The sequence below is a fragment of the Caretta caretta genome, chromosome 3 (genome assembly GCF_965140235.1).
Source record: "Caretta caretta isolate rCarCar2 chromosome 3, rCarCar1.hap1, whole genome shotgun sequence".
NCBI classification, from domain to species: Eukaryota; Metazoa; Chordata; order Testudines; family Cheloniidae; genus Caretta; species Caretta caretta.
The window spans coordinates 107,819,987-107,892,075 of NC_134208.1; the positions used below are offsets into that span (position 1 = coordinate 107,819,987).

At 42.3% G+C, this 72,089-nt stretch overlaps 1 long non-coding RNA gene across 1 annotated transcript; it reads left to right on the forward strand.

Moving 5' to 3' along the window:
- The first annotated feature begins 11,805 nt into the window (after positions 1-11,805).
- LOC142071425 (uncharacterized) lies at positions 11,806-42,269 on the forward strand. Its single transcript, XR_012667455.1, has 3 exons — positions 11,806-12,071; positions 28,432-28,633; positions 42,176-42,269. It is a non-coding gene; the product is annotated as an uncharacterized LOC142071425 (long non-coding RNA).
- Positions 42,270-72,089: the final 29,820 nt, after the last annotated feature.

A 72,089-nucleotide genomic window follows, 5' to 3' on the forward strand; every position in this document is an offset into this window, starting at 1 on the left:
AGAAATTTGAATATATTAATAAATGATTGAAAGAAAGCTCGATGGATGATAGAAGATGTGTGTGCTTTTCTCTACCCTCCTTAGAAGTCCCACTCTCCTTAGAAGTCAGAGAGCTATTGATACCTGCTGTTTAATCTACTGACCTCACTGCTTTCCTTTATCATGCTTCCCTTGAAGAAGGTGAAAATCTTAGAAGCAAGGCTACATTCTTGCCCTTTGTCTAAGATTCTGGGATCTGTAGTTGCGATTGCATTTTTCACCAATTGCTTGTGTGGTTACAACGAAGTGCAAAAGAAGTGTGAAATAACACTCCTTTGACTGTAACTGTAGCTTGGAAAACAATTTCAAATCCTGCAAAAATGAGACTATAGGCCCACCTCCTCAAACGTAGATAGGTGCCTAACTGCCAAGGAAATCAATGAGAGTAAAGTGCCTTAATACCTTTGAAGAACTGGGTCCTGAATTAAATTTAAAAAAGAAGGAAAGAATGAAGCTGAAGTAGTTGTTTACCTGATGGTGGAGGAGGAACATCATAATGACATTTACTGTGATTGTCTGACCTCATACATTTTATTTACCAGTGCTGTGATTTCTCAAGGGAGCCTAAGAAATTAGGCTCTCAAATCCCCCTGGAATTTAATCAAAGTCAGGCACATAATTCCCTTAGGCCCCTTTGCAAACCTCAGCCCATGACGAAGTAACAAAATTCAATGAATCCTTATTTTAGCTGAATTTCTGACAGTTTGTTCATGACTAGACTATTGATTGCATCTGCTACTGCCAAGCACTCATCTCCTGTCAGTCGAGCTTTGCTTTTCCATTATGCCATAAATAGATTGCCCAGCACAATAGACTTCACAATAGATGGGACTAGTCAAGTTTTATGAGTCAGATTTAAAAAAAAAAAAAAAAAAACCCCAAACATCTCAGTCCCCTGGCAGTTCATTGAATGAATTTTGAAACGCATGGAAATCACAGAAACATAGGGCCCAAAGGGATCTTGAGAAGTCGTCTAATCCAGTTCCCTGCTTGGTGGCAGGACCAAGTAAACCTAGAGCATCTCTGAGAGGTGTTTGTCCAACTTATTCTTTAAAACCTCCAATGATGGGGAATTCACAACATCCGTTGGAAGCCTTACTCTTGTAGTCAGAAAGTTTTCCCTAATATCTAACCTAAATCTCTCTCGCTTCAGTTTAAGCCAAAAGTTACTTTTGGTCCCACCTTAAGTGGACATGGAGAACTTGATCCCTGTCCTCTTTAAAACAGCCCTTGATGTATTTGAAGACTCTTATCAGGTTCCTCCCTCAGCCTTCTTTTCTCAAGACTAAACACACTGAGTTGTTTTTAACTTTTCATCATAGGTCAGGTTTTCTAAACCTTTTATCATTTTTGTTACTCTCTTCTGTCCAATTTGTCCACATCTTTCCTGAAGTTTAGCACCCAGAATTGAACATAGTACTCCAGCTGAGGCCTCACCTGTGCCTAGTAGAGTGGGACAATTAACCCCTCTCCCCTGGGTCTTACATACAACATTCCTGTGAATACACCCCAGAATGATATTAGCCTTTTTTGCAACTGCATCACATTGTTGACTCATATTCAATTTGTGATCCTCTATAACCCTCAGATCCTTTTCAGCAGTACTGCCGGTTATTCCCCATTTTGTAGTCCTACATTTGATTTTTATTCCTATGTAAAATACTTTGTTTACATATGTGTTTATTGAATTTCATCTTGATAAATTCAGACCAATTCTCCAATTTCTCAAGATCATTTTGAATTCTAATCCTGTCCTCCAAAGTGCTTGCAATCCCTCCAAGTGTGGTGTCATCTGCAAATTTTATAAGCATACTGTCCAATCCATTATCCAAGTCTTTAATGAAAATATTGAATAGTACCAGACCCAGGACAGAATCCTGTGGCATCCCACTAGACACACCCTTGCAGTTTGACACAAACATTGATAACTACTGTTTGAGTATGGTCTTTCAAACAGTTGTGCACCTACTTTATGGTAATTTCATCCAGACCTCATTTCCTTAGTTTGCTTGTGAGACAGTCATGTGGAACTGTGTCAAAAGCCTTACCAAAATTAAGATATATCACATCTATTGCTTATCCACTAGTGTGAAACCATGTCAAAAAAGGAAATTAGGTTGGTTTTGCGTGATTTGTTTGTGACAAACCCGTGTTGGCTATTCCTTATATCCTGTTACCCTCCTTGTGCTTGCAAATCGATAGTTTAATAATTTGCTTCAGTATTTGGTCTATAATTCCCTGGGAGCTCTTTGTTCACCAGGCCCTGCTGCCTTGAATAAGTCTCATGAATAACTTTAATGTGAATGTAAGGGAACATGTACAAAAGTGAGGCCTAGTCCTGCAGTAATAAGTAGATTCAAGTCCAATCTCAGCTTGCTTGGAAGTGTTTAGAGTTGTTTGTGTTATGTAAAAAAATTGGCAAGAGGGTTGGTACCAAAAATAGGAGTTCTATTAAATCCTTGGATTCACTCACACACACACATACACATGCGGGCAGGGGCGGGAAGATGAAAGATTTAAGATCCTGTTAGAACAAAAATTCAAACAAAAATGAGAGCCGAGGTGACTGGACTAAGCAACAGGACTAAAGGAAGTGTGCTGTCAAACTAAAATGTATTCAAGAAGGGGATTAGTAAAATATTAAACTTCGATTCCATTTTGTACTTATTTATACATTTTTCCCGAACACCAAAAACACCATGAGACTTAACAGAAAGTGAAAAAAAAATGGACTGATGTTTCCCTTACTTAACACAATTCACTGGTAAACTAACATAATGCAAAAACTGTGTTTGCAAATCCTGCTGGGTCTCTTAGTGTTATGAGAAGGAGTTCATTTCCCATGGCTGCTGAGGAGGAGCAGGGGCACAGTATCATAATTATCAGGGGATTATCCTTCTAGAAAATTATTAAAAACAAACAAACAAAAATTGACATTATTCTGCAGTAATGGGTCTGTACTCTAAAGCAAATGTTGATACTACAGGACTAAATCATGTAGTAGTGTTACTACAAGACCAGTACCTCAATGGGACACATTCCAGAATATGGACAGAAGGTCTGATCACGCAAGCCGTGCTTGCACACATCTCTCACTGACATCTCTGGCTGTTTGTGTAACCCATTGTTGATTGTGCCCAGGTCCCCCTTTGTGCCACTCTCAGACAGTGAATTGTTACTGCTTCCCCTGCTGCCGCCACCCCACTCCCCCTGGAGAATTTTAGTAGCTTCTGCTTTTAGCTCTAGAGGTCTCCAGTTCAATTCCCAGTTTGTTAGCCAAGATGGCTAACTGATAGCTGTCAAACTTTTCACCTACTTCCTGAAGGGAGTGTTGACTGATGGAGTCACCAGCTATTTCTCTAGTCCTCCCCCAGCTTTCCCTTTCCTCCAAAACCTTCCTGCATGTTTGTCAGGAGTCCCCACAGAACACAGCTCTGCAGTGGGCAGAGGTGCAGAACCCCTGTGTGGGATTCCTATACACTGCTTTCCTGTATCATTGCATGGCCTACCAGGAATGGTGGCCATAGAGAAAGAGATCAGGATTTGCCCCGAAGTAAGTTGTGATCTCCCTACATTCTTTTTTTTTTATTGAGAGCATTAGACAGTAATAGAAGGGAAAGGCAGGTAAACTTGCTAGACAAGTTTCCTACTTATGCTTATGACTTTAAACAATTAAATTTTACATAATGTACATAATTTTGAATCTATTCTCAGATTTTTGGGGGATATTAGTCTGTGTGAAAACTATTTTGTCAGTAAATAACAATTTCAAAAATGATTGATAAAACAATGAGAAAATATAAATAAAATGAATGGTAAACGTTTTCAATAAAATACAAAAGGGAAAATTTTTAAAAAAATAAACATTTTGATAACATTGAAAATGTTGAGGGGAAATTTTAATTTGTGTTCAAAGGCCATTTTTTGATGGAAAAACTATTTTCGTGAAAAATGTCAGCTACCACTAGGTTCCAGGATTGACTCTTTAGTTTGGACTAACAGGAAAGCAGATTAGAGTAGCCCTGTCTCTGATCTTATTTAGCTACCACACTGTGGACTTTACCTATGGAATGTTTGTCTTTTTTCCATAATGTAACTATGGACATTGAAACATTTCAAATCTCACAAATGATTGTATCTCTAATCTGCAAGCTGCTCAATGTGGACAGACTTTTACACTCACAAGGATCCTGGCTGTAGTCAGTAGGGCTTTGCATAAATACAAGGGTCACAGAGAAGCTTGAAGCATGAGAGGGTCGGCTGGAAAATAGTCTTATCTAAGAATAACCACCAAGTCCCAGATCCACAAAGATATTTTAGGTGCCTAATCTCCAGGTTTAAGTGCCTAAATCCTGTTTTTAGGCTCCACTGTGATACATAAAACTCCTACTTAGCTCTTCCCTAACCTGTACATACCTAAACTCTCTTGGTGCATAAGTTTTCTGTAGTAAAATTTCCTTAGGCACCTTTGTTTCCGCCTCTGGGCATACACAATGACAGCAATACAATACTTCGTCTCACATGGGGATGGGGAACTGATTTCACTTAATTTCAAACCCATCTGGGTATCATGGATTTTGAATGTTTGACATACGCCCCAATATTTTTTGCTTCACATTGGGGGGGGGGGGGAAGATGGCGGGGGAGAAAAGAAAAGTCAATAGAAAATTGAGTGGAAAAATGGACTAGCGAACCTCAGAAGTTCTAATACAGACATACTGTGAATGAAAGGAACGGGGAAGGAGAGAAAGAAATTATGGAGTAAAATAATTATATGGTACTAAAGATAATACTAGGGCACAAGGAGCTGTCAGATGCCCGTAGTAGATATAGGCTTAACACTTGGCTGTTTGAAATCTTTTCAGACAGATTTATCCACAATTGTGCCTTGATATATTTTAAGGATAGACTTCTCCTAGATACTCAAGTAATCATTCTTCTTAAAAATATCTGATATGATAGTCATTAACTGATTTCCTCATTTTTAATACCTCTGCTAACACTATGCTATGACTATGTACTGCATTGGCCATATTTTTTGGTCATATGGTTTGATCAGCCTTGAATTAATAGTATTTAAATATGCTAACAAGACAATGCACTGTTGGTTGTAGCAAAATCATTAGTGTGATAAGCTGCAGATCAAAGGTTAAAGTGTTCACTACAGTGTAGATCAAAGCGTTCACTAAAGTGAATACAAATAATACAATATGGAGCTAATAAGAAAAAATGAAACTTGCTGAACTTTGTAGCTTATGTTATGTCTTTGTATACTCAGCTACATACACCACAGTTATTACCAAACCAAACCTGTTTGGGTCTAGCTACCATTAATCTTCACAGGATTTACTGTCATAGTGACAGCATGACAGTTGCAGACCTTTGAGTGTGGTTGTACCTGGGTAGAAGAGAAATCCATTACCAATAAGGTCTACCAAAAACTAAAGGCAAATCACAGGTAGAGACTAGTGCATGGGTAGTATTCTTTCTTGGCCCTTTAACACTGTGGAGACAACAAGCATCTCAACTTGCATGTGTGGCATTGCTCTAATGTCCACACATGCATTGCCCTTTGTAAAAGTCTACCTTTTTGGTGGTGTGGACCAGTGAACAACATAACTAAATTCTGCCATATTGTTGTTTCACTGAATACTTCATTCCAGAGAGTTATGACTGGATAAATCTTTTTCATTCAAATAATATGAAGCTGATTCACATGTCTGAAATCTGGTTAAACGGCTAGTACTTGAGTTAATGTAATGGTTTTGGAAGTTTGGCTCTGAATGTATACTTTTCTATGCTGCTAAATGGCAATGTACATCAATTTTGATTTGGTTTAACCAAAATTGTAACTTTTAGTAATAATTTATGTTTATTACTTTGTTGTTTTAGCCTCAAATGGCTCAAGTTTGAGATCTTTAAACTTTGTCTAGAAAGCTGTGCAGCCCAAGGGTATGTCTAAACTACGAAATTAGGTCAAATGTATAGAAGTCGTTTTTTTAGAAATCGTTTTTATTTAGTCGATTGTGTGTCCCCCCACACAAAATGTTCTAAGTGCATTAAGTGCATTAACTTGGTGGAGTGCTTCCACAGTACCGAGGCTAGCGTCGACTTCCAGAGCTTTGCACTGTGGGTAGCTATCCCACAGTTCCCGCAGTCTCCGCCGCCCATTGGAATTCTGGGTTGAGATCCCAATGCCTAATGGGGCAAAAATATTGTCACTGGTGGTTCTGGGTACATGTTGTCAGGCCCTCCCTCCCTCCCTCCGTGAAAGCAATGGCAGACAATCGTTTCCCGCCTTTTTTCCGGAGTTACCTGTGCAGACGCCATACCACTGCAAGCATGGAGCCTGCTCAGCTCACTGTCACCATACGTCTACTGGCTGCTGGCAGACGTGGTACTGCATTGCTACACAGTAGCAGCTCATTGCCTTGTGGCAGCAGATGGAGCAATAGGCCTGATAACCATCGTCATCATGTCCGAGGTGCTCTTGGCCGCCTCAGTAAGGTCGGTCAGGAGCACCTGGGCAGACATGGGCACAGGGACTAAAATAGGAGTGACTCGACCAGGTCATTCTCTTTAGTCCTGATGGCAGTTGTATTGCACCATCTTCTGCCGAGCAGCCAGGAGATGAGGATGGCTAGCAGTCCTACTGCACTGTCTGCTGCCAGCCAAAGATGTAAAAGATAGATGGAGTGGATCAAAACAAGAAATACACCAGATTTGTTTTGTATTCATTTGCTCTCCCCTCCCTCCCTCTGTGAAATCAACGGCCAGCAATCATTTTGGTGAGGTCTTTCAGGGGCACCTTGAAAAGTGTAATGGAGATTCAGTCTTGCCTGGAATACCAGGGGAGGGTTAGCTCAGTGGGTTGAGCATTGGCCTGCTAAACCCAGGGTTTCAACTTCAATTCTTGAGGGGGCCATTCTGTGTGACAGTTGTTTTTGTTTCTCCTTGATGTAAAGCCACCCCCTTTGTTGATTTAATTCCCTGTAAGCCAACCCTGTAAGCCATGTCGTCAGTCGCCCCTCCCTCCATCAGAGCAATGGCAGACAATCGTTCCTCACCTTTTTTCCATGCAGACACCATACCACGGCAAGCATGGAGCCTGCTCAGATCACTTTGGCAATTAGGAGCACATTAAACACCACGCGCATTATCCAGCAGTATATGCAGCACCAAAACCTGCCAAAGTGAAACCGGGAGAGTAGGTGACATCAGCGTGGTGATGAGAGTGATGAGGACATGGACACAGACTTCTCTCAAAGCACGGGCCCTGGCAATGTGGGCATCATGGTGCTAATGGGGCAGGTTCATGCCATGGAACACTGATTCTGGGCCCGAGAAACAAGCACAGACTGGTGGGACCGCATAGTGTTGCAGGTCTGGGACGATTCCCAGTGGCTGCGAAACTTTCGCATGTTGTCAAGGTTCCTTCCCCACTCTGAACTCTAAGGTACAGATGTGGGGACCTGCATGAATACCTCCTAAGCTTACTTTTACCAGCTTAGGTTAAAACTTCCCCAAGGTACAAACTATTTTACCCGTTGCCCTTGGACTTCCACTGCCACCACCAAACGTCTGACTGGGTTTATTTTATTAGGAAAGAGCCCGTTTGGAAACGTCTTTCCCCCCAAAAGCCTCCCAACCCTTGCACCCCACTTCCTGGGGAAGGTTTGATAAAATCCTCACCAATTTGCATAGGTGACCACAGACCCAAACTCTTGGATCTTAAGAACAATGAAAAAAAACATTCAGTTCTTGAAAAGAAGAATTTTAATAGAAGTAACAATAAAAATAATTACCTCTGTAAAATCAGGATGGTAAATACCTTACAGGGTAATTAGATTCAAAACATAGAGAATCCCTCTAGGCAAAACCTTAAGTTACAAAAAGACACACAGACAGGAATATCCATTCTATGCAGCACAGCTTATTTTCTCAGCCATTTAAAGAAATCATAATCTAACGCATATCTAGCAATTACTTACTAAGTTCTAAGACTCCATTCCTATTCTGTCCCTGGCAAAAGCATCACACAGACAGACACAGACCCTTTGTTTTTCTCCCTCCTCCCAGCTTTTGAAAATATCTTGTCTCCTCATTGGTCATTTTGGTCAGGTGCCAGCGAGGTTATTCTACCTTCTTAACCCTTTACAGGTAAAAGGATTTTTCCTCTGGCCAGGAGAGATTTTAAAGGTGTTTACCCTTCCCTTTATATTTATGACGCATGTGTAAGGGCACTTTCATGGAACTTTGTGACTTGCTTTCCCCTGTCCTGAAGTGCATGAATACCAAGATGAGAGCAGCCCTCACAGTTGAGAAGTGAGTGGCGATAGCCCTGTGGAAGCTTGCAACACCAGACAGCTACCGGTCAGTTGGGAATCAATTTGGAGTGGGCAAATCTACTGTGGGGGCTGCTGTGATGCAAGTAGCCAACACAATCAAAGATCTGCTGATATCAAGGGTAGTGACCCTGGGAAATGTGCAGGTCATAGTGGATGGCTTTGCTGCAATGGGATTCCCTAGCTGTGGTGGGGCTATAGACGGAACCCATATCCCTATCTTGGCACCGGAGCACCGAGCCAGCGAGTACATAAACCGCAAGGGGTACTTTTCAATAGTGCTGCAAGCACTGGTCACAAGGGATGTTTCATCAACATCAAGGTGGGATGGCCAGGAAAGGTATATGATGCTCGCATCTTCAGGAACTCTGGTCTGTTTCAAAAGCTGAAGGAAGGGACTTTCTTCCCAGACCAGAAAATAACCATTGGGGATGTTGAAATGCCTATATGTATCCTTGGGGACCCAGCCTACCCCTTCATGCCATGACTCATGAAGCCATACACAGGCAGCCTGGACAGTAGTCAGGAGCTGTTCAACTACAAGCTGAGCAAGTGCAGAATGGTGGTAGAATGTGCATTTGGATATTTAAAAGCACGCTGGAGCAGTTTACTGACTCACTTAGACCCCAGTGAAACCAATATTCCCACTGTTATTACTGCTTGCTGTGAGCTCCACAATATCTGTGAGTGTAAGGGGGAGACGTTTATGGTGGGGTGGGAGGTTGATGCAAATCACCTGGCTGCTGGTTACGCGCAGCCAGACACCAGGGTGGTTAGAAGAGCACAGCAGGGTGTGCTGCGCATCAGAGAAGCTTTGAAAACCAGTTTCATGACTGGCCAGGCTACGGTGTGAAAGTTCTGTTTGTTTCTCCTTGATGAAATCCCGCCCCCCCACCTTGGTTCACTCTACTTCCCTGTAAGCTAACCACCCTCCCCTCCTCCCTTCGATCACCGCTTGCAGAGGCAATAAAGTCATTGTTGCTTCACATTCATGCATTCTTTATTCATTCATCACACAAATAGGGGGATAACTGCCAAAGTAGCCCGGGAGGGGTGATGGAGGAGAGAAGCACCGGGAGGGGTGGTGGAGGAGGAAAGGACAAGGCCACACAGCACTTTAAAACGTATTGAATGCCAGCCTTCTGCTGCTTGGGCAATCCGCTGGGGTGGAGTGGCTGGGTGGCCGGAGGCCCCCCAACTGCGTTCTTGGGCATCTGGGTGAGAAGGCTATGGAACTTGGGGAGGAGGGTGGTTGGTTACACAGGGGCTGTAGAGGTGGTCTGTGCTTCTGTTGCCTTTCCTGCAGCTCAACCATGCACTAAAGCATATTAGTTTGATCCTCCAGCAGCCTCAGCATTGAATCCTGCGTCCTCTCATCACGCTGCCACCACCTTTCAACTTCAGCCCTCTCTTCAGCCCGCTACTTACTCTCTTTAGCCCACCACCTCTCCTCCCTGTCATTCTGTGCTTTCCTGCACTCTGACATTGTCTGTCTCCACGCATTCGTATGTGCTGTCAGTGTGGGAGGACAGCATAAGCTCAGAGAACATTTCATCGCGATTGCATTTTTTTCACCTTCTAATCTTTGCTAGCCTCTGGGAAGGAGAAGATCCTGTGATCCTTGAAACACATGCAACTGGTGGAGAAAAAAAAGAGGGACAGTGGTATTTAAAAAGACACATTTTATAGAACGATGGATACACTCTTTCACGGTAAACCTTGCTGTTAACATTACATACATAGCACATGTGCTTTCGTTACAAGGTCTCATTTTGCCTCCCCCCACCACGTGGCTAACAGCGGGCAACATTTCTGTTCAGCCACAGGCAAACAGCCCAGCAGGAACGGGCACCTCTGAATGTCCCCTTAAGAAAAGCACCCTATTTCAACCAGGTGACCATGAATGACATCACTCTCCTGAGGATAACACAGAGAGATAAAGAACGGATATTGTTTGAATGCCAGCAAACATACGCTGCAATGCTTTGTTCTGCAGTGATTCCCGACTATGTGGTACTGGCCTGGCATGGTGAAGTGTCCTACCATGGTGGATGGAATAAAGCTGCCCTCCCCAGAAACCTTTTGCAAAGGCTTTGGGAGTACCTCCAGGAGAGCTGTATGGAGATGTCCCTTAAGGATTTCCGCTCCATCCCCAGACACGTTAACAGACTTTTCCAGTAGCTGTACTGGCCGCGAATGCCAGGGCAAATTAATCATTAAACACGCTTGCTTTTAAACCATGTATACTATTTAAAAAGGTACACGCACCAGAGGTCCCTTCTCCGCCTAGCAGGTCCGGGAGGCAGCCTTGTGTGGGCTTGGGGGGTACTGGCTCCAGCTCCAGGGTGAGAAACAGTTCCTAGCTGTCAGAAAAACTGGTTTCTCTGCTTGCTTGCTGTGAGCTATCTTCCTCGTCCCCAAAACCTGCTTCCATGTTGCCTCCATCTCCATTGAAGGAGTCAAACAACATGGCTGGGGTAGTGGCTGAACCCCCTAAAATGGTATGCAGCTCATCATAGAAGTGGCATGTTTTGGGCTCGGACCCGGAGCGGCTGTTTGCCTCTCTGGTTTTCTGGTAGGCTTACCTCAGCTCCTTAAGTTTCACACAGCACTGCTTCGGGTCCCTGTTATGGCCTCTGTCCTTCATGCCCTGGGAGATTTTGACAAATGTTTTGGCATTTTGAAAACTGGAATGGAGTTCTGATAGCACAGATGCCTCTCCCCATACAGCGATCAGATCCCATACCTCCCGTTCGGTCCATGCTGGAGCTCTTTTGCGATTCTGAGACTCCATCATGGTCACCTCTGCTGATGAGCTCTGCACTCACCTGCAGCTTGCCACTCAGGCCAAACAGGAAATGAGATTCAAAAATTTGCGGGCCTTTTCGTGTCCACCTGGCCAGTGCATCTGAGTTGAGAGTGCTGTCCAGAGCGGTCACAATGGAGCACTCTGCGATAGCTCCCAGAGGCCAATACCATCAAATTGCGTCCACACTACCCCAAATTCGACCCCGCAAGGCTGATTTCAGCGCTAATCCCCTTGTCGGGGGTGGAGTAAAGAAATCATTTTAAGAGCCCTTTAAGTTGAAAAAAAGGGCTTTGTTGTGGGGATGGGTGCAGGGTTAAATCTATTTAACGCTGCTAAATTCGACCTCAACTCCTAGTGTAGACCGGGGCCAAGTATAAGTGAATTAGAGATAATTGTCTGTACGATGTAGCGAGGGACAGAGCAAACTCAGTGAGAGGAGAAGAAAGAGATCTTGAAGGGACTGCTTAGCAGCAGATCAGCATCCTCACCTGAGATCAATTAATTTGCTGTCTGAGGTTATAAAGCATCCGGGGATTGTAATATGGATGGGAATGTTCAGCTGTTGTGATCTGCACTGGATGTGCTATATTTGTCTTTCTTCCACAGGACAGAAGCGACTTTGTCTGTACAAAGTGCAAGCTGGTCTCCATATTAGAAGAGAAGGTTCAAGGTTTGGAGAAACAAGTATTGACCCTGCATTGCATAAGAGAAACTGAAGATTTCCTAGACAGATGTCAGGATATACTTCTATGGACACAATGTTCTGAAGATTCAGAGCAGACTGCGCAGTGGGACAGGAGGACAGTGAAGAAATTTGGCAGCATGTGACCTCCAGAAGAAGAAAGGGGAGCGTCCATGTACCAGCAACGCAGATACAGGTAAGCAGCCGTTTTCATGTTCTCTCCACAGGTACTAATGCAGAGAGTGGACCAGATGATACATCTGAGGGAAGGGAACAGAAGGAGACTCTGCCGATTGGAAGTCATGAGATGCACTGTCCTAGGGATGGGGGTTCCATGACCACCGCTGCCAAGAGAAGGAGGCAGGTGGTGGTGGTCGGGGACTCTCTCCTTAGGGGGACTGACTCATCTATCTGCCACCCCAACTGGGAAAATCGAGAAGTCTGCTGCTTGCCAAGAGATAGGATTCACGATGTGACGGAGAGACTGCCGAGACTCATCAAGCCCTCAGATCGCTACCCCTTCCTGCTTCTCCACAGGGGCACCAATGATACTGCCAAGAATAACCTTGAGCAGATCACTGCAGATTACATGGCTCTGGGAAGAAGGATAAAGGAGTTTGAAGCGCAAGTGGTGTTCTCGTCCATCCTCCCTGTGGAAGGAAAAGGCCTGGGTGGAGACCGTTGAATCGTGGAAGTCAACAAATGGCTATGCAGCTGGTGTTGGAGAGAAGGCTTTGGATTCTTTGACCGTGGGATGGTGTTCCAAGAAGGAGGAGTGCTGGGCAGAGATGGGCTCCACCTAACAAAGAGAGGGAAGAGCATCTCCACAAGCAGGCTGGCTAAGTGAGGGAGAAGTGCTTTAAACTAGGTTCACCGGGGAAAGGAGACCAAAGACCTGAGGTAAGTGGGGACGTGGGATACGGGGAGGAAGCACGAGCAGAAGAGCGCGAGGGGGAGGGCTCCATCCTCATACTGAGAAAGAGGGACAAACAGCTAGTTATCTCAAGTGCCTATACACAATTGCAAGAAGCCTGGGAAACAAGCAGGGAGAACTGGAAGTCCTGGAACAGTCAAGGAATTATGATGTGATCGGAATAACAGAGACTTGGTGGGATAACTCACATGACCAGAGTCCTGTCATGGATGGACATAAACTGTTCAGGAAGGACAGGCAGGGCAGGAAAGGTGTGGGAGTTGCATTGTATGTAAGAGAGCAGTATGACTGCTCAGAGCTCCAGTATGACACTACAGAAAAACCTGAGAGTCTTTGGATTAAGTTTAGAAGTGTGAGCAACAAGGGTGATGTCGTGGTGGGAGTCTGCTATAGACCACCGGGCCAGGGGGATGAAGTGGACAAGGCTTTCTTTCGGCAACTAATGGAAGTTATTAGATCGCAGGCCCTGGGAGACTTCAATCACCCTGATATCTGCTGGGAGAGCAATACAGCGGTGCACAGACAATCCAGGAAGTTTTTGGAAAGTGTAGGGGACAATTTCCTGGTGCAAGTGCTGGAGGAACCAACTAATGGCAGAGCTCTTCTTGACCTGCTGCTCACAAACTGGGAAGAATTAGCAAGGGAAGCAAAAGTGGATGGGAACCTGGGAGGCAGTGACCATGAGATGGTCGAGTTCAAGATCCTGACACAAGGAAGAAAGGAGAGCAGCAGAATACAGACCCTGGACTTCAGAAAAGCAGACTTTGACAACCTCAGGGAACTAATGGGCAGGATTCCCTGGGAGAATAACATGAGGGGGAAAAGAGTCCAGGAGAGTTGGCTGTATTTTAAAGAATCCTTATTGAGGTTACAGGGACAAACCATCCCGATGCGTAGAAAGAATAGTAAATATGGCAGGCGACCAGCTTGGCTTAACAGTGAAATCCTTGCTGATCTTAAACACAAAAAAGAAGCTTACAAGAAGTGGAAGATTGGACAAATGACCAGGGAAGAGTATAAAAATATTGCTCGGGCATGCAGAAGTGAAATCAGAAAGGCCAAATCACACCTGGAGTTGCAGCTAGCAAGAGATGTTAAGAGTAACAAGAAGGGTTTCTTCAGGTATGTTAGCAACAAGAAGAAAGTGAAGGAAAGTGTGGGCCCCTTACTGAATGAGGGAGGCAACCTAGTGACAGAGGATGTGGACAAAGCTAATGTACTCAATGCTTTTTTTGCTCTGTCTTCACTAACAAGGTCAGCTCCCAGACTACTGCATTGGGCAGCACAGCATGGGGAGGAGGTGACCAGCCCTCTGTGGAGAAAGAAGTGTTTCGGGACTATTTAGAAAAGCTGGAGGAGCACAAGTCCATGGGGCTGCATGCGCTGCATCCGAGAATGCTAAAGGAGTCGGCGGATGTGATTGCAGAGCCATCGGCCATTATCTTTGAAAACTCATGGCGATTGGAGGCGGTCCCGAATGACTAGAAAAAGGCTAATGTAGTGCCAATCTTTAAAAAAGGGAAGAAAGAGGATCCTGGGAACTACAGGCCAGTCAGCCTCACTTCAGTCCCCGGAAAAATCATGGAGCAGGTCCTCAAAGAATCAATCCTGAAGCACTTACATGAGAGGAAAGTGATCAGGAACAGTCAGCATGGATTCACAAGGGAAGGTCATGCCTGACTAATCTAATCGCCTTCTATGATGAGATTACTGGTTCTGTGGATGAAGGGAAAGCAGTGGATGTGTTGTTCCTTGACTTTAGCAAAGCTTTTGACACAGTCTCCCACAGTATTCTTGCCGGCAAGTTACAGAAGTATGGGCTGGATGAATGGACTATAAGGTGGATAGAAAGCTGGCTAGATTGTCAGGCTCAACGGGTAGTGATCAATGGTTCCATGTCTAGTTGGCAGCCGGTGTCAAGTGGAGTGCCCCAAGGGTTGGTCCTCAGGCCGGTTTTGTTTAATATCTTCATTAATAATCTGGGAGGATAGCGTGGATTGCACCCTCAGCAAGTTTGCAGATGACACTTAACTGAGAGGAGAGGTAGATACGCTGGAGGGTAGGGATAGGATACAGAGGGACCTAGACAAATTAGAGGATTGGGCCAAAAGAGATCTGATGAGGTTCAACAAGGACAAGTGCAGAGTCTTGCACTTAGGACGGAAGAACCCAATGCACAGCTACAGACTAGGGACCGAATGGCTAGGCAGCAGTTCTGCGGAAAAGAACCTATGGGTTACAGTGGACGAGAAGCAGGATATGAGTCAACAGTGTGCCATTGTTGCCAAGAAGGCCAATGGCATTTTGGGCTGTATAAGTAGGGGCATTGCCAGCAGATCGAGGGACGTGATCGTTCCCCTCTATTCAACATTGCTGAGGCCTCATCTGGAATGCTGTGTCCAATTTCGGGCCCCACACTACAGGAAGGATGTGGAAAAATTGGAAAACATCCAGCGGAGGGCAACAAAAATGATTAGGGGACTGGAACACATGACTTATGAGGAGAGGCTGAGGGAACTGGGATTGTTTAGTCTGCGGAGGAGAAGAATGAGGGGGGATTTGATAGCTGCTTTCAACTACCTGAGAGGGAGTTCCAAAGAGGATGGCTCTAGAGTGTTTTCAGTGGTAGCAGGTGACAGAACCAGGAGTAATGGTCTCAAGTTGCAGTGTGGGAGGTTTAGGTTGGATATTAGGAAAACCTTTTTCAGTAGGAGGGTGGTGAAACACTGGAATGTGTTACCTAGGGAGGTGGTGGAATCTCCTTCCTTAGAAGTTTTTAGGTGAGGCTTGACAAAGCCCTGGCTGGGATGATTTAGTTGGGGATTGGTCCTGCTTTGAGCAGGGGGTTGGACTAGATGACCTCCTGAGGTCCCTTCCAACCCTGATATTCTATGATTCTATGATTGGGACTGAGGGAGAACTGGAGGATTAATTGAAGGTATCTATACAGGCACACTGAGGCTGAGAGAGCTGTTAGGGGAACCTAGGAAACTCCTAAATTGGGAATATGAACAACATGACCTGTGTTGTACCCTGATTAAATTTTAAATAACGTAGAGCCGATCCTTTCCCCTAATACTTACAAAGTATTAACTGCATAGGTGTGTCAATCAGCAGGTAGGCCTGCTTTTTTTTCTTCTAATCACTTGATCAAAACCCAGTTCTTTCAAGGTAAAGGGTTACTAATAACCATCTGGAAAGCTGTAATTGGGACTATCTGTCCTTTCTTTAAAAGATTTAAAAAATAATAGAGTTCAAGTCAATGCTGTAATATGTGGCAGTAACCACTGTGCAACCCTAATGAGCCTTTTTTCACTCTGTACAAATAGCTCAATTCTATGTAACAAAAGTTGAATAACAAACATTTATTTTTTTAACAAGACAAAGTCTATTTCTGATTAAGTGCCCACTTACTGAAAAGATACAATGTAACCCGCCAATTACAAAAGAAGCAGTGACAGAATGGTATTTCTCTGGGCAACCTGCACTTATAAAGTTTGAGGCACTTAAGATGATAACGCGTTTAAGCAATACAAGAAATACAAGGGGTTAAACAAATAGTGTTGACAAAGTAGACTTACACCATTTATAACTGAGATATAACTCTATGGAATCCAGTGGACTTACTTTGGAGCTATACTAATATTAACAAGATCAGATCTGTCCTAATGCCATTTTACCACCCACTCTCTGACAATAGGACCTCAGCTTAGTGCCAGTAGCAACTTTCTGTGTACTCACATTCTGCTGTGCTTTTAAAAATAAAAAGCTGATGTTACATCCCACTGGCAGAAAATGATCAAATACATAACATCAAGCTGAAATATAGTCATATCTGTCTATCTATCTATCAGAGAGAGAGAGGGAGATTTATACCTGCCTCTGAGCCCCCTGTCAATTTTTCTAGTCATGTTGTCTTATGTTAAAAATGTATTCTCTCCCATGTTGAAGGACTCTCACAGATAACAGGGAAAAGTGAGTAAGGCTCCAACGCTTCAAAGATTTTATGCATGTGAATATTCCCATTGATAGGAATATTAAAGTCTCTGCAGGATAACATAGAAGTCACTGTCAAAACCACATAGTAAACAAATGGAAAAATAGAGCAGAATTTATTTTTCTTGATCGATACCACATAGTAATAATAGGTACTGTTTGTATCAGTAGTACAAAAACAAGTTTTTAGATAAAACATGATATTTAAGCTGGTATTCCTTTAAACCATTTTGGATATATTGATGGGTGTGATTGAAGGATTACCCCTCTCCCAGTTTCTTTCTAGCTCCAAAAAAAAGTTCTTCCTCATCTCTCTCGCCACAGTTCAGAGGCTGTCATCACCAGGAATGGCAATGGCTTAATAAAATATGTGTAGTCAGGGCCTGATGATTATTTTTAGCAAGGTTTATTCTGTAGTATACATAATTTTCCCCCAAGGAATCAGTGCTCTTCCAAACAGGTGACTTAGATACTAGGATCCTATAAGCATTTACACTCCTTTATAACATGGACCATGACACTAAGGGTATGTCTACACTACGGAATAAGGTCGAATTTATAGAAGTCGGTTTTTTAGAAATCGGTTTTATAAATTCGAGTGTGTGTGTCCCCACAGTAAATGCTCTAAGTGCATTAAGTGCATTAACTCGGCGGAGCGCTTCCACAGTACCGAGGCAAGCGTCGACTTCCGGAGCGTTGCACTGTGGGTAGCTATCCCACAGTTCCCGCAGTCTCCGCTGCCCATTGGAATTCTGGGTTGAGATCCCAATGCCTGATGGGGCTAAAACATTGTCGCGGGTGGTTCTGGGTACATATCGTCAGCCTCCCGTTCCCTCCCTCCCCCCGTGAAAGCAAGGGCAGACAATCATTTCGCGCCTTTTTTCCTGAGTTACCTGTGCAGACGCCATACCATGGCAAGCATGGAGCCCGCTCAGGTAACCGTCACCCTATGTCTCCTGGGTGCTGGCAGACGCGGTACGGCATTGCTACACAGTAGCAGCAACCCCTTGCCTTGTGGCAGCAGACGGTACAGTACGACTGGTAGCCGTCATCGTCATGTCTGAGGTGCTCCTGGTCGCCTCTGTGAGGTCGATCAGGAGCGCCTGGGCAGACATGGGCACAGGGACTAAATTTGGAGTGACTTGACCAGGTCATTCTCTTTAGTCCTGCAGTCAGTCCTATTGAACCGTCTTATGGTGAGCGGGCAGGCGATACGGACTGCTAGCAGTCGTGCTGTACCATCTTCTGCCGAGCAGTCATGAGATGTGGATGGCATGCAGTCCGTCTGCTGCCAGCCAAAGATGTAAAAGATAGATGGAGTGGGTCAAAACAAGAAATAGACCAGATTTGTTTTGTACTCATTTGCTTCCCCCCCCTCCCCTGTCTAGGGGACTCATTCTTCTAGATCACACTGCAGTCAAGATGCAGCGAGGTAAATCTAGCCATGTATCAATCAGAGGCCAGGCTAACCTTCTTGCTCCAATAAGGACAATAACTTAGGTGCACCATTTCTTATTGGAACCCTCTGTGAAGTCCTGCCTGAAATACTCCTTGATGTAAAGCCACCCCCTTTGTTGATTTTAGCTCCCTGAAGCCAACCCTGTAAGCGCCCCTCCCAGCGTCAGAGCAATGGCAAACAATCGGGCATCTGAGAGTGCTGTCCAGAGCAGTCACAATGGAGCGCTCTGATGGGGCTAAAACATTGTCGCGGGTGGTTCTGGGTACGTGTCGTCAGGCCCCCGTTCCCTCCCTCCCTCCGTGAAAGCAAGGGCAGACAATCATTTCGCGCCTTTTTTCCTGAGTTACCTGTGCAGACGCCATACCACAGCAAGCATGGAGCCCGCTCAGGTAACCGTCACCCTATGTCTCCTGGGTGCTGGCAGACGCGGTACGGCTTTGCTGCACAGTAGCAGCAACCCCTTGCCTTCTGGCAGCAGACGGTGCAATACGATTGGTAGTCGTCCTCATCGTGTCCGAGGTGCTCCTGGCCGCGTCGGCTGGGAGCGCCTGGGCAGACATGGGCGCAGGGACTAAATTTGGAGTGACTTGACCAGGTCATTCTCTTTAGTCCTGCAGTCAGTCCTATTGAACCGTCTTATGGTGAGCAGGCAGGCGATACGGACTGCTAGCAGTCGTACTGTACCATCTTCTGCCAGGCAGGCAAGAGATGAGGATTGCTAGCAGTCGTATTGCACCATCTTCTGCCAGGCAGGCAAGAGATGGGGATGGCTAGCAGGCGTACTGTACCATCTTCTGCCAAGCAGCCATGAGATGTGGATGGCATGCAGTCCTTCTGCACCGTCTGCTGCCAGCCAAAGATGTAAAAGATAGATGGAGTGGGTCAAAACAAGAAATAGACCAGATTTGTTTTGTACTCATTTGCCTCCTCCCCTGTCTAGGGGACTCATTCCTCTAGGTCACACTGCAGTCACTCACAGAGAAGGTGCAGCGAGGTAAATCTAGCCATGTATCAATCAGAGGCCAGGCTAACCTCCTTGTTCCAATAACAACGATAACTTAGGTGCACCATTTCTTATTGGAACCCTCCGTGCAGTCCTGCCTGAAATACTCCTTGATGTACAGGCACCCCCTTTGTTGATTTTAGCTCCCTGAAGCCAACCCTGTAAGCCGTGTCGTCAGTCGCCCCTCCCTCCGTCAGAGCAACGGCAGACAATCGTTCCGCGCCTTTTTTCTGTGCGGACGCCATACCACGGCAAGCATGGAGCCCGCTCAGCTCACTTTGGCAATTAGGAGCACATTAACCACCACACGCATTATTCAGCAGTATATGCAGCACCAGAACATGGCAACGCGATACCGGGCGAGGAGGCGACGTCAGCGCGGTCCCGTGAGTGATCAGGACATGGACACAGATTTCTCTGAAAGCATGGGCCCTGACAATGCATGCATCATGGTGCTAATGGGGCAGGTTCATGCTGTGGAACGCCGATTCTGGGCTCGGGAAACAAGCACAGACTGGTGGGACCGCATAGTGTTGCAGGTCTGGGACGATTCCCAGTGGCTACGAAACTTTCGCATGCGTAAGGGCACTTTCATGGAACTTTGTGACTTGCTTTCCCCTGTCCTGAAGCGCATGAATACCAAGATGAGAGCAGCCCTCACAGTTGAGAAGCGAGTGGCGATAGCCCTGTGGAAGCTTGCAACGCCAGACAGCTACCGGTCAGTTGGGAATCAATTTGGAGTGGGCAAATCTACTGTGGGGGCTGCTGTGATGCAAGTAGCCCACGCAATCAAAGATCTGCTGATATCAAGGGTAGTGACCCTGGGAAATGTGCAGGTCATAGTGGATGGCTTTGCTGCAATGGGATTCCCTAACTGTGGTGGGGCTATAGATGGAACCCATATCCCTATCTTGGCACCGGAGCACCAAGCCGCCGAGTACATAAACCGCAAGGGGTACTTTTCAATAGTGCTGCAAGCTCTGGTGGATCACAAGGGACGTTTCACCAACATCAACGTGGGATGGCCGGGAAAGGTGCATGATGCTCGCATCTTCAGGAACTCTGGTCTGTTTCAAAAGCTGCAGGAAGGGACTTTATTCCCAGACCAGAAAATAACTGTTGGGGATGTTGAAATGCCTATATGTATCCTTGGGGACCCAGCCTACCCCTTAATGCCATGGCTCATGAAGCCGTACACAGGCAGCCTGGACAGTGGTCAGGAGCTGTTCAACTACAGGCTGAGCAAGTGCAGAATGGTGGTAGAATGTGCATTTGGACGTTTAAAGGCGCGCTGGCGCAGTTTATTGACTCGCTTAGACCTCAGCGAAACCAATATTCCCACTGTTATTACTGCTTGCTGTGTGCTCCACAATATCTGTGAGAGTAAGGGGGAGACGTTTATGGCGGGGTGGGAGGTTGAGGCAAATCGCCTGGCTGCTGGTTACGCGCAGCCAGACACCAGGGCGGTTAGAAGAGCACAGGAGGGCGCGGTACACATCAGAGAAGCTTTGAAAAACAGTTTCATGACTGGCCAGGCTACGGTGTAAAAGTTCTGTTTGTTTCTCCTTGATGAACCCCCCCGCCCCTTGGTTCACTCTACTTCCCTGTAAGCTAACCACCCTCCCCTCCTCCCTTTAATCATTGCTTGCAGAGCCAATAAAGTCATTGCTGCTTCACAGTCATGCATTCGTTATTCATTCATCACACAAATAGGGGGATGACTACCAAGGTATCCCAGGAGGGGTGGTGGAGGAGGGAAGGAAAATGCCACACAGCACTTTAAGCACAGCACTTTAAAAGTTTACAACTTTAAAATTTATTGAATGACAGCCTTCTTTTTTTTGGGCAATCCTCTGTGGGGGAGTGGCTGGTTGGCCGGAGGCCTCCCCACCGTGTTCTTGGGCGTCTGGGTGTGGAGGCTATGGAACTTGGGGAGGAGGGCGGTTGGTTACAGAGGGGCTGCAGTGGCAGTCTGTGCTCCAGCTGCCTTTGCTGCAGCTCAACCATACACTGGAGCATACTGGTTTGGTCCTGCAGCAGCCTCAGCATTGAATCCTGCCTCCTCTCATCACGCTGCCGCCACATTTGAGCTTCAGCCCTGTCTTCAGCCCGCCACTTACTCTCTTCAGCCCGCCACTTACTCTCTTCAGCCCTCCACCTCTCCTCCCGGTCATTTTGTGCTTTCCTGCACTCTGACATTATTTGCCTCCACGCATTCGTCTGTGCTCTGTCAGTGTGGGAGGACAGCATGAGCTCGGAGAACATTTCATCGCGAGTGCGTTTTTTTTTCTTTCTAAGCTTCACTAGCCTCTGGGAAGGAGAAGATCCTGTGATCATTGAAACACATGCAGCTGGTGGAGAAAAAAAAAGGGACAGCGGTATTTAAAAAGACACATTTTATAAAACAGTGGCTACACTCTTTCAGGGTAAACCTTGAAAGTTAACATTACATACATAGCACATGTGCTTTCGTTACAAGGTCGCATTTTGCCTCCTCCCACCGCGTGAACGGATTTTGGTTGAATGCCAGCAAACATACACTGCAATGCTTTGTTCTACAGTGATTCCCCAGTACGTGTTGCTGGCCTGGAGTGGTAAAGTGTCCTACCATGAAGGACGAAATAAGGCTGCCCTCCCCAGAAACCTTTTGCAAAGGCAGAACCGCAAATGCCAGGGCAAAGTAATCCTTTCACATGCTTGCTTTTAAACCATGTATAGCATTTTAAAAGGTACACTCACCAGAGGTCCCTTCTCCGCCTGCTGAGTCCAGGAGGCAGCCTTGGGTGGGTTCGGGGGGTACTGGCTCCAGGTCTAGGGTGAGAAACAGTTCCTGGCTGTCGGGAAAACCGGTTTCTCCGCTTGTTTGCTGTGAGCTATCTACAACCTCCTCCTCATCATCTTCTTCGTCCCCAAAACCTACTTCTGTATTGCCTCCATCTCCATTGAAGGAGTCAAACAACACGGCTGGGGTAGTGGTGGCTGAACCCCCTAAAATGGCATGCAGCTCATCATAGAAGCGGCATGTTTGGGGCTCTGACCCAGAGCGGCCGTTCGCCTCTCTGGTTTTCTGGTAGGCTTGCCTCAGCTCCTTCAGTTTCACGCGGCACTGCTTCGGGTCCCTGTTATGGCCTCTGTCCTTCATGCCCTGGGAGATTTTCAGAAAGGTTTTGGCATTTCGAAAACTGGAACGGAGTTCTGATAGCACGGATTCCTCTCCCCAAACAGCGATCAGATCCCGTACCTCCCGTTCAGTCCATGCTGGAGCTCTTTTGCGATTCTGGGACTCCATCATGGTCACCTCTGCTGATGAGCTCTGCATGGTCACCTGCAGCTTGCCACGCTGGCCAAACAGGAAATGAGATTCAAAAGTTCGCGGTTCTTTTCCTGTCTACCTGGCCAGTGCATCTGAGTTGAGAGCGCTGTCCAGAGCGGTCAGAATGGAGCACTCTGGGATAGCTCCCGGAGGCCAATACCATCGAATTGTGTCCACAGTACCCCAAATTCGAGCCGGCAACGTCGATTTAAGCGCTAATCCACTTGTCAGGGGTGGAGTAAGGAAATCGATTTTAAGAGCCCTTTAAGTCGAAATAAAGGGCTTCATTGTGTGGACGGGTGCAGGTTTAAATCGATTTAACGCTGCTAAATTCGATCTAAAGTCCTAGTGTAGACCAGGGCTAACTGTAAGAACCATTTAGAATATTCTGGATTTTTGTTCTCCTGCATCGTGGTGACAATAGTCAGAATTTAGGGCTTGATCCAAAGCCCATCAAAGTCATTGTAATGACTCCCATTGACCCCAGTGGGCTTCAGCCCTGGCCTTTTTATAGCAAGGTGTCAATACTTGATCATCACCTCCCTTCCTTATGGAGTCAAACATAAACAAAGGAACACACTGTTCTTCTTCAGCCAGTGCAATAAGTAGCACATCTCAACATGGTGCCACTTGGCCACAACAAAGATTTCAAAAAATGTCAGTGAACAATAATGATTAAAAACGCTCCCTTGTTGATTCTTGCTGTTTTAACTCCAGCCAGTTCTTTCCAAAAGGCAGACTCAGTTTTGATTAATTACAAAATTGCTGAAAACCAGCCAAAAAATAGGATGCCCTGTGAGCTTCCAATACAGGTAACACTGTGCACTTCACAAAGCACCTGTTCCGTGAAATGGCACTGATTTATGAAAAAGATGCTAACTTATACAGCTAGTGTATGGCTTTTTAAGGGATGTTAGTGCTAGATCTGAATTTTTGGTAGGTAGAAAAAAATTCCCTGGACTGAGAAGATAATCAAGCACTGGAGTTGCAGATAAATGCTGATGCTTATTTTACCGGATGAATACATGAAAAATAAATGCTCTTTTTCATGAACTATTGTGAGAGATCACTGAATGTGTATATTGCCTACTACAATGGGGCTCTGATCCTTGATTGTGACCTGCAGGTGCTACTTCCCACTTCTTCGTCCCAGCTAGTTGGGGTCAGGTTGCTGGATCAGTCATTTCCTGTTTTGCCTGTCCAACGTTCATTCCATATCCACACCATCCTCCAGTACACAGTCTATCCATCATTTTCTCAGGTATCTTCTTGTTCCTCCCATAAACTCTGGTCTCAAATGCCTCCCTAAGAGGATTCCCTTCATCCATTCTTTGTACATGCCCATACTATCTCAGCCTTCTCTCTTGCAGCTTCTGTCTGATACCACAGACAGCACCAGCTCACCTCCGCTCCGCCTCCTCCCCTGAACCCACCACCCCGCTCTGCTTCTCTGCGCCCCCCTCCCCCGCTGGCTTCCCACGAATCAGCTGTTTGGCGGGAAGCAGGGGAGGGCTGAGAAGCAGGCCGCTGCTTCCTGCTCAGGCCGAGGGTGGTGGAGGTGAGCTGGGGCAGGGAGCGGAATCCAGCTGATTCGCGGGAAGCCTGGGTGGGGCGGAGAAGCAGAGCGGGGCAGCACATTCAGGGGAGGAGGCGGAGGCGGAGTGGAGGTGAGGTGAGCTGGGGCCAGGAGTGGGGCGGGGAGCTGCTGATGGGTGCTCTACACCCACAAAATTTTCTCCTTGTGTGCTCCAGGGTTGGAGCACCCATGGAGTCGGTGCCTAAGGCGCCACTTTTAGCCGGTTAAATTTAGAAGCCCTTTTAGAACCGGTTGTCCCTCACAGAACAACCGGTTCTAAAAGGGCTTCTAAATTTAACAACCGGTTCTAGCGATGTATGTATGTATGCATGTATGGACAAGTAATGTCACCTCTCTCACTGCTTTAAACATCTCATTTCAATGGCTTCAAGCCTTCTCAAGTGCATCTCTGTCTCTACTCCCTACAGAAGAACTGGTCTTATCAAGATTTTTATAATTGTCCGTTAAGTAATCTGGGCATCCGTTTATCCTACATAATTCTATTTATCTTCTACCAGGCTTCTCCCATGCTTAGAAGCCTTGTTTACAGTTCTGTGTCGGTTTCCCCATACGCCAGTAACCAGCCCCAAAGGTACTTAAATGTATAAACCTGATTTAGGTGCTGGCCATTGATGTTGATATTCATTTATCTTGGTTTTTCATGAGTGACCCATATGATTTGAGCCTTTTCTTTACTCATTTTGAGGCCTTAGATTGTTAGTTCCCTGTTCCAGGCAATTGTGACGACCAAATCTTCCTCACTATCAGCCATTAGCACAATATCATCTGCATAATCAACTTCAGGCCACCTTCTATTTGGATTTGCTTATTTATGAAGTTCATCACAATTATGAATAATAATGGACTAAGTGCTGATCCCTGGTGGAGCTTTGAAACCTTCCGTGACAATAAAACTTCATTTTGAAACCCTCCCTTACAATACAAATATTAAATAGTAATAAATAATAATAGAAGGAAGTGATCTAGGACTCACAGGAGTTCCTTTTTTGGCTGCAAGGAACATATTATATTCGGTTAGACTGTGGTTGGGGGTGTATGTTCCATATTGCTCTTATTGTGCATTCAGATATAGCATTCTCGATCTGAAATGCACCATTTTATAAAAACAAAACAAAATTGCACTGAGCTGTTTGCAGTAGTGCAAGGTAGCCAGTATTCCCTGCTCCATTGTACCGGCTATGTGGTATTTCTAGATGGTTCATTGTGTCTTATTCTGTGTTGATTGTTCTTGTTCTGTGTATTTGAACTGCTGTAGCTGGAAATACTTAGCTCAGAGATTCACAGAAAGAGCACATAGCTTGGGGTCGCTGACATATGAAGTCAGACATGAAAGGTTCCTGTTTGACTATTTTTTTCAATGCTATTTCAGTTGAATCTGAAGCATTATTAGCTGTGACACTACACAGCAGCCATTTGTTCCTTATAGTAGCTAGACAGGTCCATCAATTTTCTTTTTTTCTAGTTCTTTATGATTTTTGTTCTAAAAGGAAATAGGAACTAAATGCAATATTGGAATCTTGAAAACAAATTCATTATCAAATTCCATTTACAGCTGGTGCTGTGGGAGAAGATTCACACCGTGCACAAATATTTGAGATAGGGGGTAAAAGATCTGTTAATGAGTTTTGTGCTGAGTGAAAGGCATTTGTTACCAGTGAAACCTTTATTTTCTTTTGCTGAGCAAAAGATGTGCACCAGAATGGAACTGAGGGTCAAAGTTTAAATCCAGTTTACTGTGCCACCTGGTTTTGATCTGAAGCGTGAGCATGTGACTGGCAACATTCACTGTAACAGCAGGAGACCTGGGAATGGTGGGAATTGAGCAACATTTCTCTTTATTTTCCAGTTTGTGAATGATGTAAGATTGACAGCTTTGGAAATAGAAAATCTCTGTTTATTCACAGCTAAAGTACAGCATAGGCAGAAGTAATACAAGCTTCCCCAATGCCCTGCTCATTTATCTCAACCCTCACTAAGCTGAGCTCTCTGTAGGGGTGAGAAAATCACTTATTCTCACTAGTTAGTCTCTAAGGTGGCACAAGTACTCCTTTTCTTTTTGCGAATACAGACTAACACGGCTGCTACTCTGAAACTTATTCTCCAGACTCATTCAGCCTTTGATCCTCCTGCTAAGACTCCCAACAGAGGTGCCCACTGTGGCTATCTCTTTTCTTGGGTTGTTGCCACCTGTCCCTTATGAACTGACATGCAACCAGCAGTACACTTCTAACAGGCCACAAAATAGGTGTTGTTCGTTCATTTAAACTTTTTAGATACCAAGCCTTGACTGGAACCAGCCACGTAAAGATAACGGGATTCATGTCCCTTCTCCCTAAAGTACCTGTTTGTTAAGTTGTATATTTGTATTATATATATTTGAATGGTATTTGATTATTGTAAATTGACTATGCGTAATTATTATTTGAATTAGAGTATGCAAATTCTTTTCTGTGTTTCTGTGACTGGGTGATGGCCTCTGGGCACCCCCTAAGTGGCACATGGGAACCTTAGCTAGAGATGGGCAAATAACTGATTTCTCATTCCTCTGGCAGTTCAAAAAAAAAATCTGTTCAACCCAAAGCGAATCAAAATATTCAAAAAACAAGAGGTGGGAGGGAAATGGCACTGTTAGCAAAAACATATTTTCTCATTCCAGGAAGAAGAAGGAAGGGACATCATAATTTTACTTCTTCCAAATGCAATGAATTTATAGTGATTTATGCCCATAGAGTGTTTATTCCCCTCTAAATCTCGTGAAGAGTTTGTGCGGCAAAGATAAAAATATATAGATCTACCTGCAGACTTGGAGTGAAACCCATATGGGTCTCATAAGGAGACTTCAGATTCCTATTGTCTGTGAAGTTCTACAATATGTCAGCACCAAAAAGAATGTACTAATGTTATGAGTGGTCAACCAATTACAAAGTAAAGGAACTGATCCTGACTTTAAGTGGGAGCTGGATTAGGGCCACTATGTTTGTTAACTGATCAAAACAAGGCACTATTTCAAAATTAAATAAAATACTGGATACTGAATGAGGTTTAGTCCTACATTTAGTCCTACATTTCCAAATATTGTTTCTTAGTTCATAGAGTTTTTTTTATCACTATGCTTAAAGTTGCTTCTTGGTTCTTAAATTCTCAGGGACTTCAGCATATATCTTTTTTTATTTATGAAAAATGCTCTTGCTGACTCTGTTAATATACAGTAGTTCAATGTTTATGATAATGCAAGTTTTGAGGGCTTGCTGTGTCCTTTTGCAAAACAGATACATGATAGGTTAGGCAAACAATGAAGTTTTACTGAAATGTATTTTACAAGAGTTAGCATAACTTATTGTCTTATTATAGTAATACTTAGAGGCACCAAACAAGATCAGGGATTCATTACGTTAGGCACTGTACAAACACATAATGAGAGACAGTCTCTGGCCCAAACACCACACAAGTTAAATAGACAAGAGGAACAAAGCATGGGAAGGGAAGCAGAGGCACAAGAAAGTAAAGTGACTAACTCAAGTTCACACAGCAGGTTAGTGACAGAGCTAGGAAGATAACCAAGGTTTTCTGAGTTTCAGTCCTTAGGTACTAGACAACACTGCCTCTTTGCAATTCTATATACAGTACTACTTACTGAAGGACTTTCATTTAAAACAAGTTCTATTATAGTTTGACCTTCAATATACTTGGGAGCTATCATATTTTAAGATAAAAGAAAATTTTAGACAAATTTTAGTCTCTAAGGTGCCACAAGTCCTCCTTTTCTTTTTGCGGATACAGACTAACACGGGTGCTACTCTGAAACCTGCCTTATTTTAAGATGTAATTCTCTGAAACTACGCTTCTGAACGTGGTTTGTTGGCAATGTCAATGCATCATGAGCTACTAGAATACTAGACAGTGATGCTAATTTGGATACAAATACACTCAAGTTTTCAGCATTTCTTTCAATATTATGTTCAGAATTCTGGATGTTTTGCTTTGCTGTTTCTTAATTTTTATTTTGACAGTTCTTGTCTAAAAACATATGTAGATGGTCTGTGCCCTTTTAAAAAGTACTACAGTATTTTACAGTAATATTGGAAAGCACTACACTTTACAATAGTGATACTGCACAGTTTTGGGGTTAATGCCATAGAGTTCTATGGTATTTTCATGAAGGTGAGTAAAGTTATTTCTTGTCATAAATTATAATTAATTCATTTGGCAGATATTTAACTGAAATATTTATTGTATATTTAACTTGCATTACAGGGTCCATCCAAGACCATTAGCCGTGATGTAACCCCGTTCTCTGGGTGTCCCTAAATCTCTGAATGCCAGAAGCTGGGATTGGATGGCAGGGGAAGGATCACTCAGTAAATTGCCTTGTTCTGTTTACCCCCTCTGAAGCATCTGGCACTGGCCACTGTCAGAAGACAAGATACTGGGCTTGATGGATCATTGATCTGACCAAGTATGGCCATTCTTCTGTTCTTATATTCTTATTATAGAGAAAATCTACAGATGGCTTGAGACAGACAGTGTATGTCTGTTCAAACTTGAAAGGGCAGTTATGAGGTTCTTGGTTTTGATGCATGAAGAAATGGACATTTTTTCCCCAGAGGCTTGCAAGTGTCCTGGCACTGAAGTTGTTAAATTTAGAAACTATGGTTATGTAACTGCAGTAGCGTTTTTAGTTACTGCTTTAGCTGCCAGGTTAATTTTTCTGTTTGGTACTCTAATTGCAACAACGCTGTCCTAGCCTAGAAAGAACATCTTGTTTGTTAAATCTCTGATTAAATTAATTTAAAAATGCCCACCCTTCTTGCCCAGCAATCAAGGTCTCACTGCTGGGTTGATTACATATTTGATGTTTCTAATGAAATAAAGGAATCAATAGGCATTCTTCCCCAAGAAAGAGGAATCTGCAGTAACAATCCCTTAGTTACCACCAACTAGAGGTTTTTTTTCTTTGAGTCAGACCACGCTGTGCACATAATTTTGTTGAAATCTGACACTCTTTGTAAACTGTAATTTAAAAGAGAAAATTCTCTCACTGAACTGATAGCAACTGATTAGTTAAGGCCACAGTCGTTCCAGTGAGATGCTGTATCAGCCCACCAAACTACACACTTCCTTAGTTTCATTTGTCACACAGGATCAAATATAATGTATTGTCAGTTTGTAAACATATTTGCTATTAGAATTACAACCTTTACTTCATCAAACTAAGGCTCTACTGAGTTTGTACAAATGAACATCAGTCTGAATAATTTTAAAGAGCAACAGTTTACTGATTGCAACGCAAAATGTTGCCCATGCTTGGAGATCAAATTACATGCCTTTAAGAGAATGCAAACAACATAATTCATTGATTGAATTATGGCTTTAAGAAACATCATACTCTGCATATTATGCAAAGAGTTGCAGAATTTCCTGTTTATGTTATATAGGTTAATAGCTGAAAGGGCTCATCTTCTTACTTTAAAAAAATCATATGCTACAAGGCTTTTCCTTGTGGACACTTAGTGCACAACAAGCTGGGATGTTAATCTACAGCATACTAGGATGCCATGCATTCAGGGCATGTCTTAGCTGGGCTCAAACATGGGCAGTCTGAGTAAATGGTCCGAGCCTGGAGTAGTGTCATGGTCAGGTGTCACACCTAGGTTCAAAGGTGGAGTCAGAGGAAGAAGTCATGTGAAGGTTAAACTGGAGTCAGAGTCAGCCCGGGGGCAGGGTATGTGTGTGTGTCAAGTCTGAGTTGGAGTTAGAAGCTGTGCCAAGGACTGTGAGATGCTCAGGTACTACAGTAATGGGGCCATAAAAGTGCCTAAGATCAATAAAGATGCAGGATAAATGTAGTTCACCCTGAACAAAGTGTGTGGGATTTAAGCCATGAAAATTTATTTGCAAGAAATGCTAGATACCACTGGGATGCATGAGCTGCCCGAAGTGCACACACAAAGAACTAGCATTTCCGGTATTGTGACTGGATAGAGCCTTGTGATATCTGGTGTTTCTCCAGATCTTGGAGAGCAGTGATTGCATGAAAATCTTAGCTTTCATTAAAAAAAGACAGTAAGTTTCTAGTCTTCATGGTTGTGCAGAAAACATGAAAATGTGACCCCCCTTAAGTGCTCAGAAGCCAGAATGCAAAAGGAAAGAACCCCCAAATTGTTTTTATATATAATCTGAAAATTTTAAAGACAAACTTCTGATTTTTGAATATCTAAACTCATGTTTTTTGATCACTTGACAATACTGTATTTTGGTAGAGCACTGCCTCATTGCCTTATGTGCAACTTGGAGATTAAACTGAATGAAGCGACTCGTGTCATCCTGCTCCTGTTCTCAAAACTAGGAGACATTTGAAATTATTGTGGGTGATCATCTGGGTCATTTTTTGTAAATGACTGTTTGTAGAAGAGAAGCAACTGGAGGCCCAAACCAGGATTGGAACCCCACTATGGTAAGCAGTGTATGTGTACATGGTAAGAGGCAATTGCTGACCCAAAGAGTTTACCACTTAAATAGATAATACAGACAAAAGGTGGGAGAAAGGAAGCATTATTATCTCCATTTTGTTGATGGAGAATTGTGGGACTGCGATTAAGTGACTTGCCCAGAGACAAATAGGAAGTCTGTAGCAGAGCTGGGAGTTGAACTTATATCTCCAGAGTCCCAGTTTAGTGCACTGATCATTAAATTAAACTTTCTCCCTAATATTTTCTCTCAAATAGATGGTAGTAATTTTTGCAGGCAGAGTCTTGGCATTTGGGTCCCAGTGCTGCAATGAGATGTGTACAGACATACCCTTGTACCCACACAGAGCCCCAACAATTTTAATGTAGATGCACAGGTCTGTCTTCATACATCATAGCTGGCTAGATTGTCGGGCTCAACGGGTAGTGATCAATGGCTCCATATCTAGTTGGCAGCCGGTATCAAGTGGAGTGCCCCAAGGGTCGGTCCTGGGGCCGGTTTTGTTCAATATCTTCATAAATGATCTGGAGGATGGTGTGGATTGCACTCTCAGCAAATTTGCGGATGATACTAAACTGGGAGGAGTGGTAGATACGCTGGAGGGGAGGGATAGGATACAGAAAGACCTAGACAAATTGGAGGATTGGGCCAAAAGAAATCTGATGAGGTTCAATAAGGATAAGTGCAGGGTCCTGCACTTAGGACGGAAGAACCCAATGCACAGCTACAGACTAGGGACCGAATGGCTAGGCAGCAGTTCTGCGGAAAAGGACCTAGGGGTGACAGTGGACGAGAAGCTGGATATGAGTCAGCAGTGTGCCCTTGTTGCCAAGAAGGCCAATGGCATTTTGGGATGTATAAGTAGGGGCATAGCGAGCAGATCGAGGGACGTGATCGTTCCCCTCTATTCGACATTGGTGAGGCCTCATCTGGAGTACTGTGTCCAGTTTTGGGCCCCACACTTCAAGAAGGATGTGGATAAATTGGAGAGAGTCCAGCGAAGGGCAACAAAAATGATTAGGGGACTGGAACACATGAGTTATGAGGAGAGGCTGAGGGAGCTGGGATTGTTTAGCCTGCAGAAGAGAAGAATGAGGGGGGATTTGATAGCTGCTTTCAACTACCTAAAAGGGGGTTCCAAAGAGGATGGCTCTAGACTGTTCTCAATTGTAGCAGATGACAGAACGAGGAGTAATGGTCTCAAGTTGCAGTGGGGGAGGTTTAGATTGGATATTAGGAAAAACTTTTTCACTAAGAGGGTGGTGAAACACTGGAATGCGTTACCTAGGGAGGTGGTAGAATCTCCTTCCTTAGAGGTTTTTAAGGTCAGGCTTGACAAAGCCCTGGCTGGGATGATTTAACTGGGAATTGGTCCTGCTTCGAGCAGGGGGTTGGACTAGATGACCTTCTGGGGTCCCTTCCAACCCTGATATTCTATGATTCTATGACATCTCATTGCATGATCAGGGCATAGGAGAGTAGAAGGCTGGGAAGAGGTTATTTATTCAAAGAACAACAAGAACAAAAAGGCTGGAAGAGAGAGAATTTATTTAGCTTATATTATAGTAATCAAAGGGGAAACAATCAAATAGCCATAGATTAGAAATAGAATATAGGCAAGAGTTAAACAAAACTAAAAGCGAAAAAGGAAAATAGGGCAAGGTTTTAAAAAATAAGAAAACAAATATAAATATATGTGAGGAGACTATACCACCTAATCCTCTGATACTGTAGCTGCCTCCCCATGGCTCTACGTAGATGCAGTTTCAGGATTGTCACATGAGACCCCAGGCATGCAAGCATGCACATATGCTTGGCTTAGCATGTGTGAATAGCCCCACTGAGTTCAATGAGACTCCTTCTTGTATGAATAAAGTTAAGCTGTTTGCAGGATCAGGACCATATTCTATAAGTTCAACAGGGCTGAGGCCTGTCATCGCACGTGTCTGTAAAATGCCTAGTACTCTTTTGTGGTGCTATATAAATAATAGGAATGAAATGAGAATGAGAATGATTGAAAATCATGTCAACTACCAAGACAATAGTTCTCGATATTATGGGGCAGATTCTACAAATTGTCTGTGAGTGGAACTCCCAAAGCATATGAACCTAGAGATTGCAATGTTATTGTATAACTGATACACAGTATGGTAAATTTGTTGAGCAATGGCCTTCTTTTAACACAGCTTAGTTACAATACCTAATATTTGTTTTACAGCTCTATCATAAAATCCATAGCCTTTTTTATTCTATAGATGTCTTATGAAATGATCCCTCTAGGGTAGATTATATGCCCCACAGGACTACTGGTCACTAATACAATATGAGTATACATTATGATACAATAAATCTGATAACTGTAAAACCAAAAGAATGCATAACTATTTATGTTACTACTGATATATAAGCCAGTCTAGCACCATTAATTCCACAATATACAGTAGAGTTACATATCTTCTTACAGTATTGCCAAGCCCAAGTGCTAAAGAATCATAAGTCAGGCCATAAAAGATCATAAGAGTTTTGTTTTTAACATAATACAACTTATTTATCTTTTTATCTATCCTCTTTTTTTTCTGGGTAGATTTGCTTCACATTTTTAACTTTTCTCCAAAAATATAAGGGCTAGAAACTTTCTTACAACAAGGTGAGATTCTCAAATAATCACTTTACTCCAGGATCTGGGCCTTTAAGAAAAACACCAAACATTGTCACACATGGTAAAGTCATGAGAGTTGGCAACACAGTACTTATTTTAGCCACTGTTAGGCACTGGCCTGTGCTGGGGGTGATGAAATTCTGTAACAGATCTACAGGAGCTCCAGGAGACATTGGGTTAAATTGATTCCTTGTGTAATTCCATTGACTTTGAGGCATCTACTCCAGAGATGAATTTGTCCTGTTGCAGGCGTGTGGCCACTGAAAATGTATACTTCATGTACAAAGTTGTTGGCTGGTGAAGAGATAGGATAGAACCATGCCCTTACGTCCTGCTTTCCCCTTCCCAGTCTCTTTGGGAGGCACCAGCCTTGTCTATCCATTGTATTCAGATGAGCCCTAGGATTGTGACTGTCACTAGCCCTTCTGCACTCCCCTCCCTAGCAACCCTTTCCAGCAGCTTGGCACTATCTGGCCCTAACATAAAGGAATGTGGCTTGCTGTTATATGTTGATTGAAAATAATGATTTTGTCTATTAAGAGAGTGATTTGTTTTTTATTTCATTGCTTACATTGAAGGCTAAGTGGAATGCCTGGGAATGACTAGGAGTTTTTTAACTAAACTTTTAGTGTACCAATTTTTATTTAGTTATACCTTTGCTGTTTTACAGGCTAGGCTAAGTGATTTACCACAGCTCTCATACTTGTTCAAGATAGTGATAACCCAGACAAGTTCTACATTGATATCAATTGTATATAGAAATGTATGGGCCAAATAGAAGTTACACCCACCTAGGCCACAGCATAGGATTGGCTCTATAAATGGATAAATTTTAGTAAAATCAAGACCTTTTATTGGTATTATTCTGCTAAGGAAGTTTAAAAATAAATCCCATTATCTTAAGCCTCATAATCTCATCCATGTCTGTCTGGGTCATCTCTTTTGTCTTCTCTGTCATCACTAAATGGGAACAAATAATTCATCTTTCTCCTAATGAGATACTTTGTTTGATTGGCATGGTATTGACAGAGCACTTGATTCCCCTTTGATTATAAAAGGATCTGACCTGCTTTCCTACTGCATCTTTGCACTCCTATATGTGTGTGGGTTTGGTTTGTTTTTTTGTGCAGTGCCTCACGCACAAGACTCAGGACAGAGCAGTAATGGCACAGAAAGACATGCCCAGTGGCATCAGAAGAACATGAAGAGGTGTCGTGAATCAGCGGTGACCAAATGTTGTTACCCACTGACAGCTGTTCAGTGACTTATGTGAAATAAGTTTGGCAGGCTCAGTCCAAATTCTTGTGGATAAGTGACCACATCACAAAAATTACCATTAGCCTGGGCACTAACCAGCACCATTACTAGCAGTCTCAGCAGAAAGCCCAGGTACTAAATGGGCATATAGATTTAATTACCCTCTGACGCTTACAGAGGATTTCTGCAAGTCAGGATTGATGATGCCTTTGCTTGTATCTGATCTGTGAATAACTGCATGCATCATCCTCCAGTGTTACCAAACCAGCATCTTTCATTTTCACTAAATTTGCTTTTTACCAAAGTTTGTAAATACTTTTCATTAAGAGTTAATTAAGGCCACCCTTGACTCTCTAACAAGCAAGAGTTCTGGGGCCAGATATTTAACAGTATTTAGGTGCCGAAGATGCAGGTTGGCACCTAATGGGATTTTCAAAAGCACCTAAGCATCAGGAGTTAAGTACCTAGGTGCTTTTAAGTTAAGTTAAAGCGCGTAAGCATCAGGAGTTAAGTACATAGGCATATATCTCATTTTTAGGCACCTTAATAATTCTAAAAATCTTGGTGATTATCTCGGTCTTGTCTCTCTCTTGGTTGCCTTTAGCTGAAGAATTCAGCCTTTCTCAGAGGACTATGGGTATATCAACATAGGCACCCAAAATCAGTGGCCACTTTGGCCTGGGAATTTTAATTGTCTGTAAAAGCACCACGAACATTTATAGCAGTAGAGAAAATAAAACTTCTTTTCCTGTCCACTGATTCTCTTGGCATTGACTACTGACAATATATAATCTCAGTTATCCAAGCTTGGTGTCATCCAAGCTGTTCACATTATTTGGGATCTAACTTTATTTTAAAAGTGCACAGTAAAACAAGCAAAATATGCTCCAGGGAATAAAACTGCACTGTCAGGAAGATGGGTAAAATAGGTGTTTTCCATCTCTGCATAAGTCTTTCTGATTTTAAAAAGGTAATGGTTAAAGATGGATGGCTGCCTAACTGGAGTTTAGGAGAGGAAGAGTTAAACATGTGATGGGACCCTACTAGAGGAAGACTCTGAGGGTTTTAAAGTGAGGTATGTAAAACAAATGAGCCTGCCACATTAGATAAGATTCCAAGAGCCACAATTAAGAAAATGTATCCACAGGAATTGGTGATAAGCATAGCAAGGGTAACAAATGCATTATGTTAAGGGTTCTCAGACACATGTAGGAAAAAAGCTACCACTTGAAAGTGACCAGCATATGGGAAAAAATGTTTGTGCCCTTTATTTGTAGACGTAGAACAGGTCTAAAAGTTTTGTTGGCTTGTTATTTTTAATATGAAGATATTTTCTTCCGTTTTTCATATTGAAATCAAGGTTCTGTTTGTCCTGGAAGAATTTATGATGACTAGAAAAGTGGGAAATTATGACATGGCAAGAGTGAAGAGAATGAAAGGTAGCCAGTTGAGAAGGAAAGAGGTTTTTTTAGTCAGGTTGTTTTTAAGTTCCTTGTTTTCATTTTTATTGAATAGTTTATTTAAAAAGTTGACAGAACATTTTGAAACTTCAATGAGAATTTTTTGTAAACATTTTTCAATTTTGTTGTGATTTTTTTTGCTGTTTTTTAACCAATTTATAAACTGTATGATGGGATGTCCACCCCATACCAGCCCTGAAAGGATTAAGGAAGCTGAGAAAGAGCCAATTAGGGTATGTCTACACAGCGAAGAAAAACCCGTGGCTGGCCCATGACAGCTGGCTCAGGCTGTGGGGCTGTTTCATTGCTGTGTAGACTTCTGGGCTTGGGCTGTAGCCCGGGCTCTAGGACCCTGAGGATCATCACTCAAGTTCCTTTATTTGGCATACAGCGAAGCTATGCTGAGTTGTTCAGACTCAAGCATGGGGGGTCGGTATAGGATGTACCACACATCCAAAGTTACATATGAAACCTATTTCTTTATATACGTTTACACATTACATTGCATTTATGATACATTGCATTCTATGTTTTGGGATTGGACTGGTTACTTTGTAGGAACCAGTCTCTGTACAACATGCTCTGTCAGTGCACTGTTCATGTATAACCTGATCTTTACATTCCAAGTTTATCTTATCCATTGTCCCTAGCACCAAGGTGTTCCTGCTTATTTTAGCTAGCACAGAAATCCTGACTCCTGCATACTGCCTTTTATTTGTCCTTTTTTTAGGATAAAATAACGAACATTTCTAAACAGTCATTTTGAACTGAAAACTAAAACGGCTCAGTTTGAAAATGCCAAAATAAGCTGTTTCAGCAATTTCAAAATGTATTTAATTTTTTTTTTTAATCAAGAGATTTGTCAAAACCGACTGTTTCCTGAACAGTTATGGTTTTTTACGAAGTGGCATTTTTGGATGAAAAAATATTGCATCAGAAAATTTCCAGACAGCTCTATTATTACCCCCATATTTGACAGATGTGGAACTGAGACACAAAGAGACCAAGCGACTTGCCCAAGGAAGTCTCGGTCACAGCAAGGAATTGAACTCAATTCTGCCAGCTCTTAGGCTAGTGCCCAAACACAAGACTATTGTCCTCATGCACTGCATGTCAGTTCTCCAGGAAATCCTCCAATAACATCAAGGAAGAACAGACTTGATATTCCTTATGTTTGTAGGTAGGCAACATGAGCACAGACCAGTAAAAAATCAAAACATTTGTAGGCTTACCATGTTACACAGGCATTTATTTGTTTCTCACTTTAAAAAGGTATTTACCTTTATTGGGTTGCCATTGCCCTCCATAAGCTCCATGCTGTATATTTTTTAAATTACTAGCATGACTTGAGCCATCATATCAAAACATATATGGCTATGACCATCTACTTATGAGCCTAGCTATCTACTGCTCCAATTTTCTTTAGAGGCATTGTTCTTTTTAAGCATTTGCCATAGAAAAGATGCACTAAAAAACTATGACCCTAATCCTGCAGTTGGGCCCAGGTGGATGAATCCTCACATGCACACAGTGCCCCATGAAGCTATGGGCCCAACCCTACAGCTACTTCCAAGTGGCGTGCATACTACCATGAGTAGTCCCATTGAAGCTGTTCTCTGTAATGTTTGAAGGATTGAGTTCTATAGTACTTATCCTGTAAGAGAAGGATTAATAGGGAGATGTGCTATAAGAACACATAGGGGAGTGGGGAGCTGATAGGGGGTCTGCCAGTCCACCCTGGTTCCAAGCCCCCACTAGCTAGCAGCAACAGGCTGGTCTTTCTGCAAGCAGTGGACAAAGCAGGCGGCTGCCAAACAATGTTATAAGGGAACATTGCACAACTTTAAATGAGCATGTTCCCTAATTGATCAGCAATGTAACAACGAAACAACATTAACCGGGAAGACTTTAAGTGAGGAGTTACTGCATATGCTTCAAAGCTCATATTTAATGCACAAATGTTCTAAAACTGGGAACCAGAATAACTGTTCTTGTATATTAGTATACAACACAAACAAGTCAGCTATTTATGTGTTGACTAACGATTGATTTTTTTTTAAATGCATCTTTTTGTGTTGCTTGGGACAGAAACTGTCTTGTTAACTTCATTTGTTTTTCATTCAATAAAGATTTAGCAGCTAAGGAATTAAAATGAACATTAACTAGTTTTATTTTATTTAGACAGCAGATGATGACTAAACTCTTATTAGCTGAGGTTTAAAACAAACTGAATATAAAAAATGTATGGCCTAGAGTCAGCAAAGCACTTAACCACATGTTTAAACTCATCCCTATTTAGCAAACATTTGCGTACTTAGAGTGAAATCCTGGTCCAATTGATGGCAAAACTTCCACTGATACACAGGCCCTAGATTTCACCTGTGGTGAAGTGTAGCCTGTATTTTTATCTTTTACATACTTGGAGGTTAAATAGCATGGGTAGGGCTCTAAGCAAAGGTTTTAATCTGTGTTACATCCTTATGCATGCAACCCAAATAATAATCTAGAATCCACTGCAGTGTTGAATTGTTGGTAATTACACTTTAGGGGCCCCCATGAGCAGCTCAACAAAGCTGCTTCTCTGTGGCATTTTAAGAAAACACCACAGTATTCTTCCCCTTCCCTCAATCCTTCCATTAAAAAAAATCCCATATGAATGTACAGGATTTGGCAGCGCACCCCAGAGCATCCAGCATTTTACATCTGATTGCAATGAAGTTGCTAAACCTCAATAAATGTCTTCCTTAACAATGAGTATTTATTTAGCATACAATAAGGCTGGGATTTTCAAAGATGCCTATGGGATTTTGACACCTAATTCCCATTAATTTTAATGGAAATTGAGCATCCCAAAATCCCCTAGGTGGCTTTCAAAAGTGCAGCCTAAGTGTCTTATGGAATCTTTAATATGTATTTGGGAACCTTAATTTAAAGCACTACCTAATAAAACATCCAGAGCATTACAGAACTGTTAAAATATGTAATGTGGTGGATGAAGTATGGGAGCATGGAACTTGTAAAGCTTGCTCTCCAGGCAAATATATAAAACCTATGGCTGTGCAGGACACCAACTGGGGGAAGCAAGCCAACCTTTACAATTTGGCCAAAACTTTTATACAAGTTTCCCTCCACCGCAAAATATACAGAAATTACATTAAACCAGCTGGCTTAGAAAACATAATAAATTTCCTACTACCCAGAGATGCAAAAAATTGACCTGCTAGCCTCTCATTCCCCAACCTATAGATTATCTGCAAACATTTAGGAACTACTCTACCTTTTACTTAACTATTTTGTGGCATTATAATTATTTCACTAAAGCCTCAAAGAGAAAATGAGAACTCCAAAGGAGGACTGCCAAAGAGACCAGGAGAAAACAAAACTACAAACATGGGAATCTTCCACACCAGGAATTCCAAACGCACTTAACGTAACCCCTCCAAAAAACACAAAATGTAAACCCTAAATATAAATGTACATCTGAGACTTATTTACATTTGGTAGTCATAATACACCACATGAGCAGGTGAGACGCATAAAATATTAATGGAGAGATGGGTTATGGTTCCTGAATGCCTTAGTCCCATCGGTGTCTGTGCATGTGTTATACATTTAGGCATTCTTTACTAGACATATTTAGAGACTTTTAGGCAAGTGATGATTTATACACCTCTGTCGGCACTGGAGATTACGCATATGATCAAGACTTCATAGAATCAGGCCCTTCACTGGAAGGCTAGGAGCTTGCTGGCTTTTTTTGCTATATTCAAAGTAACTTCTCTAGGGCCAGATTGTAAACCCCTTACTCACATTGGTGAGAAATTACTCATATGAGTAGTCCCACTGAAGTCTACTTGAGATTAAAATATATAATCTTTTGGCCCTGATATATCTTTTTTGCTGTGACAACATCATGGTTAAGCACCAAGATTAAATTGTTGGTTGGATTTGATCATCATACTGAATAAAATAAAGGATTGATCTGATCATTAAGATCTGATCATTTCCATTTTTCTGTTTTCCAGCTACCATTTTTGCATATTTACTTCTCTTTTTAAACTAAATTTAGCCTTCCTCCCTGCCATGTCTCTCCTTTTCCAGCCACTGCAGTGCCATTACCCACAGGAGCAGATGAGGACAATTTAGGCACCTAAACCACATGACTCTCAGAGAGGGATTCCTGGCTGGGGACCACAAGCAGAGAGAGGCATTTCCCTGCTGCCTGGAGTTAGGTGGCTATCTCCCTGAAAGAGCAGAGACAGGATCCTCTAGACTATCCTCTAGCTCAGCGGTTCTCAAACTTTAGCCACCAAAGACCTGCATTTTGATTTAAAATTTTTCATGGACCCCAAATCCCCTGCTCAGCCCCAGGCTCTCCCCCCACCTCACCCCTTCCTCTAAGGCCCCACCCCTGCCCCACATCTTCCCACCCCTGCTCCACTCCTCCTCTCCTCTTCTCCACTCTTTCCGCCCCCTCCTGTGAGTGTGCCCCATCCCCACTCGTCCTCCGCCCTGCTGTTCAACTCCTCCTCCTTCCAGCTGTTCTGCAGTGTGCAGGAGGTACTGGGAGGGAAGGGGAGGAGTTGATCAGCAGGGCTGGTGGACACTACTCTAGTTGGTATCTCCCATTGGCTAGCTTAGGCAGCTCCTTGCCTAGTATGCTGTTTTTTGCAGATCGCATTTTCAGTCGCCTATATCTCCCATACATTGTATAGGGTGCCCAGGTGCCTAATTTGGGCTCTGTGGATCACATTTTTGTTCCTGTGATTTTCTAGGCGCTTAAAAGTTAGGCTTTGCAATGCTGAGCATTGCAACTCCTAAATTTCTTTGTGGATCCAGGCCCCGATGCTTACACTTCTCCCAACCAAGAGTCAATCTACCTTGTCTCCACCACTGTGGTATCTCATTGCCTCATGGATATTCACGAATTTGTTCCTGAAAACACTCCTATGAACCAGGGAAGTCCTATTATCCCCATGTTGCAGATGGGGGACTGAGACAAACAGATATGAAGTGATTTGCCTGAAGTTTTACAGAAATTCTGTGGGAAAGCCAGGAATTGAATCCCATCTCCTGAGTCCCAATCTAGTGCCTTAATCATAAAACTGGCTGTCCTAACAAAATGGCTCACTTCAGAACTACTGACAATATTGAGATTGCTGAAGCTGTTAAAAAGATGTAACCTGGTGATGCCTGGTAAGGGAAATTTCCTTGGGGCTGGTGCCTCACAGTCCTGTCTCTACAAAGGTGTAGGGATATAGGGGCTCAGCTAACTGTTTCCCTTCCCACTAGTGTAGCTGTCAGCCACTGCTGTTCAGTATCTCCTTTCTAGAGGATTATAGGGTTTTCTTCAGAAAAGATATGAACTAATACTACACGTAAATAATTTTTACTGTGTGCATTTGAATGCATAAATTGCTTTATTGACTTGTATTTGTACAAGTTAGAAGCAGTATATGAGCCTGTCACAGTTCCTGGGATGCTGATGGGCACTTCCTACTGTACGGACACTGAAGAATCCCTAGGGTGCCCCCATCTTCCTAATTAGGGATTTCTGTAATATAAATTTAGTTAAATAGTCCACATGTTTTAAGGGGATGGGGCTCTTGACTCCCACTCCCTTAGTCACTTTAGTATGATCACAGATTCCATAACCCTAAATGGGGTAGATGGTGGCGGTACCGACCTCCTAATGGTTTGCCATGGGGCTTGCGGAACCTGTTCTTCCCAGTCATTATACCAGGGTTGTTGTCCCCTTGTGGGTGTGGGCATGGGCGAGAGGGAATGGGGGGTTGGGTGAGCTGGTAAATGGCTCTGCTGCAGGCAGTTCCCTTGAAGGTTTCCCAGGAGTCTCCCTTGGGAGCTGTAGAGTCACCATGTGTTCTCTCCCAGAGCTGCCTAGCAGCTATTGGGAATGTCCTGCTTGTAAGCCCTTATTTCACCCTTGATATGCTTGACGGCCTTGTCCACTGCAGCTGCTTAACCTCTCTATCACTGGTGCAGGGTTTATAGACCCCATCACAAAGCCATGGTGAGTTTTGCATTTTAGATTTTATCAAATTATTTATTAGACCCAAGTCAATGAAACCAAAATGTCAGATAGTATCCTGGCAAACAGTTTCTTACTTGAATTTTTTTTCTTCTTCTGTCATAGCCCCTCTGTCAACGGACACCCACACCATTCATTACTAAGGTTGTCAGAACGGACATCAGAATTTGAAGTATCAGGAGAAGTGGACATGGTGGCATCTTGGTGAAATATCTCTTTTACCTTCACAAATATCAGCTGTTGTACATTTTCAGTATTCAGCACTAGCAAGAGAGTAGCTTACCTATTTGACTGCAGTTATTATTAAAATTCTGTTTTTGGGTGCCAAATAAAGGAATTTCACATTTGTTCCCAATATATGCTAACCACTTAATTATGTTTTGATCATAACAAAGCTGTCCACCTTGCCTTGGGACATCTTTCCAGGTACATCTTAAGATAGCCTCAATTTTAAGCTTTTGACATATGGTTGGAGGAAAAGGAAGAAGCAGAATGGCCAGAGTTGGAAGTAGAGAGATAAGATCTTTCAAGAGTCAAGGTTTTCCTTCACTGTAGCAGACTATGTAATTTCTGGGCATCATGCTTGCAAGCTCATCTATCAGTCTTTCTTTTAAGTATTTTTGAGATATCATCAGTGACACCTTAATGTCTTTATGAATCTCGGTTCAATAGGGGGAAAGCCAATCCACAAGCTGTTTTCATACTGATCTTTCTTTCTGCCAGGATCAAATTGAGGCAGGCTGTATCTCTCTTCTTCATGCACTAGGATGTTTGATGAATGAGTTTAATGGCCTTGAGCTTGTTGTGACCCTTGCTAAAATATTTGTATTCCATCAGAATCATGTATAATTACATTGAGACAGGAGATGAAGTTTCTGGTATTCAACAATGAGAACCTTCAAGCAGAAATCAAACCTTTCTTGGTTTGTTCAAAACTTGTTGCCACACTGACGTATGTGTGATCTTTGCTGCAGCCACCTATAAAAAGCATGGACTGGTCTCGAAAGTTAGTTGCAGAGAGCTTCTGTCAAGGTTCCTTCCCCACTCTGAACTCTAGGGTACAGATGTGGGGACCTGCATGAAAACCTCCTAAGCTTACTTTTACCAGCTTAGGTTAAAACTTCCCCAAGGTACAAACTATTTTACCCTTTGCCCTTGGACTTCCATGGCCACCACCAAACTTTATCTGGGTTCCTGAGAAACCGTTGTTTGGAAACGTCTTTCCCCCCAAAATCCTCCCAACCTTTGCACCCCACTTCCTGGGGAAGGTTTGGTAAAAATCCTCACCAATTTGCATAGGTGACCACAGACCCAAACCCTTGGATCTTAGAACGATGAAAAAGTTTCCTTACAAGAAGACTTTTAATAGAAGTAAAAAAGAATTACCTCTGTAAAATCAGGATGGTAAATACCTTACAGGGTAATTAAATTCAAAACATATAGAATCCCTCTAGGCAAAACCTTAAGTTACAAAAAAGACACACAGACAGGAATATTCATTCTATTCAGCACAGCTATTTTCTCAGCCATTTAAAGAAATCATAATCTAACACGTACCTAGCTAGATTACTTACTAAATTCTAAGACTCCATTCCTGTTCTGTCCCCGGCAAGAGCATCACACAGACAGACACAGACCCTGTCATAAATATAAAGGGAAGGGTAAACCCCTTTGAAACCCCTCCTGGCCAGGGGAAATTTCCTCTCACCTGTAAAGGGTTAAGAAGCTAAAGGTAACCTCGCTGGCACCTGACCAAAATGACCAATGAGGAGACAAGATACTTTCAAAAGCTGGGAGGAGGGAGAGAAACAAAGGGTCTGTGTCTGTCTGTATGCTGGGTCTTTGCCGGGGATAGACCAGGAATGGAGTCTTAGAACTTTTAGTAAGTAATCTAGCTAGGTATGTGTTAGATTATGATTTCTTTAAATGGCTGAGAAAAGAATTGTGCTGAATAGAATAACTATTTCTGTCTGTGTATCTTTTTTGTAACTTAAGGTTTTGCCTAGAGGGGTTCTCTATGTTTTTGAATCTAATTACCCTGTAAGATATCTACCATCCTGATTTTACAGGGGGGATTTCTTTATTTCTATTTACTTCTATTTTTTATTAAAAGTCTTCTTGTAAAAAACTGAATGCTTTTTCATTGTTCTCAGATCCAAGGGTTTGGGTCTGTGGTCACCTATGCAAATTGGTGAGGCTTTTTATCTAACATTTCCCAGGAAAAGGGGGGTGCAAGTGTTGGGAGGATTGTTCATTGCCCTTAAGATCCAAGGGTCTGGGTCTGTAGTCACCTAGGCAAATTGGTGAGGCTTTTTACCAAACCTTGTCCAGGAAGTGGGGTGCAAGGTTTTGGGAAGTATTTTGGGGGGAAGGATGCATCCCAACAGCTCTTCCCCAGTAACCAGTATTAGTTTGGTGGTGGTAGCGGCCAGTCCAAGGACAACGGGTGGAATATTTTGTACCTTGGGGAAGTTTTGACCTAAGCTGGTAAAGATAAGCTTAGGAGGTTTTTCATGCAGGTCCCCACATCTGTACCCTAGAGTTCAGAGTGGGGGAGGAACCTTGACAGACCCTTTGTTTTTCTCCCTCCTCCCAGCTTTTGAAAATATCTTGTCTCCTCATTGGTTATTTTGGTCAGGTGCCAGCAAGGTTACCTTTAGCTTCTTAACCCTTTACAGGTGAGAGGATTTTTCCTCTGGCCAGGAGGGCTTTTAAAGGGGTTTACCCTTCCCTTCATATTTATGACAGCTTCAGTTTTACTTCCCCTGGACCATGTTTAACTTCTTAAAACAGTACTGCCCACCATCTATTCAAAACGTCAGTCAAAAATTAGGTTATGCCTCCTCAGCAACTACAAATTGGGAAAATTAAACTTGAGCATATCAGAAGTGATTGACAATTGGAAACCTCTGTCAATAATCATGCATTTGTTCTTTGCAGAGAATCTGTTGAAAAAGTGGATGGCGAATTTGGTGTCTGCACTCTTTGTTTTCCAACAACCAATTGCTGTATTGTTAATCTGACTACTGAGGATGCTGGAAAGGAAATTAAGGCAAACGATTTCTTTCTTAATAGATTTTTCAGTTCTTACATGCATGGACCCTCAGGGCTGGACAAATGCAAATCATGATGGTTAGTAACAGTAGAGGCTTCGTAGAACTGTACCAGAGCAATAGTTAAGTGTTCTACTCAAAGATTAGTTTCTGCTATACATTTCACTTTTAAAACTAGCATGCAGGTTTTATCAATGCACAATCTAATAGACTTCTTTGCCCAGCTTTTACAGCTGCTTGTAATGGGCCTGCCTTTCTTCATCAACATCCACAGCTCAAGCTTCAATATCAGCTTGAATAAGATTTCCCTCTACACCTCCCACCATGACAGTTTGATGTAATTTCCTTTGCCAAGTAGATTGTGATAAAGCATTAAGGTGGTAAAAGTTTGATTTTGGATAAACATTGAAGGGTATGGAACCTTGGTGTAGACATCTACCTTAACATTGGGATTTTTACCTAAAGCTTCATGAAAATAGCCTTATCTTTATTATCTGACTTACATTTCTAACGTGCCTGTAGCCATTGTATCCAGCTGGGCAATGAGTTTCTGGCATTAACAGCTTCTGGTTGGGTTACAAATGCTGGGGCTGAAACAGCATCTCCTGGCACAGTATGTCAGCATTCTTGCCACTAGTATAGGGGTACAATGTAAATTTTCAGAAGAAAGGAAAAGCTAACCTTTTCTGAACTTTGAAGTCTAGCAGTTGGAAATTCGGACTTTAGTTCTAGTCCCATGTCTGCTGAGTGACCAAAGGTAAATCACTTAGACGTGACCTGATTTTCATAGGTGCTGAAGTCAGCATTAACAATGGGTATTATTCAGCTTTTCAGATGAGGCAGCTGAGGCACAGAATGATTAACGATTTCTACTTTCCGACGTGGATATAAATGTTGACACCTAAAAAAATAGTCTCACTTTCCAAGGTCCTAAACACATGGTCTAATGTTTGTATCCATGTTGGAAAGTCTGAATGTTCAATTTTTTCTGTGCCACAGCCTTCTCATCTGAAAAACGAATAATACCCATTTGTAAAGTATTGTGAGATTCTTTGATGAAAGGCACCATAGGAGTGCAAATTGGTACGCTTTTAACAAACTACCTTTCTGTTTATACTTCTCTGTTTGGGTGTTATCAAATGTGTTTTTTCCTTTTAAAATACATAATTGCAATAATACAGAAGACAAGTGTCATATAAGAAATATTAAACATCTGATGTAATCCCACCAAAACAAGGACATTTTCCACATAGAAGTGAAAATACAAATTTAACTTCCCAGTTGATGTTTCTTGACAGCTGTTATGCCATCTTTTTGTCTTTTCTAAAAAGCAGTGTTGGTTTATGCTAGAGTATCAGCCTGGATTTTTACCCTTAATTAAATGACCTAGGTGTCTTCCTTCTTTTTCACCCTCCCTGCCTTCCTCCTCCTCCTTCAATGTCTGAGATTCTTGCAGTTCCCCTTGGAGGTTTATTTAAAGTGACTCTTGGTGTTAGAAGTGCTGAGTCAAACTTCTGGTGTCTTGATAGTTAGTGGCAACACAATGCACTCAAAGATAAAAGTGGTCATTCCTCACACATTTTCCCTTTGCTACTTGTTTGATTACAGATGACAAATATTTCTCCCTTGGTTCCTTTTTATCTTCCATTTTCTTCTGCCCCCTCTTAATTCTCTTCCTCCTCCATCCCCATTTTCTCAAAAATATCTTGGATGGAAGTCAGTGTCTCCATTAGTTTTTTTATCTCTCTGGCCTCCCCTCCTCTCTCTTCCCCTGGCTCCTGATATCATGACAAATCACATTGTGACATACCTGGATACAATCCAGACTAATGAGCAGATGCATCACCTTGCCCAGCAAGGGGTGCCTCACAATGCCTTGCTAAAGTAGCTCCCACCTGGGCCACTCAGAAACAGCCTTCCAGCATGCAAGCCACACCCTGAGTTTCTGTGTGTAAATTCAGCCTGCCAGCCACACTTGGGTTACACTCTGGCTCTCACCTGCATTGGTTATACTGCAGAGTGACCCCAACGCATGCCTAGTCTTAGATTTTCCTCCAGAAATGTATGTCTTGTACTGCCCAGCCTTCTCCTAGACAGTACAAAATATTTTAAGTCTGTTATTCCTTAAATAATATACCAGCTTATTATCTCAAATAATTATTCAGACACTTCAATGTAAACACACCAGATTAGATAAAACAGTAAAACAATTTTATTAATTAAAAGAGAGAGAGAGATTTTAAGTGAGTACAAGTAATGAGACATAAAAGTCAGAAATTATTACAATAAAAATATAGATAAGACATTTACTGATACCTAACTTAACAAACTATATCAGATTCAAACAAAGTTTCTCACTGCATGCTTTCAGACTTCTGACTGACCCAACACAGTAGGTCAGGACCTCTCCCCCAGCAAATGCTTCCTTTGTTGCTTTAGGTGCGGTGAATGCAATGGACAGGAAGAAAGAGAGGGGTGCCTTGTCCCTCCTTTTTGATAGTTTCAGTCCCTCTCTTGAAAAACATTTACAGTTGGGCACTATGAGACAAAGAGTCTATGTGGAAGTATTTCCCCTGCTGGCTTTTTCTCACATGTTTGAGCTTTCTTTATTTCCCTTCCTGCAAGATAACTCTGTTTACTGCTTAAATGCAAATTAAGCAGAGCACACTTTCCTTTGTTTAGGACAAACCTGTTTGCCAACTTCAGTTTGGCCAGAGATGTGGGATTTGGAACATGTGTTAATAACATCATACCGGGAAATCTTACAACTTTATATACATTTTTCCCCACACTTATTTTATTGGGATGATATTGACCAGCAAATTATGAGTTTTCACATGATGCCTTAAAAGACAGACTGTGGACAAAATGTATTACAATCGTGTGCAGGGCATGAACACATGTACATTCTATCACACACACTCCCTAATAAGACCCACCTACTACAGGGTTGCTTACATCTTCCTGTGAAGCAGCTGGTATTGGCCACTGTCAGAGAGAGGATACTAGATGGACGTTAGAGGCCAAGTTTGCTGCTCCAAAAGGGGAGGTAGAAGTAGCAGTATGTGCCTCATCTTTTCCGCATGTGCAGGGTGCACATGTAGGGGAAGAGTACAAAGAACCTTTCTCCTTGATCCCTCTTTGCAGGGGTCAGGCACAATCTTGGTCTTTGTGCTCCTATAATAAAAGGACTGGAGGACACTTAAACTAGTGCAGAGGCACTAGGCATAGCCTCATTACTTCTCTTCACCAGATAGGCTGAATATATTTAGATGGGACAGGAGGGATGGGAAAGGGAGGCACATTTTGGTCATTTCTAATTTTCAACATTGTTACTTTTGTCCTTTGTAATTTTTAGAAAAAAATAAAGAGTTTAAGGCCAGAAGGGGCAACCAGATAATCTAGTCTAACATCCTGTATATCACAGGCCACCAATATCACCCACACGCTAAACCCAATAACTGAAATTAGACCAAAGTATTACAGCCCACATGTACTACAGGCAGAGAATAGGAGGAACTGAGATACACCAATACCTGAGACCCCCACAGTGGCAGGGAAATGATTACATTAGATATAACCAGATAGTCATAAGAATGTCAGACCGAAGGTCCATCTAGCCCATCTTTTCCAACAGTGGCCAATGTCAGATGCCCCAGAGGGAATGAACAGAACAGGTAATCATCAAGTGATCCATCCCCTGTCACCCATTCTGAGCTTCTGGCAAACAGAGGCTAGGGATACCATCCCTGCCCATCCTGACTAATAGCCATTGATGGACCTATCCTCCATGATTTTATCTAGTTCTTTTTTGAACCCTGTTATAGTGTTGGCCTTCGCAACATCCTCTGCAATGAGTTCCACAGGTTGACTGTGTGTTGTGTGAAAAAATACTTCTTTTTGTTTGTTTTAAACCTGTGGCCTATTAATTTCATTTGGTGACCCCTAATTCTTGTGTTATGAGAAGGAGTAAATAACACTTCCTCATTTACTTACTCCACAACAGTCATGATTTTATAGTCCTCTGTCATATCCCTCCTTAGTCATCTCTTTTCCAAGTTGAAAAGTTCCTGTCTTATTAATAATCTTTTCTAATATGGCAACTGTTCCATACCCCTAATAATTTTTGTTGCCCTTTTTTGAACATTTTCCAATTCCAATATATCTTTTTGAGATGGGGCGACTACATCTGCAGGCAGTATCCAAGATGCGGGCGCACCATGGATTTATATAGCAGCAATATGATATTTTCTGTCTTATTATCTATCCCTTTCTTAATGATTCCCAACATTCTGTTTGCTTTTTTGACGTTTTCAAAGAACTATCCACAATGACTCCAAGATCTCTTTGTTGAGTGGTAACAGCTCATTTAGACTTCATTGTTTTCTATGTATAGTTGGGATTATGTTTTCCAATGTGCATTACTTTGAATTTATCAACATTGACTTTCATTTGCCATTTTGTTGTTGCCCAGTCGCCCAATTCTGTGAGCTCCTTTTGTAGCTCTTCGCAGTCTGCCTGGGACTTAACTATATTGAATAGTTTTGTATCATCTGCAAATTTTGCCACCTCACCATTTACCCCTTTTTCCAGATAATTTATAAGTATGTTGAATAGGACTGGGCCCAGTACAGACTCCTGGGGGACACCACTATTTACCATTGTTCCGCTGAGAGGAACATGAAAACTCCCACCCCAGGTCATAGCCAATCTAACCTGGTGTAAAATTCCTTCCTGACCCTACATATGGTGATCAGTTAGACACCAAGCATGTGAGCAAGAACCAACCAGCCAAAACACCCAAGACAGAGAATGCTTGATATCACCTCAAAGCACTGGCACATTCTGCCCAGTGTCCCATCTCCAGCTGTAGCCATCCATGATGCTGCGTAGGAAAGAGATTTCAAATTTTTTTGGTGTCAGTTTACTGTGTAAGGTGATTAACTTTCTGTTGTGTGACATTTGGCATTAGGAATGGTGTTTGTTGATGGAAAGGTCAGTTTTTCTCCTGGGACAAATCTGCCAGTTTTTGTGAAAACAGTAGTTTCACAACTCCAATACTTGTGAAACAAAACAGAATCTCAGGGTTTGAAGGGACCTCAGGAGGTCATCTAGTCCAACCTCCTGCTCAAAGCAGGACCAATCCCCAATTTTTGCCCCAGATCCCTAAATGGCCCCCTCAAGGATTGAACTCACAGTTTAGCAGGCCAATGCTCAAACCACTGAGCTATCCCTCCCCCCAATTGATAATTCCTCACAACTTTTAACTTCTTATGAAACTAAGGCCCACATGGCATACCCCTTCTCTACATCATGCAGTGGAGGGAACCAAACAAGGGTCTCTCACATCCCAGTGAATACTCCAACTACTGAGGTAAAAGTTGTAAGGGAGGTCATGCTGCTCCTCCTTCTGGCGTTTGGGTGCCTATATCCCTTTGTGGATCTGGGCCTAAATTTCTATCTATCCAAAGTACTTAAATAGCCTCATGGCTGTAATTTCTAAATACTGCACAACCTCCCTGTGAAGTAAAGAAGTGCTTTTATCTTTGTTTTACAGGTGGGGAACTGAGGCACAGAGACACTTGAGTGATTTGCCCAGAGTCTCACAGAATGTTTGTGGGAGAGCAAGGAATTGAAGCTGGGTCTTCCAGAGTACCACTCTAATTTTGGGTTCTTGCCATTTGAGCATGTCATTCCTTCTGCCACAGTGTACGCTGAATAAGAACATAAGAATTATCATACTGAATCAGACCTGTGGTCCATTCAGTCCAGTATCTTGTCTTTAACAGTGGATAGCACTAGATGGTTCAGATAAAGGTGCAAGAAACCCCAGAATACTCAGGTGTGATGTAATCTGTGCCCTATGAAGGTTTCATCCTAATTCCTAATAGAAACTAGTTGAAACCCTGAAGCATGAGAATTTGTATCCTTTTAAAAAATGTTGTTAGCATTAAGTTTTATAAATTTGAATATAGGATTTTCATATGTTAGGAGTCAGGGTTCAGAAAGCAGGCTGAAGGGACCCATAATGGGATATAGACAGTGATATGCTGCCAATCTTTTCACAATGGGTAGCAACAAAAATCAATCCCTTTAGCCTGTAATAGAATTCATACCAGTGGATGCACTTGTGGAGAAGCAGTGAAGGGTGGGAAATGTAGTCCTTCGCTTTTGCATACAACTAGGAACACTCTAATAACCAAAGAAGGAGGAAGCACCTCCTGCTATGCTTCTATTAAATGCACTTCTGAAGTACATTGAGGATGATGCAGATTTTGCATTCAGTTTATATCACTTGCTTGGGCAAGAGGTTGAAGATCTCTCAGAAAAGACTTGAGGATGCAATCTGGTGTCATGAAAAGGGGGGAAAAAAGTTCTTTATGAGCTCCAGGAATAAAAAGTCATCCTTGACAGTAACGATTTATCAACATCTAGAAAGGTGATGAACTCCAAAAGGAGGCAGGAAAAAACAGCCCCAAATCTATCCTTTAATGTGATGGATTTTCAACAATGATATCTTGAGGGTTTCCTTGAGTACATCACTGGATATAGAATCTTTCATAGTGTTGCCACCAGTCATAATTTTGACAAGGCTGATGGTGACCAACAATCGTTCCTATCTTAAAACAGTTCAGTGTCTTATATAAAGTGATTTGTTTAACTTAGAAGCCCCAATCAAGAGGCATCAATCAAAATCTCATTTTGCTAGGCACTATACAAATATAACAAAAAGATGGCCCCTGCCTCCAAAGAGTTTACAGACAAAGTAGAAGATGAGACAGAAGGATACAACAAACAGAGGAGGGCAGCACATGGTAACGGGATGATTGTGATGAGAGTGATAAGGAATGGTCACAGCATACCAACTATCCTCAAGTGTTTTGTAAGCAACAGGAAGTGAGTTTTCAGGAAGGATTTGAAGGAGAACAATAGGGTGGTTTTGCAGTTATGGGGAGCTCCTTTATGGGGACATAATCAGCTCTTACTGCATAGGTGTCCTTGTCACTCGAGCCAGCACCACAGCAGTCACTAACAAGCACGTTGTCCTCTCAAAGGGAATCAATTGGTATGCAGACAAAAACAGACGCTCACCCCTTACAGTCACTCCTTGCTGGTCGGGGCAGGTGCACAATGCTGTGTGGGGATATTTTTGCTGCTGCCTATCCAGTTGGCATTTGTCCTAAATATCAGTGGAGGTCTCCAGCAATGTCAGGGTAGTGTCTTTCATCAGCACCCTTCTTTAATAAAGAAAAAATAGAATTTTTAGACCTTGTTTTCCAAGTTTTTAGGGCTAACTATTGGTTGGTGCTGAAATGTGAGATTTTCTTGTGTAAGCTCCAAAACTGCCTTTAATTGCTATTTGAACTTTTGGGCAACCTGCTGGCTGCCTGCAACACCAACACTACAGTAAAATGAAAAAAAAAATCCAACTACTGAACAAGTGTTCACTTTGATCAGTAAAAAAAAACAAAAACAGAAATTTACTTAAGTAGTCAAGAATGTGTTGGCCTGATTTTTGTATTACGCTATACCTCATAGTTCAGGCATCCTGTTTGCCTTACAAGGTTTTACAGGCAACACAGTAGATGTGGTTCAGAGCTGCTGTAGTAGAACCGAGTGCAGCTAAACAGCTGATTTGATGAGGTAGGAATTTAACACAATGCTGTATTCAAAGAATTCAGGCACTGAAGGCCAGTTGGTGTCAGCAGTATTTCCCTCTGGCTGAATACCCAGAAGTAAAACAAGTTTCCGTTTTATCTTAACCCAAAATACCAATTACATTTTGGCTCCAGGTAATGCATTCCTGGATCTCTTTCCTCCTACATTTTTATACAATATATTCAGATAGATTAGTTCACAAATCACAAAAATATACAGTATTTAATGCCCTAAAGAAAAGTTACATGGGATCAATACAATGCTAGATGCCACTTAGATAAGAATAGCATGGTATGAGGTATAAAGTAGGCGTCATTCAATCCTGTGTTCTGAACCATCTGAAAGTGTTCAGAAATCTGAGCCTTCCTTGAATACTGGATTCTGACTTATGGCAATTGTAAGGACAGAAAATATTCCAAGAAACTATTTTTTGTTCTTTGAAGGGAGCTACACAGCAAACCCAGAGCTTCCAAAGAGCTTCCCTGTGATCATTTCCAGCATGAAATAAAAATCAGCCACTGTAAGCAGGTCAGTTTCTTACAGTTTGCTGAAGACAAGACTAGCATGTGCCAGATTTGATTTCAGCAAGAAACTGGATGACCTACTGCTCACTGTAAGTTGAGCAATATTATTGCTGAAACACAGGAAGCCAAAGTGGATTTCCTCTTTTATGTGTTGAGTTCTTTTGACAAATCATTGCTGTGGTCATTTCTTTGTTGGCAGGTGCTTTGAAAAAAAATCCATTTGAGAATAGTGTAAAGCTACTAGACGAGTATGAGGATTCACATTATCCTCTCTCCTGTAGCTTTGCCTGAGCTACTATTATCGTACGTTCCTCGCTTGCCTTTTTTCCTTGATAATTTTCCCTCCTTCCATGAACACTGAGATTAAGTCTCACTTAAGACTCCACCTGTAAAATGGGGATATTTCTTTTCTCCCACCCTTGTTCTTTTATTAGATTGTATGCTCAATGGAACCCTCCTCTGTGCTGAGACTTCTAGACACTGCCATAACACAGCTAATAATTATTAAAAAGTTTGGGGACTGTGTGTTCATATGAATATCAGTACACACACCCACAGGGTGTACAAACCCTGCAGTGGAAAGAAATGGATTAAAAAGCTATTTTGGCCTAGGCAGCCCCACCCTGCTGTACCTACAAAGGATATATAGGCTGGAGGAGAGGTTTCCAAGGGAAATAGAACAGCTTAGAAGCAGGCAGCCAGTGGAGATGAATAGGCCTATACTCAGCTCTTCAGAAGGAGCATAGTGAGAGGTCTGGCTGTGGGGAACTCTACCAGACCCACTAGGGAGAAAAGGACTCTGGATACTCTAAAGTTCTGAGATTTACTTTTGATTTATTTTGTTTAGTGCCTTCACTTTGCACTTTGGGAGAAAAAGACTGGTAGAAAGCAATCCAGGGAAGAAGCAGTACAGAACTTTTGGGGTGTTGATGGACCTTCACTGCCTACCTCAGTAACCTGGACTGGAACCCAGTGGAGAAGATGGGTCTGGAGTTCCCTTGTCAATCCCTAGGCAGGGAAGAAAGTGGAAAGTCTACCCCTGATACAGGGAGTCTACATAAGAGAAGGGCCTGAAGCTAGGCCAAAGCCCACAGGAGGCCTAGAGTCCCTTGCCTGACTGAGGGGTTATCCTTTGTCAGACTCTTTATATACCCTGAAAGGGGCAGACATAAATACATGGCCTGGCTATAGGGCTGAGTCACAATAGGGGGCAGACCATAGTAGAGCCAGAGTAGCTTTCACCAGGGGGCACCTGGAAAGAAGAAGAGAATCTGCCCGGCCACAAGGGGGTACCCGCAGTGAGTGAACTCTTCACAGTTACTCATGCACAAATTAGACTATTCTGTCTTCATCCTTTTCCTGCTTACAAATGTTGAGTCCAAACATTAAGCAAATATAATAGTGTGAGAGGTGAGCAATTAAGAAAAATGCTAAAGTAAAGAGTTTAGAAAAACCCCTAGGATGAAAACTTGTTTCAGAAACTGCTCATTGAACAATTACTAACAAAAACTAAATTAATAAAACTCAGTCTCTTTTGCTGAAATCCTGATCCCATTGAAGTTAATAGCAAAATTCCCTTGACTTCAGTGGTACCAGGTTTCCACCCTTGGTGAATGACTTGTGAACAGAGAAAAAAATTGGGATTTTTCAAAGGGTCCTAAGGGAGTTAAGCATTTCTGGGCTGTTTTGAAAATCCCAGCTGAAATTAACTTGATAACTGCAACAAAAAATTCAACTGGTTTTAGTTGGTACTGAGTAATCTAGGCTGGATTTGAACTGGTAGCCCAGAAGTGAAAGACTCTGTCCATTTAGCCATCTGTGAATCATCTAGTCTCTCAATGTGCTACATAATTGTTTCTGTAATCCATTTTGTAATATGTGAAAATTAGTTACCCTTAAATTATGTATTTTAATTTATTTTCAAAACATTAACTATTAAATGCACTAGCACATGACCTCTAGATATAATTAATATAAGAAATGATAAACCAGGCATATAATTAAATATCCTTTCCATAAATAGAATACTAAGGGAAGCAGCCATTAAGGAAGATTATATTACTGAAAGGGAAAACATTATTACAGTCAGTCATAATTGTGCACAGCAGCAAGACAACAAGGATCCTTACTGTGTCTGTGGAGAGCTATTTTTAGTGTACTATAGGGACATGGGTTAGGAACGGACAGACTTTTGAACAATCCAAATCTGTGGAATATCAGCTTTGTTTGTATGTTCAGGAGGGAATAGGAACATTGCATATGTCCTATCTCAGTGGTTCTCAAACTTTTGTACTGGTGATCCCTTTTACATAGGAAGCCTCTGAGTGTGACCTTTATAAATTAAAAACACTTTTTTATATTTAACATTATTATAAATGCTGGAGGCGAAGCTGAGTTTGGGGGTGGAGTCTGACTGCTCAGGACCCCCCATGCAATAACCTTGTGACCCGCCTGAGGGGTCATGACCCCCAGTTTGAGAACCCTGTCCTATCTTATTTGTGGCCATTTTTTCCATTCCCTGATTCATTGACTCCTCCAGAAATGTGCATCAACAGCAGAGCCTACATTGAGAATGGAAGCTGCAGAAGACATTATATACACAGAGACCATGAAACAATACCTCCTCCCACCCCGCTCTCCTGCTGGTAATAGCTTATCTAAAGTGATCACTCTCCTTACAATTTGTATGATAATCAAGTTGGGCCATTTCCAGCACAAATCCAGGTTTTCTCACCCCCCCCCCCTTCCAAAAACCACACCACACAAACTCACTCTCCTGCTGGTAATAGCTTATCCAAAGTGACCACTCTCCCTACAAGGTGGATGATAATCAAGGTGGGCCATTTCCAGCACAAATGCCCACATATCTATTCAGGGGACACCATCACAGGGCCTAATAACATCAGCCACACTATCAGAGGCTTGTTCACCTGCACATCCACCAATGTGATATATGCCATCATGTGCCAGCAATGCCCCTCTGCCATGTACATTGGTCAAACTGGACAGTCTCTATGTAAAAGAATAAATGGACACAAATCAGATGGCAAGAATTATAACATTCATAAACCAGTCGGAGAACACTTCAATCTCTCTGGTCACGCAATTACAGACATGAAGGTCGCTATCTTACAACAAAAAAACTTCAAATCCAGACTCCAGCGAGAAACTGCTGAATTGGAATTCATTTGCAAATTGGATACTATTAATTTAGGCTTAAATAGAGACTGGGAGTGGCTAAGTCATTATGCAAGGTAACGTATTTCCCCTTGTTTTTTCCTACCCCCCCCCCCAACATTCTGGTTAAACTTGGATTTATGTTGGAAATGGCCCACCTTGATTATCATACACATTGTAAGGAGAGTGGTCAGTTTGGATGAGCTATTACCAGCAGGAGAGTGAGTTTGTGTGTGTGTGTGTGTGTGTGTGTGGGGGGGGGGTTGAGAAAACCTGGATTTGTGCTGGAAATGGCCCACCTTGATTATCATACACATTGTAAGGAGAGTGATCACTTTAGATAAGCTATTACCAGCAGGAGAGTGGGGTGGGAGGAGGTATTGTTTCATGGTCTCTGTGTATATAATGTCTTCTGCAGTTTCCACAGTATGCATCCGATGAAGTGAGCTGTAGCTCACAAAAGCTTATGCTCAAATAAATTGGTTAGTGTGTAAGGTGCCACAAGTACTCCTCTTCTTTTTGCGAATACATACTAACACGGCTGTTACCCTGAAACCTATGTTGAGAATGTGGCTTTCCTCCTACTCATACTCCCATCTCTCTCTTTTAATGAAAAAAGAAAAGGAGTACTTGTATGAATACAGACTAACACGGCTGTTCCTCTGAAACCTCTCTTTTAATGGAGTTTAACTGATTCATCTTTGCTTTCAAAACACATTTTCTTGCTTTCAGGAGAGATACCAGGGTATAGTCAGTTTGAGGAGAATTAGGAAATGTAGACATTTTCAACATAGTCGAGTGCAATGCAATGCTCTCCACTCAAATATGAATTTTGTGTACTGTAGTTCTCCTTATATATTTTTAACGTGTGGGTTTAATTCTGTGACTCTTATTGACTTTAAGGGGAATCATGTCATTAAATCCTCCAGTGATTCTGTAAAATTTAGGAGATGACAGCTAATTGCATGGTTGAAAAAGAACACTAATTATAGATGGATGGTTCAATACCATATTAACCCTTTTAGTGCAGTGCAATCACGGTGTGTGGGATGAGGAGGAGGGCAGATGGATTGGTCCAAGTCCATACCATTTGATAGGAATATTTGGTGACATGAGGGGATAGTAGGAGTGGGAGTTGTGAGCCCTCCTCATGGTTACATGTATGAGGAGGAGGGATTAGGAGATGAGAGAGAGAGAAGAACATGAGACAGAGATGAGTGGAGTGGGGGAAAGCTAGAGATGGAAGTGCCAGGGAATCAGGCAGGGTTTCCAGAACAAAATAAGCAGCTTCTGAGTTTATGGGAAGACTATAAATGTCATAATCATAGACTTTAAGGTCAGAAGGGAGCATTATGATCATCTAGTCGGACGTCCTGCAAAATGCAGGCCATGTAATCTCACCCACCAACTCCTGTAACAAACACCTAACTTATGTCTGAGCTATTGAAGTCCTCAAACCATGGTTTAAAGACTTCAAGGTTCAGAGAATCCTCCAGCAAGTGACCCGTGCCCCACACTGCAGAAGAAGGCAAAAACCCCCGAGGGCAGATTGGCAGAGGCCCTGGGGGAAAATTCCTTCCTGACCCCAAATATGGCGATCAGCTAAACCCTGAGCATGTGAGCAAGACTCGCCAACCAGACACCCAGGAAAGAATTCTCTGTAATAACTCAGATCCCACTTCTTCTAACATCCTATCACAGGCTATTGGGCATATCTACCGCTAATAATTGAAGATCAATTCATAGCCTAATTTTGGCAATCCCTTCATATCTCCTCCATAAACGTATCAAGCTTAGTCTTGAAGCCAGATATGTCTTTTGCCTCCACTGCTTCCCTTGAAGGCTGTTCCAGAACATTACTCCTCTGATAGTTAGAAACCTTCTTCTAATTTCAAGTCTAAACTTCCTGTTGGCCAGTTTATATCCATTTGTTCTTGTCTCCACATTGGTACTGAGCTTAATTAATTCTTCTCCCTCCATGGTATTTATCCCTCTGATATATTTATAGAGAGCAATCATATCTCCTCTCAGCCTTCTTTTGGTTAGGCTAAACAAGCCAAGCTCTTTGAGTCTCCTTTCATAAGACAGGTTTTCCATTCCTCGGATCATCCTAGTAGCCCTTCTCTGAACCTGTTCCAATTTGAATTCATCCTTCTTAAACATGGAAGACCAGAACTGCACACGGTATTCCAGGTGAGGTCTCACCAGTGCCTTGTATAACGGTACTAACACCTCCTTGTCTCTACTGGAAATACCTCACCTGAAGCATCCCAAAACCGCATTAGCTTTTTTCATGGCCATATCACATTGGTGGCTCATAGTCATCCTGTGCTCAACCAATACTCCGATGTCCTTCTCCTCCGTTACTTCCAAGTGGTGTGTCCCCAATTTATAACAGAAATTCTTGTTATTAATCCCTAAATGCATTACTTTTCACTATTAAATTTCATCCTATTACTATTACTCCAGTTTACAAGGTCATCCAGATCTTCCTGTATGATATCCCGGTCCTTCTCTGTATTGGCAATACCTCCCAGCTTTGTGTCATCCACAAACTTTATTAGCACACTCCCATTTTTTGTGCCATGGTCAGTAATAAAAAGATTAAATAAGATTGGTCCCAAAACCAATCCCTGAGGAACTCCACTAGTAACCTCCTTCCAGCCTGACAGTTCACCTTTCAGTGTGACCCACTGTAGTCTCCCCTTTAACCTGTTCCTTATCCTTATTTTCATATTGAGCCCCATCTTTTCCAATTTAGCTAATAATTCTCCATGTGGAACCGTATCAAATGCCTTACTGAAATCAAGGTAAATTAGATCCACTGCGATCCTTTTGTCTAAAAAATTTGTTACCTTCTCAAAGAAGGAGATCAGGTTGGTTTGACACGATCTACCTTTTGTAAAGCCATGTTGTATTTTGTCCCAATTACCATTGAGCTCAATGTTCTTAACTACTTTCTCCTTCAAAATTTTTTCTTCAGGTGTTACTCCTGAATCAGTTGGGTAGAGCACTCTCAGCTATCTGTTCTAGTGGGGACTAAGAGCAGTTCAGTTAGTAAAACCTGTGGGCAGGCTGTACCAACTTTTCCCTTTTTTATTCTGTGTTATTCTAGGAATTTCAGAATTGGAATACCCTGCATCTCACAGGATAATGTAGGGTAATGTACTCTACATGCTTCAGTAGACAGATACTGTTTACTATTGGGGAAAGGATGCATCATCCAGTATATATTTATATGGTGCCAACATTTTCTGGCTTTTGCTATCTGTTTAGTCTGTCAATAGACAGACTCCTCTTCTGGGGATTCCCTGTCTCTAAGAAATGAGGCAATAAAATTCACAAGTACATTCTCCCTATTTGTTATCTTCTAGGTATGCAACACATTTCTACAATGCTTTAACCGCTGCCAGTGGAAAAGCTGCTATTTCTCTGTTGATTGTATTCTTTTTTATAAATTAGCAAGTGATTAACTGATGGGCAGCCCTGCGTTATTTAATGGCCTAGTTAACAGTAGCTCATTGATACCCCAACACAGTGTCACCTTAAAAAGTTACCTCATTTCAAATTCTTTGGAGCAATTTAACAAAACATATGTATCCAAAAGAAGTGTCTCATGAAGATCTGTGCTATTTACAATTGTGTTACCAATGCGGACATATTATTCCGTCCATTTGGGATTTCTTTAGGATGACTGGGGAAGTAGCTCATGAAAACATCTCTCATCTCCCTCCACAGGATTTTGTGTCCTTTTCCCTTCTCTGAATTTCACTCCTCCACTACTTTAGCCTCTCTCTTGTTTCCATGGTTTTGCAGAAATTAGTGTGCTTTCTTTTTTCCATTGTGGGTCCAAGACCAGCTACTTTGCAGTGCCTCAGAAGCTAATGCCATAAATCTATTATCACTCAGATAGGTGCAGCATTACTAATAGACAACTCTTAGTAAAACTGTTATGTGTTTTATGCCTTCCTTACTGGCATAGAAAACTTTACTCTCTAAATGTATGCCCTGCACTGCTTTCTGCTGTTTAGAAGTATTGGAGGTCTATATTGCTCCCTATGTAGTCACCTCAATTCTCATTGCATATTTTTTTTATAAAAACAGTCACAGCTATTGGTATTTATTATTCTTATTTTATACCTGAATAACTTCAGTGCCATACAATTGATCTCCATCTGCATAAAGAAGCATGTATGTTCAGTGTGAAACTCTGTCTCCATCTAGCATAGGCTGGGCCACAGAGAGGTTGATGAGCCTGCTGCAGCCATGGCTAATAGGTGCTCAAGCAGTATAGGGGCACACATTATAATGCAGAGGTCCCACGTTCAGTCCAGCTGGTGATGACCCACCTCCGGGCACAGCATTACATGTGTTCGGGAAGTATAAAATCCAGAACCCTCTCTAGATGACTTCCTTTTTTGTCACATCAGTTAGCAATAGACATTTATGGATCTGTCCTACCGTATATTAATTAGTTACACTTTTGGCAGAGGTAAGGAAATATATATTGTAAAGCAGGATGAACCTGAACACTAATTTGCTTAGGGTGATCATATTTTCCAAAGGGAAAATGGGACACTACATGGGGCTAGCCGGAGTCCCTCTCCCCATGCAGGGCTGGCCTGAGCTGCTTGCCCGAGCCCCCATCCCCATGCAGGGTTGGCACTGCTGCTCACCCGGGTCCTAACTCACCCCCCACGCAAGGCTGGGGCTGGCGTTGCTTCCTGCCATGCCTTGCCTGCCCTCTGCCATCATTGCTCAAGCCCTGCCTGTCCCCCGCCCAAGCCCTGCCTCCCCGCACCTTTGCAGGGCTGGCAGCACCGCTCGTGCTCCCCATGTTTCTCCACACTCCACTTTTTTTTGCAAAAGTAGGCATTTTTCCTATTTGCTCTTGACAACTTTTGCCAAAAAAGTCGGGACGGCAGGGACAGGGCTTAAAAAAAGAGACTGTTCTGGCCAAAATTGGACATAAGGTCCCCAGCAGTCAGCTACAATAGGCTAATATTCTATTATTTCTATAGGGACCAATTCACCAACTTAAACAAAGAACTAAAATCCCTATCCTGTAGAATTTCTATTCGAAAGGAATTCCATAAATGGTCTTTAGAGGGCAGTTATTGATCAATAAGTACTCTAACTTCCACCCTATGATTTAGTTCCTGATAGAAATGGGCCTGAACCAAAGCAAGGGACTAGAGGTGTTTGGAATCTGGATTGATATATGAGAATTTTTCACCTGGCCCCAATCTCAATGGTGAGCCAAATGGAAACTTGCTCAAAATTTTGGGGTGTTCAAAATCAGGATTTGGAGGAAGGGATGGAAGCAGGGGGCTGGGCTCAGGCCCATCTGGAATTCCCAAATTCCAGAACACTTAAAGGCTGTTTTAGTTAAGTGAAAAATAGAGTTGTAAAGTATTTCATCCCTTTTGCTTAAAGTATGTAAACATATTTTATTGAAACTCGTAACTAGAGAAAGATGTCTTGCGTCAAATAAATGAACAATCTATTTCATAAAATGAGATATTCAGGATTCAGGAATCTCCATATCCTAATCTCTTTGGGTACATGATCCCCAAAAGTTGAATAGCCTTGAAAATAACTATTACCTGATCTTGAGCCTTCTTATTGTTCAGCAAGAAATTAGAGGCTTCTCTTGGGGATGCAAGTCTTAAAATAGTAAGGAACAGCTGACTGATTTCAAAATACGTTAAACATGGCATTTTCATCTTCATAGTTTCTACTTATTCCAGGAAATCTTTGAGTATGAGGTACCAAAAAGATCTCCATTTTTTCTGGTTAAATATTACAACAATAAATAATTCATGTAGGAAATATATTATTAATCATGTTTAGCAACTGTGGAGAAACTGTTTTTAAGCAGCTGTGGTTAAAAATACTTTTTCCTACATACAAAGAGACTAAAAATGCACAAGCCTGTGTGTGTGTATGTTCATATGCACACACCCACTTGAAGTTTATCAGTGCATGTATAATTACTCACTCCCTGAAGTGCACTCCCTTAAAAAAAAACAGCACGGCAGAACTAATGTGTGGCACATGAATGACGTGAAAACAATCCAAAGGCCCACATTAAAATGAGCTTCCAACATTGTACCTGCAGTCAACCATTGCAAAATTGGTAGTTAGGTGTGCAGTTATCTATTTTGCATGTACAAAATTCCTACCCATACAATTTTTGCACAGAATTTGCAGGCAACATTTAGGCAACATTTTAGGCAACATTTGACCTAAGGACATTTTAAATTAAGGCGGTTCGGTCATTTTAAGAGATACCATGTTTGTAAGAATATACAATCCTGTTGCACCTCTACAAAATGATCTCTCACTCTCACAGACCTTGGGAGGCAGACCACTCCTCACTTAGACAGCCCCCCCAACCTGGAGCAAATACTCACCAGCAACTACACACTACACCACAGAAACACTAACCCATGAACCAATCCCTGTAGCAAACCTCGTTGCCTACTCTGTCCCCATATCTACTCTAGCGACACCATCAGAGGACCCAACCACATCAGCCACACCATGAGAGGCTCATTCACCTGCATGTCTATTAACGTTATATATGCCATCATCTGCCAGCAATGCCCCTCTGCCATGTACATTGGCAAACCAGACAGTCCCTATGTAAAAGAATAAATGGACACAAATCGGACATCAGGAATGGTAACATACAAAAGCCAGTAGGAGAACACTTCAATCTTCCTGGACATTCTATAACAGATTTAAAAGTAGCTATACTTGAACAACAACAAAAAAAAGTCAGAAACAGACTTCAAAGAGAAACAGCAGAACTAAAATTCATTTGCAAATTTAACACCATTAATTTGGGCTTGAATAGGGACTGGGAGTGGCTGGCTCATTACAAAAGCAGCTTTGCCTCTCCTGGAGTTGACACCTCCTCATCTATTATTGGGAGTGGACTACATCTACCCTGATCAAATTGGCCCTGTCAACACTGGTTCTCCACTTCTGAGGTAACTCCCTTCCCTTCATGTGTCATTATATAATGCCTGCATCTGTAATTTTCACTCCATGCTTCTGTAGAAGTGGTGTTTTACCCATGAAAGCTTATGCCCAAATAAATCTGTTAGTCTTTAAGGTGTCATCAGACTCCTTGTTGTTATTGTACAATATATATTCAAGGTTCTGTTTAGTTGTCTTGTCTTTTGACCTTACATCTTTTCTCCAGAGATCTTAGAATTATTCCAATTGAAGGAACAAGGTTGGGCTCTAAAATGTAAGAGGTGAAACATTGATTAATGAGACCAATGCAAGCCTGTAGCTAGTTGGTGTCATTTGTCCTTCTCTACTTTAGGGAAAAAAATGTCAGTGATTTTTCACTATGAATAAGCATGAAGTGGCCACTAGAGTGTTCAGCAAATCCATCTTTCTTTCTATTGTGTGGTCCTCTGAGATATGGACTGTAGTTGAGGTACAGAAATTGTGAGTTGAACAGTGAGCAAATTTGTTATAGTTAGTGAAGATAAAGACAAAGGAACAAACATTTTCTCCCTGTTAGCCTATTTTTAAAATTTTTCTCTGAAGAGCACCGAATACCAGATTAAAGGTTGCATAAGATGTTGTGAACATGTATGGTAATTACACTAAACAGAGCAACTCTATAGCAGAGAGGATGCCAAATCCCAGAGCTGCTGCCCATTTGACTGTCTAAAATCAATGAGTTACAACACCCTACAATTTGTACCAGTATAAATGATCGGCAGCAAGTGGTATTAGTGCAGTGCATCCCTGCAAGCTCTCTTGTTTGGGAGTGTACAGGGTACTGCACCCACACCCAGAAAACCCAAAACATAGCAGTGCCTGTGGATTGCACACCTATCCCATAATGCCAAGCATAGTTCCCAGGAGTTGGTGCATACAATTTGTTATACAAAACTGTTAAGAACCCCTTCCCATTTTTGGTTTGTTCCTTAGCCTGCATCTAATGGCTCTGTCTGGCACAGATGTCCACATTTGCTGCGTGAAGGGGCATGGGTTACACTCTCTACTACCGCATATATCAATGCAGAAGCCATGGTGAAGGAGTGGGGTGTGTCTGGTCATTGCCAGATGGAAGCTTGCAATTGTCTGTTTTGACAAGAACATTCACCTATTGTTAGCAATGGTTGAAGTGGTAACAAGCTCGATTTTAACTCTTTTTGTTTATTTATTCAATAATTTTTATAACTTTATTTTTTTTCTGTTCATTTTCTGGCTGAACTGCTTTCTTTTCTCTTCTATTTCCGTCAGAGATGAGAATGCTTGGGGCTTGTTTCTGGAGTTGAGGATATTTCTCCTGGCCCCATTCAAACTGTGCACAGCCACTTGAGTCCTTCCCAATCAAACAAGGCCAAATAGCTTTTGGTCAGATTTCCAGATTGGATTTTTCCTTAGGTTAAATGTCCCTACTATTGTTTGAATGTTCCCTCCACTTCTTCCATTCTTGGCAATTGGACTGGGGAGCTATGGTAACTCTTCTATTATTCCTGAATTGGTCCCCTTCATTTTCAGTTGGAGCAGAACCCAGTTAATACAAGATGGTTGCTTGAAATCTCCAGAAGTCTTTTGCCCAAGTGTTTGTTTCCATCATCTTCTTTTCCTATGGCGCAGCACTTCTTTCTGCACTCTGGCACTTTTTCATTCCTCGTCATGGGATGGGAGCTGCAATGGGCAACTTTATTTCCTTATCGAAAGTTCAGTCATTTTGGTGGGATGGACATGACTTCCACTTGAGGCATGTGCTCAGTTACTCTGAGTGTAACAACCCATGCTCAGCTTGGGCCCAGTATCTCTGGACCAGACCTGTCATTGCAGCTCCTCTTGCTGTTTTTCTGGAAGGTTCAGCATATCTGGAACGACCATCAGTGGAAACTTTGCAGCCCACAGATAGTTCTCCTGCTCTCATCTATTTTAGTCTTTATTAGGGCACTAAACAACATAATACTTTGGCATTCTGTCTTATACATAAAATGGTGCATCTAGTCATGATGGGGAACAGCAGCTATTAGCAATATCACCATAAAGCTAAAACCACTGTAGACACTCAGATATTTAATTGTTGAAAAGGGAATAGAGGGAGATTAGCAGTTTACCTGCTTTGTTGGAGTCTGAACTAAAACCAAGAAGGGCAAAGCTGCTCATAAAGAGGCCACGAAAGATCTTTACTAGTTGGTAGAATTGTCACCTATGAACCAGCATCTCCTTTTTATTGATTGAAGCATACCTAAGTCTAGCTCTGATTCAGCAAACCACTCCATTTAGTAAAGCACTGAAGCATGGTGCATAATTTTAAACAAATGCCTAAGTTCCATTGACAATGATTGTTAAGTGTGTGCTTCAGTACTTTGCAGAATCAGGGCCCCTATCTGTTTGTCATCATATTAGTATGAGCTGTTACTACTGTAGGTAACACCAGTTCATTATGTCACAGATTAATTATGTCAGATCTGTACAACCCTATTGGCTGAAAAACAGCTAGTGTTTGGTGTAGTATATGACAAAAACATAAAATGCAGAATCATCACTTATGTTAACCTGATCATTAATAGAAAGTAATGAAAGTAAAAAGGTCTGTATGCTCCTGAGAATTCCTTGTTTCCATGGGGATGTCTCTAAAGTCTTCTCCTCAATATCCATTAATACAGAACCAAGATGACAGTGGAGCAAAATTAAAAGATGGGCAGAAGAAGGTTCACTTTGAATTTAGATTGTTAATGGTTGCTTAAGCTCTGTAGAAGGAATAGTTTGAAAAGACAGAGTCTGAAAAGGCTTTCAGGCTCGTCTTCAGGAGCTGTAGGACCATTACTATTAAGAGAGCCACTTAAGTGCAGAGCTGAAGAGCATACAGAGTATACTGTAAAATCACTGAAGTTGCTTGAATTGAAAAATCAATAAAATAAAGGTTAAAAAGTGGGTCATTTGTGTGAAGATCTAAAGATAATGAGCCAGCTTCACAGCTGGTATGAATTGGTAGAGGTGCATTGATGTCAATGAAGCTATGCTGATTTAAATCAGCTTATGATCTACTATGATATTTCACATTTACCACTGGAAATGTTATTCTGAAAGTCATCTATTTTATTAAAAACTCTAAAGTACAGTTTCCTTTGCCTGTGAATTATTGAGTTATTTGGCCTTTGTGACTAAATCCAGAATGTACATTCTAGAAGCATATCAAAACTGGCTGAGATACATTTTTTATTATTGTTGCTAATATTACACATGCGACTAGACTGAACCAATTTGGGGAGATTCTAGTAGCTGTGAGCATGGGCAGATGCTCTTATCTGTTTGTGAGTAAGGCAAAATGTTTGGGCTAGATTCTCAGTTGGTGTGAATCAGCATATTTCTATTGACGTAGTACGAAACAATGCTGATGTCACAATTCAGGGCAACTGCACCAGTATTCCCCGTTCTATGGTCCTTTGAGAGAACCCACTCTAAGGCCTTGGCTCCTGATCCATCACCTCTCTTGGATATTGACCTGTGTCTCTCTCCCTCTGGAGCAGGGATTGTCTAGGCTGCACAGTTCCCTGTCTACATTGTGATATTCCCAGCAAGCCAGACTGCCTAAACAGCCCAGCATCTGCTCTTTGCTTTCTCTTTAAAGGCTATGAACAGCCAGCAGTCACAAATTACCACACAGCTCTTTATATGCACGAACATATATTCTGAGGATGAAAGCATTACTGAAGACGACATACAAAAAAAACAATAAAAGTTCCTATTTGCAAGCTAAAAGCTTACCAGAGGTCACCCATCAGTCGTATGGGGCCTCAGTAAGCCAAAATCCTTCAAACTTCCCAGAAAGGATTATGGCCCCCCCTTGGGCAGAAGGTTCTGTTCATTTGCTGGATCAGAAAGAAGAGCCCAAGTCAGTTAAAACTCAGGCTATTTATCCAAAAGTCCTTTCTTTGCTGGTCTCTGGATAATTCAGTTTGATCCAATATAAATGAGACTCTCAAGGTGGAGACACCTTTCCGGAGGTGCTACAATCTGGGTGAATTTGCCTAATCACCTCCCTCCCCTCCACACATACTGGGCTTGGTTCCTGGAGGAGTTTGGGTCACCCTTCCCCACGGAGTTACATACAATCCCATGCTCTGGTTCCAGTTGGAAAAGTTTTTATGTTCCATAACAACCATTAGAAATGGACTAATTAGTCACTTGTTGGCGGTCTCAGAAGATAAAGAAAAGGCTGAACGGGTTTGCAAAAGGAAGTATTTCTTCACATAATGCACAGTCAGCCTGTGGAACTTTCCCAGAGGATGTTGTGAAGGCCAAGATTATTCAGATATTAAGGTCAGAAGGGACCATTATGATCATCTAGTTCGACCTCCTGTACAACGCAGGCCACAGAATCTCACCCACCCACTCCTGCGAAAAACCTCTCACTTATGTCTGAGCTATTGAAGTCCTCAAATCATGGTTTAAAGACTTCAAGGAGCAGAGAATCCTTCAGCAAGTGACCCGTGCCCCATGCTACAGAGGAAGGCAAAAAACCTCCAGAGCCTCTTCCAATCTGTCCTGGAGGAAAATTCCTTCCCGACCCCAAATAGGGCGATCAGCTAAACCCTGAGCATATGGGCAAGATTCACCAGCCAGATACCCAGGAAAGAATTCTCTGTAGTAATTCAGATCCCACCCCATCTAAGATGCCATCGCAGGCCATTGGGCCTATTTACCATGAATATTTAAAAATCAATTAATTGCCAAAATCATGTTATCCCATCATGCCATCTCCTCCATAAACTTATTGAGGATAATCTTAAAGCCAGATAGGTCTTTTGCCCCGCTGCTTCCCTTTGCTATTCCAAAACTTCACTCCTCTGATGGTTAGAAACCTTCTTCTAATTTCAAGTCTAAACTTTCCATTGACCAGTTTATATCCATTTGTTCTTGTCTCCACATTGGTACTGAGCTTAAAGAATTCCTCTCCCTCTCCGGTATTTATCCCTCTGATATATTTAGAGAGAGCAATCATATCTCCCCTCAACCTTCTTTTAGTTAGGCTAAACAAGCCAAGCTCCTTGAGTCTCCTTTCATAAGACAGGTTTTCCATTCCTCGGATCATCCTAGTAGCCCTTCTCTGTACCTGTTCCAGTTTGAATTCATCCTTCTTAAACATGGGAGACCAGAACTGCACACGGTATTCCAGGTGAGGTCTCACCAGTGCCTTGTATAACGGTACTAACACCTCCTTGTCTCTACTGGAAATACCTCACCTGATGCATCCCAAGACCGCATTAGCTTTTTTCATGGCCATATCACATTGGCGGCTCATAGTCATCCTATGATCAACCAATACTCCAAGGTCCTTCTCCTCCTCCATTACTTCTAATTGATGCGTCCCCAGCTTATAACTAAAATTCTTGTTATTAATTCTTAAATGCATAACCTTACACTTGTCACTATTAAATTTCATCCTATTACTATTACTCAAGGTCATCCAGATCTTCCTGTATGATATCCTGGTCTCTCTCTAAATTGGCAATACCTCCCAGCTGTGTATCATCTGCAAACTTTATTAGCAAACTCCCACTTTTTGTGCCGAGGTCAGTAATAAAAAGATGAAATAAGATTGGTCCCAAAACTGATCCCTGAGGAACTCCACTGGTAACCTCCCTCCAGCCTGACAGTTCACCTTTCAGTAGGACCCGCTGTAGTCTCCCTGTTAATCAATTCCTTATCCACCTTTCAATTTTCATATTGAGCCCCATCTTTTCCAATTTAACTAATAATTCCCCATGTGGCACAGTATCAAATGCCTTACTGAAATCTAGCTAAATTAGATCCACTGCCTTTCCTTTATCTAAAAAAATCTGTTACTTTCTCAAAGAAGGAGATCAGGTTGTTTTGGCACGATCTACCTTTTGTAAAGCCATGTTGTATTTTGTCCCATTTACCATTGACCTCAATGTCCTTAACTACTTTCTCCTTCAAATTTTTTTCCAAGACCTTGCATACTACAGATGTCAAACTAACAGGCCTGTAGTTACCTGGATCACTTTTTTTTCCTTTCTTAAAAATAGGAACTATGTTAGCAATTCTCCAATCATACAGTATAATCCTTGAGTTTACAGATTCATTAAAAATTCTTGCTAATGGGCTTGCAATTTCATATGCCAATTCCTTTAATATTCTTGGATGAAGATTATCTGGGCCCCCCGATTTAGTCCCATTAAGCTGTTCGAGTTTCGCTTCTACCTCAGATATGGTAATATCTACCTCCATATCATCATTCCCATTTGTCATGCTACCATTATCCCTAAGATCCTCTTTAGTCTTATTAAAGACTGAGGCGGAGTATTTGTTTAGATATTGGGCCACGCCTAGATTATCCTTGACCTCCACTCCATCCTCAGTGTTTAGCGGTCCCACTTCTTTCTTTGTTTTCTTCTTATTTATATGGCTATGGAACCTTTTACTATTGGTTTTAATTCCATTTGCAAGGTCCAATTCTCACTTTATCCCTACATGTTCTGACCTCAATAAGGTAGCTTTCCTTGCTGATCCCTCCTATCTTCCACTCCCTGTATGCTTTCTGCTTTTTCTTAATCACCTCTCTGAGATACTTGCTCATCCAGCTTGGCCTACAACTCCTGCCTATGAATTTTTTCCCCTTTCTTGGGATGCAGGCTTCCGATAGCTTCTGCAGCTTTGATTTAAAGTAATCCCAGGCCTCCTCTGCCTTTAGATCCATAAGTTCTTCAGTCCAATCCACTTCCCTAACTAATTTCCTTAATTTTTGACAGTCAGCCCTTTTGAAATCAAAAACCCTAGTTGCAGATTTATTTTTGTTAATCCTTCCATTCAGTTTGAACTGAATTAGCTCATGATCACTTGGAACCAAGATTGTCCCCTACAACCATTTCTTCTATGAGGTCCTCACTACTCACCAAAACCAAATCTAAAATGGCATCCCTTCTAGTCGGTTCAGTAACTGCTTGATGAAGGAATCCATCAGCTATCGCATCTAAGAAAATCTGAACCCTATTATTATTACTAGCACTCATCCTCCAGTCTATATCTGGGAAGTTAAAGTCTCCTATGATCACGCAGTTTCCATTAGTATTTACTTCTTTAAAAACATTAAAGAGGGCTCTATCCATATCCAAATTAGATCCCGGTGGTCTATAGCACATCCCGAGCACTATCCCAGGGGAGGCTCTAGTTTTCTTCCCCAATGTAATTTTTGCCCAGACGGACTCTGTCTTATCCATTCCAGCACTTCTTATTTCTTTACATTCTACCTCATCATTGATATACAATGCTACTCTACCACCTTTACCTTTATTTCTGTCTTTCCTAAACAGCACATACCCTTCAATACCTGTAGTCCAGTCATGACTACCATTCCACCATGTTTCTGTTATCCCTATAATATCTGGTTTCACTTCCTGCACCAGTAGCTCTAGTTCCTCCATTTTGTTACCTAGGATCCTTGCATTGGTGTACAAACATCTTATTTTTGCTATTTGGCCTCGCTCACATTCTGTACCCTATTAGGCATGGTCATTCTACAGCCAGTATAACCTATTAGACTGGTATCCACACTGCCCTTCCTCCTTATATACATTCTCCTACTCACGGCTGTATCCTTTCTTACTTCGTTTTCTTCCCTCTCAATGCTAAAATCTGGTGTGGAGATTACCTGGACATCTCCCAGCCATCTCCCACAAATTCCTAGTTTAAAGCTCTCTTAGTCAGTTGTGCCATCCTCCATCCTAGAAGTCTATTTCCTTCCCTTCTCAGATGAAGTCCATCCCGAGAGAACTGTCCTCTGTCTATGAATGCCTCCCAGTGGCCATACATCCCAAAGCCCTCCTTATAATACCACCGCCTGAGCCATCTGTTCATAGTCATAATCTTGTCACACCTTTGTTGCCCTTCTCTAGGAACAGGCAGAATCCCACTAAAGATCACCAGAGCTTCGATTTCCTTAAGCGTCTTCCCCAGCCTAGCATAGTCTCCCTTCATATATTCCAGTGAGAATCTAGCCGTATCATTTCATAGAATATCAGGGTTGGAAGGGACCTCAGGAGGTCATCTAGTCCAACCCCCTGCTCAAAAGCAGGACCAATCCCCAATTAAATCATCCCAGCCAGGGCTTTCTCAAGCCTGACCTTAAAAACTTCTAAGGAAGGAGATTCCACCACCTCCCTAGGCAACGCATTCCAGTGTTTCACCACCCTCCTAGTGAAAAAGTTTCCAAATATCCAACCTAAACCTCCCCCACTGCAACTTGAGACCATTACTCCTTGTCCTGTCCTCTTCTACCACTGAGAATAGTCTAGAACCATCCTCTCTGGAACCACCTCTCAGGTAGTTGAAAGCAGCTATCAAATCCCCCCTCATTCTTCTCTTCTGCAGACTAAACAATCCCAGTTCCCTCAGCCTCTCCTCATAAGTCATGTGTTCCAGACCCCTAATCATTTTTGTTGCCCTTCGTTGGACTCTTTCCAATTTATCCACATCCTTCTTGGAGTGTGGGGCCCAAAACTGGACACAGTATTCCAGATGAGGCCTCACCAATGTCAAATAGAGGGGGACGATCACATCCCTCTATCTGCTTGCTATGCC